Below are 72,089 nucleotides of genomic sequence, written 5' to 3'. Positions count from 1 at the left end.
GTCAATAATGTGAGATTTATAAGACTTTAGTATGTTTAATGCAATAAAAGGGTTTTGTTTTGGTGCCTGTCAAAATATTGTGGTTATTGTTATTTTTCTATTTGAGAAAGTTTTACACTCCATGTTGTATTTTTAGTAACTGATTCAACATGTTTCAATAAATTCTTTAATTATTCGTTCATAAAAACTGATTTAATGTACTCTTTACATTTAAAGATATTTCTTAAGTTTCTCAGTTTGTCTTTCTCTCATGTCTTGTAGTTTTTTTGTGTCTCTTTTCAGCTCCTTTTATGTAATTAGCCTTCCACCCTTCTCCATAGCTGCCATGTGATCCTTTAACCCTAATACATCTTTTGGTGGCAGAGCGATGGCAGGGATCTCTCCCTGTCACACCCTGCTGATGCTCTTGGTGTTATTTGGCCCCCAACCCTTGTCCTTCCGTCTTAACCACAGCCAAAAGGATATGCTGGAAGGCTGTATGGCTGGTACTGCAAAGGGGAGAAGTATCTTCTGCGCCAAACCACTGGTGGAGGTTTCTGGGAAAGTGCAGGGTGTCATACGTGGATCTGATTAGGAAGCTGAGCCTTGCTTGGGGGATCTTCCACAGATCAGGCCATGACAAGGACCTGTTTGTGATAGGTTCCCATGACATCCAGCCTCACTGCTGGCTCTGAGACACCGCTTTGATGCCCCTGCTTGGACCACCACCTTGCCACCACCGTGGCTTTCTGTTCTTCCTTGGAGGCTTTTCATGGTAATTGGTCTTGGAATTCTGACATTTGATACAAAGAAGGATGTATTTATACAAAGTCATATCATTGGTGTGTATGTGAAAATTCCAACCAATCTATTTTCATCCCCCCTAGTTTCAGTCTGTACCTCAGTCCAGCTCCAAACCCACAATCCATTACAGCAAACAAATGATGCAAGCATCAGACCACAGTTTATAGAATGAGGTTTCAAACAGAGGCCTCCTCTCTACAAATCATGTCAGATCTAGTATAGTTCTCATTTATCAGGGATGGTCTTTATGATTCTGCAAGGTTGAATATCCGAGTGATAGATCTTTACATTAATAAGTGATGTACAAGGTAAACCAAAGAAAAAATGTATGTGAAAAAATTTATGGCACCATGACTTTCTTTAAATAAACCCATCATTTCATCTGTTATTCATGTTTTCTATTTCAAATACCCAGGCTGGGTTATTTAGGTACCTGTGTTCAGTGTTACTTTCATTTATAGCTCCCAGCGTGTTTGTTGGAATAATTGAATATAGATTTATCTTATATTTTCTCCTATTCTTTAACTTGACTATTTGATCTTATAACCTTTCATGATGTATGTGTGAGTAAAGGATGTGTGAGTTTGTCTGCAGGCAAAGATCATAAATGGAGCTGAACTAGCAGAGAAGGAAGCAGTCCAGTTGAGGAGGTCATAAAGATGAAGGCTGATTACACTCAACAAAAGTCACAACTGACCCTACCAGTTGTAGGAGACTGTGGGAAATGTGTTGTTAATGTATAAAGCTGTTTATGACCTGTTTACGATGCAGCTGTTGTTTCCCCCCATCCTTTAGAGAACAATGTTTTTGTAAACTAGGGACCCCCGAAAGACAATAAAAAGAGGAAGCGGTCGGATAGGCTTCAGAGCGGTGCGAGATCTGTAACTGAGCAAATCTTGACTGTCTCTCCTCGCAAAGCGAATAAAAGGAACTAATACTTTGTCTCTCTTTTCTTTTTGTGTTGTTATAAATATTGTTAGGTTGGTTAAACCTGACAGTGTTGTCAAGGATCGGAGTTTTAAAACAGATAAGGTCACAGTGAAGCCTCAATCTCTGGAAACCTCCAAGAAATCTTTCTAACGGGGAACTATCCTGTGTATCATCCTTTATTTATTTGTTTGCCATTAAATCTATTTTAAATAGGCTTCATATTAGCTTATTCAAACTGTTTTGCCTCTGCTCCAAATTGATTTGCATAGTGGATGGTGGTGTAGAGCTGAGCTTTGTTGTTTGGAGTTGGAGACAGGAGTCTAAGACCAATAAACTGAGCCATGCTGAGCTGACATTGAAACTCAGATTTAACTAAACAACTACAAAACTTAGAAGAGATTATACATGAAGTAAGTACCTTCTGCTGCTGTCTCGATATTTTACCCACAGCTTTCTTTAGGAAAGTTTTGCCTGTCATAGCGTCTGATTTGATTCAAATATTAAACTATATTCTTTTGGTCAGATGTTTTCCCCCCGGCCATAAAAAAGCAATTCAAATCACTTGGACAAGTTGATATTGATAAATTACAGGCCCATCTCAAATCTCCCATTTTGTCCAGGATTGCAGTGGACCAAAGCAGCAGCAGGACATCGGCAGGCGCATGGTGGATAGATATATTCATTTAACAAAAATGAACTTAAAGGAAATAAATGAAACACAGGAACCAGGGATGACAACAGTGACTGTGACAAAAATACAACAGCTGGGCCATGCTGAGCTGAAATTGAAACGCAGATTTAGCTAATCATCTACAACATTTAGAAGAGATTATACATGAAGTAATCGGCTCATATTTTCCACCGCATGGCTGCACTTCTGCCGCGGAAAAACATCTTGCTGAGCTGATTACAGACCTGGAGAAAAAAATACACGGACTCTTTCATCATAATACTGGGAGATTTTAACAAAGCAAACCTCTCCGATGAACTCCCCAAATACAGACAGCATATTAAGTGTCCCACCAGAGTCAAAAACACACTGGACCATTGTTACACAGCTTTAAAGGACTCATATCACGCTGTTACCAGGGCTGTTCTGGGTTTTTCGGATCATAATCTAATCCACCTCATTCCAACCTACAGACAGAAACTAAGAGCTTCCAAACCCGTGGTTCACACTGTTAAGAAGTGGACTTTGGAATCAAAGCAGATGCTACAGGCCTGCTTTGAATGCACAGACTGGACTGTTTTTGAAACCTCAGCCACTGACTTAATCCAACTAACTGATGTGGTGACATCATACATCAGTTTCTGTGAGGACATGTGTGTGCAGACCAAGACCTTCTGCACCTTTGGGAATAACAAGCCATGGTTTACTACACACCTCAGGAATCTGCGCAGGGAAAAGGAAGAAGCTCACAGCAGTGGAGATTGGGCGCGGTACAAGCAGGCCAGGAACAGACTAACAAAAGAGATCAAAGCAGCTAAGAGAAGCTACAGTGAGAAGCTGAAGAACAGCCTTTCTACTGGTGACACTTCAGCTGTATGGACTGGTCTGAGAAACCTGACTGCCTGTAGGAGACCCCCACCCATCCTGAACAGAGTCGTCTCCTGGCCAACCGTCTGAATGGCTTCTACTGCAGACATGACAAGAAGCCATTCACACCTCAAGTCATCCCCTCTACATCCCATTCAGGAACAAATTTGACCCGTAAAACAACCAACCCCCTACCTTCAGATCCTCTGCCTGCACTAAAGATCTCTGAGGAAGATGTAAATAGGCTCTTTCAGCGCATGAAAACAAAGAAAGCTGGAGGATCTGATAACGTCTCCCCATCATGCCTGAAAGCCTGCGCACATCAACTCGGTCCGCTCTTCACAAGGATCTTCAACAAGTCACTGGAGAAATGTGAGGTCCCCTCCTGCCTCAAATGATCCACCATCATCCCGGTTCCCAAGAAACCCACCATCCTAGGATTAAATGACTACAGGCCTGTAGCCCTGACGTCTGTGGTCATGAAATCCTTTGAGCAGCTGGTGTTGAAGCACCTGAAGGACATCACAGGCCCCCTGCTGGACCCCCTGCAATTTGCTTACCGAGCAAACAGGTCGGCAGATGATGCTGTTAACTTAGGTCTACACTTTATCCTGCAACACCTCGACAACCCAGGGACGTACGCCAGGATCCTGTTTGTAGACTTCAGCTCGGCCTTCAACACCATCATACCAGACATCCTCCACCAGAAGCTCATCCAGCTCAACATCCCAGCCTCCACCTGTCAGTGGATCAACAGCTTCCTGACGGACCGACAGCAGCAGGTGAGACTGGGGAGCATCTTCTCCTGATCCAGATCAATAAGTACTGGTGCCCCCCAGGGGTGTGTTCTATCCCCACTCCTCTTCTCTCTGTATACAAATGACTGCACCTCATCGGACTTGTCCGTGAAACTCCTTAAGTTTGCAGACGACACCACTGTCATTGGACTGATCCAGGACGGTGATGAGTCTGCATACAGACAGCAGGTGGATCGGCTGGTACACTGGTGCGGTCAGAACTACCTTGAACTGAACCCACTCAAGACTGTGGAAATGGTGATGGACCTTCGGAGAACACCACCCCCATGCACCCCCCTCATCATCTTCAACAACACTGTATCAGCCGTGGACCATTTCAGGTTCTTAGGAACCACCATCTCTGAGGACCTGAGATGGTCTTCACACATAGACACTGTTCGACAGAAGGCCCAGCAGAGATTGTACTTCCTGAGGCAACTCAAGAAGTTCAACCTTCCACAGGAGCTGCTGGTCATCTTCTACACTGCCATCATTCAGTCTGTCCTGTCTTCATCCATCTCAGTGTGGTTTGGCTCATCCACAAAACAGGACAGGTCCAGACTGCAACGAATAATCAGGACTGTAGAGAGAATAATCAGGGCTGACCTTTCCCTCCATCCAGGACTTATACAGGTCTAGGGTCAAGAAAAGAGCTGCTAAAATCTCTGCAGATCCCACACACCCTGCACATAAACTGTTTAGAGTTTTACCTTCAGGCCGCCGCTACAGAGCACTGTTTACTAAAACCAGCCGCCACAAAGGCAGTTTCTACCCCCTGGCTGTTTCTCTGATGAACATTCAACAGAGTACAAAACAACTGCATACAGATGTTGCAAATGCACATTTTCTGTTAGATATGTGTATATTGTAAATTGTAAATTGTAAATTTGTATATTCTGTAATGCAAAAACAGAACAAAAGAGCAAAGTGTACCGGAGGCAAATTCCTTGTTTGTATGTACGAACTTGGCAATAAAGCTGATTCTGATTCTGATTCTGATGAAGATCCTTTAGTTGTTTCACCTAGAAAGAAAGAACAGATAAACTCTGAGCCAGTTTTCAAGGTTAGAGTCTGAAAGAGAGCACATATAATTAGTTACAGTAAAAGCTCAGTCAATTATCATGTCTAGGAGAGAGAAAGGGTTAAACACTGAAAGACAGGGCTATGTGGATCATCGGTAGAGGCCAGCAGAAGATTGGACGATTCCCCTCTTCAGAACGGTGTCACAGGTAGACACAGAGTTGGCCAGGTGTAGCTTCTAGGAAGAGAAAAAAGAGAGAACAGAAAGTTAAAAACTGAAATAACAGCAAATAATGCAAAATTGGAGAGTAGTGTGAGAATGTAGCGAAGAGGGTGAAAGTGGTCATTATGTCCTCCAGCAGCCTAAGCCTATAGCAGCATAACTACAGAGATAGGTCAGGATAACCTAAGCCACTCTAACTATAAGCTTTATCAAAAAGGAAGGTTTTAAGCCTAACCTTAAAAGTAGACATTTTGTCCATCTAGAGCCCACTGATGGCCATTGTTATACTAAAAACCACAACGATTGGGATACCTCTCTCTGTCACATTGACCATAACCATTGGAAAAGAGAAGGGGTCGCACAGGTAGCAGAAATAGAGGGTGTGTTTGCACCTCAACCATAACTGAGCCAGTTTAGGCTAAACCTAACTCCCCCTTACTCCATCCAACAGGGAGGGAGGAAGATGGAGGTAGAAAAATAAGGAAGATAGCTCAGCACTCTAACTATAAGCTTTATCAAAAAGGAAAGTTTTAAGCCTAGCCTTAAAAGTAGACAGGGTGTCTGCCTCATGGACTAAAGCTGGGAGCTGGTTCCACAGGAGAGGAGCCTGATAACTAAAGGATCTGCCTCCCATTCTACTTCTAGAGACTCTAGGAACCACCAGTAAACATGCAGTCTGAGAACGAAGTGCTCTGTTAGGAACATATGGAACAATCAGATCTCTGATGTATGATGGAGCTAGATCATTAAGGGCTTTATATGTGAGGAGGAGAATTTTAAATTATATTCTGGATTTAACAGGGAGCCAATGAAGGGAAGCTAAAATAGGAGAAATATGATCTCTCTTTTTAATTTTCATCAGAGCTCTTGCTGCAGCATTCTGAATCAGCTGAAGGCTTTTAACTGCATTTTGTGGACATCCTGATAGTAAAGAATTACAATAGTCCAGCCTTGAAGTAACAAATGCATGGACTAGTTTTTCAGCTTCACTCCTGGATAGGATATTTCTAATTTTGGCAATGTTCCGGAGATGAAAGAAGGAAATCCTAGAAACCTGTTTAATATGGGATTTAAATGACATGTCCTGGTCAAAAATAACACCAAGGTTTTTTACTTTGTTATCGGAGGTCAATTTAATGCCATCCAGGTTAAGTGATTGACTAAGCAGTTTCTTTTTTAAAGACTTCGGTCCAAAGACGACAACTTCTGTCTTGCCATCCTCTGTATCGCTTCTGAAACTTCAGCAAAGATAGAAAAAATATTCACAGATACTATCAAATTTAATTTGCCTTATTTGGTAAAGATGATCCAAAAAACCATCATTGGCTCTGGTTTGCAAAAATCGCAGAGGACTATGGGATTTGATAAGCTGACAACTGTGGAAATATATTATGTGTGTGCATCATTATTATTACTATGTTCATAACCAGTGTGGGAAATAAAATGTGTAACATGTGTTAGTATAAGACATTGTGTATTTCTCTCAGGAGAGGTGAAGTGGAAAATTACTGAAGAACTGCAGGAGTGTGTGAAAAGTAGAGATAGTACAACTGACTGACTTACTTCCTTCTCATATCAGTAGAAAACATGGTGCAGGTGCAGGACAATGACTGTCTAAATATGGTAAGCCGGAAAAGTGTGTACGTGACTACATGTGAGAAAATATTGTAATCAAGGGCGCTGCCCATTTTCATGTGTGTTTTAATAAAAGCAATGAACCCAGTGAGAAGCTCAGAAGACATCTTGGTGTGAGCTCTTCCCCTGGTCCAGGTACTTTGAATAACATACAACTGTCTCCGTGTGATTTATTCTAATATGTTGTGAATTCCTCCAGGTTACGGTGAATAAACGAACGCGCTGAAGGCCTCTTTAAAGGGGTACTTCAACACAACACAAAAGAAATGAAAAGAACAGGACCACAAAGATGAATTAACCAAATAGGCCAAATGAAATTTCTGACCAGATTATGAGGAATAGTCTGTTTTTCTGCTTGTAATGTGTTTTACATTATTTTGAGCAGGGCTACTATTCCACCAGCATTTGCCCATAAATCTTTCCTAACAGCACTCTTTCCATTTTTTACCTGCTCCATTGTTTTAAAAGCTTGTAACCTAAGGAAAGTAAAATGGTTTGACCATTCCGTTCATATTTCCAATGAATATAAAGCAAAGCTACTGAATCTACTTATAACCATTTTTTAAAATTCTGATCTCTAAAAGATTATTGCTGTACTGAGCTTAATTGATGGCTGATCGTGATTGGCAGGTACCTAATTACACTATGCATCTGATTGGTCTGATTGCAAGACTGTGGCCATGAGGCAGTCATGAGGTAATAACTCAATATCAGCACATTTGATCAAATAGGTTAAAAAAACTAACAAAAACTAATGCTTCCCTCTATTTTCAAAAGCACAAATATTTTTGAAATGAAGTCAAAATTAATTGCAATAAATGAATTACTCAAAAGGAAATGTCAATGGTGACTTTATTTAAAAACATCCCTGTAAAACAAATCACTTTAATCAGTAAAAACAGCTTCCAGAACAAGTGTCATAGTTTTAGCTTAAAGAGATCCTTACAGTTCAAACCGAGTACTGCTACTCTTTCTAATGAGAAAGAAATTATGTTGTTTTGTGAGGTAAAATACTTCCTCAGAATTTAGAGAGAGTCACAATTCACAAGCCAAGTGTCGCAGCATGAACAACGTGATATGGAGTAGATGTGATGATTTTTATGTCACCCTACAACTTCTAACAGTGTCTTTGTGAATAATAATACCTTTAAAAACATTAAAAAAATAACAATGTTACATGGAGAATATTTGTAATATTGTGGCATATTTCTCCAAAGTAATAGTTGTAGTATGATCAAGATGAGGTGCTCTATGTGTGCTATGAGTTTGATGGCACTACCACGTGCTATAATGAAGTTATTGCTTACTTTAATGATAAAACATCATTAAAATGAAAGCCCATTATCCAAAGCTATTTGATTGATAGAGCAAACTGTTATTCGTGATGGATTTTTTTCTATCCTACACCTAGCAAAAGGGATTTTACTGAATATTTGGCTATTTAGGCTATAGTCTTTGGGAAATTCTGATTTTTTTAAAGTATTATTTTCCAATCCAAGAAATGTAGTATGAAAATCATGATATCACATACACATAAAATGATTTTGATGACAATACACCTCTCCTTGGTGACGCTATTGAATATTTCTCCATCATATTTTTCTGGTGTTGCAATTTAGAGAAGGTCCCTGCCCATTTTAGGAGTAGCGATCTCTGCATAGAGGCCAATGCGAGTCTCCCAGCACGGTGGTAGGCTCATTTTAAGGAAAATACGATTGCAGCTCACTGTCTGCCTTGCTGTGGTTGCAGAGAGGTGTCGGTTTTGTAGAAGCAATGTTCCGCTGATGATTCGGAAAAGCCTGTGAATATCTTTATAACTTTAAAGAAGGGCTTCACTTCAACTCTGCCAACTCCGGAGGAAGATGAAACGTCGTCTCCTCTTCTGCGGGGCTGTCATCAGACTCAGCATCAGTTCCAGTTATTCCAGCCTTTCTGATGTTTTTTGTTGTCACTGAACCCCATGCTTTCTCTATCCATCCAAGGACTTGCTGAAAAGTTGTGTGGCGCATCCTCCCAGTTGCCGTGAAACTGTGATCTCTATCCACCATCCACTCCTCCCACAGGCAATGCAAAACTGCCTTCAAGCTCCGGTTCACTGAGATGTCGAGAGGCTGATGAACTGAGGGTTGAGATCAATTCACTCAATGCATGTCTTATTTTTTAAGATGCTGCTGCTGCTGCTGGTGGTCAGTGGTACACAGGCCAGTCATTATCGTGGCACTTTGATGACCTACTACCCTCAGGAAACTTATGCGAATGGATCAGTCTCTGTAAGTACAGATTATTTATAAACTCCTGTATGTTTAAGTCTTTTATAATTTCATCACACCTGATACTACTTTAAAACCTATTTGTAAATTCCATCCATCCATCTGTCTATTGTCTTCCATTTATTCGGGGACAGCTCGTGGGGACAGCAGTCTAAGCAGAGAGACCCAGACTTCCCTCTCCCCAGCCACTTCGGCCAGCTCGTCCGGGGGAATCCCAAGGCGTTTCCAGGCCAGCCGAGAAACATAGTCCCTCCAGCGTGTCCTGGGTCTTCCTCTGGGCCTCCTCCTGGTGGGACTTGCTCGGAACACCTCACCAGGGAGGCGTCCAGGAGGCATCCCAACCAGATGCCCGAGCCACCTCAACTGGCTCCTCTCGACGTGGAGAAGCAGCGGCTCATTGCTCCTGTTAGACAGAAATGACGGGAATGGGACAAAGCACAAAGCCCGAAAAAAACAAAAATGGAGGTCCTGTGTGCTGCATTTCTGTTGTGCACATTTGTACAATTATTACAACTGCAATGCCGTTTTGAATGTCAGCTCATTCAACGCAGGTTTCGCGATTTTACATTTCTAATTTTGGAACGGCGTCCGCAAATGTGGGCTGCAAATAGAAGAAAGCGAGATCCTCTGCGTGGACTGACTCACAACATGGTGGCAGTGGCGTTGCTAAGCAGAAGACGGCGGATTAGGTATGATTCAGCACAAAATTCACTATGGTTATGGGATATTGATTTGTGGGACTGTGAGTAGCGCAATAATATTAATTATTTGATTGACTATGCTACCATTGTACCATACCAACACAACTATGCAGTGTAATTTTACCCCTATCATCACACCTGGTCAAACGTTTTGTCTGTGATTAGGTCTATTGAAAACTATCAATAATTTTTTTCAGCGCATTGTACTCCTTTATGTGGAGGCCATGATGACAAGAATTACCCCAACATATTCATATTTTAACTATTTTTTAGATAAATAGCATAAATAAACACACATACTTCACTGTAGCCTATTCTGCATCCCATCTATCTTAATAGATTCATACATCACTGTTAACCACACTGTTTTTTATTTAGCTCATGTCATCTTTTATCTTATTTTACAGGAGGACCTGGGTCAATCCACGTTCACAGGATTGGTGGCAACTCATTCAAACAACATAGACTGACAGAGACTGGTTAAAAATATTAGAATGAGAAGAGGCACTTTTCAAAATCTCTGTGGCATTCTACAACCTTATTTAACGCGGAAACAGACAAGGTACAGAAGACCTCATTCTGTATTGTTTGTGGAGACTCGCCATCAACCTGGAATTCAGATCCATCTTCCACCTCTTTGGAGTTGGAATATCAGCGTGCTGTCTCATCATACATGAGGTAATTGCAGCTATAAATACAGTGTTAAAACCACATTACCTAAAGACACCATCTGCAGTTGACTGTAGAAAAATAGTTCAAGGCTTCAAAGAAAAATGGAGATTCCCACAAGTTGTAGGAGTCATTGATGGTACCCATGTTCCCATCAAAGCCTCCACAAATACACCAGCAGACTATTTTAATAGAAAGGGCCAATATTTTGTCATCCTACAGGAAGTTGTAGAACACAAAATGAGAATATAGGATGTAAATATTGGGCAGCCAGGATGAGTACATGATGCTCATGTTTTTGCACTATCTTCTCTATTTGATCGGGGCCAGAGAGGTGAACGTTTTCCACAATGGAACGAAACAATTGAAGGAATAAATGTTCCTCTCATGATTTTAGGTGACGCTGCCTATCTGTTACTCCCCTGGCTTATGAAGCCATTCCGAGAGAGCAGAGCTATGACTGCTGATCAAAGTAATTTTAACCACAGACTTAGCCAGGCACCCATGACAGTGGAACGAGCTTTCGGGCACCTCAAGGGGCGCTGCAGATGTCTCCTTAAACAAAATGAGTCACACATTACACTGATTAGTCAAGTCACATTAGCATGTTGTGTCTTGCATAATTTTTGTGAAGTTCATCATGTCATGAAGAATACATAGAGGGGGAGGAAAACGAAGAACAGGAAGATGACGCAGGTGAGGCAGGTGGAGAGCATCTGGCACAGGTTGCAGATTGGACGGCTCAGGACATCAGAAATACAGTTTATTTTTCTAAGGTTCATTTGTATGTATAAAGAATAATGTTAACAATACAAACTGTACCTCAAAAACAGTAATATTGCTCTACCAATTGTTTTTGAACAAAGACAATTTATTGTTTGGAATATTACAATGTCACTTAACTTCTCCAACATATTTATTTGCATTACTTGTACAACAAACACAAATTCTCTTAAAGAAAAATTGTACATAGCATGTATAAATCAGCTTAAGATGCAAATATTTCAGAAACTTAATAAAAAACGTTTTCAAAACAGAAAAGTTATTTTCTTATGTAAATAAGCTGCAGTTCAAATTTATTTTAACATTCTGACCAAACAGTCAACTGAAAGGTTTTTCAACTGTAAACCATAATGAACAGTACCAGTATCCTACCTGTGCAACTAAACAATCTACAGGTCATCAAACCGCTGACTGTAAACTTTATGTAGGATGTCTGACACTGGTTGATTACCATGTGTATCATTTTGTGCTTCCCCATGTGCATTGACCGTAGGTGGTTCCATGTGCTGTGTGTGCTCCTGTGTTTGGGACACTGAGGATTGAATAAAGGACCAAGTGCTGCTAGACATAGACCTGGTAGGAGTAGATGAAGCTGTTGGAAGTCAGTGAGTTGAACATGATGGTTGTGAGGGGTAATATTGGGTTTGCTGTGACTACTAAAGAACAGCAAATTAACAACAGTGCCCATTATCTCACTAACCATCTGTGTATGTGCCTGGTGTTGGGCTTGCATCATTTGGAATCTTTTATTCTCTGCCTCCTGGTGTGCCTTTAAAAGATTCTCAAAAGCCATACTCTCCTGTGTTTGACGGTGTTGCTCGGCTTCAAACATCTGTTGCAGCTGCTTTGTTTGCTGGACAATATAAGCTTGCAACCCAGAGTCAGACATTGAAGCTTCAGCTTTGCGCTTTCTGCCCAAGTGCCTCCTTGCCTGAACACCACAAACCGCCAGCCTTTCTTTTTTGGTTGCATTTAATCCTTCATAGCTGAGTGAAGCACTGTTGTCCTCTGTCATCTGTGTCATCAGATGGCTCTGCAGTCTCTTTGCTGTCTGTAAATGAAATGTAAACAAAACAATTACAATACTGCAAAATAAAGCTTATATTTTTGCTAATGTATAAAAATTGCCTCATGCAAATAGATTTGTTGTCTGTCGGCATTTGTGTGCTTGATTGTTTATTTACACAGGGTGATCTAAACAGTTTTAAAATGTAAATCCTGGTAAATAGATGCATGTCGTTGGAAACCAGATCACTAACATTTGTTATTTAATCACAAAATTGTTTGGTCCGGACCAGGGGGGGAAACGAACTCTGGTCAGTTTAAAGCGGACCAAAAGTGTGAATATACCCTCAGTCTGTCTTGTCTTCCTGCATCTCAGTGTGATTAGGCTCATCCACAAAACAGGAGAGGTCCAGACTGCAACAAATAATGAGGTCTGCAGAGAAGATCATCAGGGCTGACCTTCCCTCCATCCAGGACTTATACAGGTCTAGGGTCAAGAAAAAAGCTGCTAATCTCTGCAGACCCCACACACCCTGCACATAAACTGTCGGCGCTACAGAGCGCTGCCTGCAAAAACCAGCCGCCACAGAGACAGTTTCTTTCCCCAGGCTGTTGCTCTGATGAACACTTGAAAGACAGTCACAGAAAAAAAATTAGACTATCTTTCTTAACATGTATATATATGTGGGAAAAAAACCCCAAAAAACATTGATTACTTGATGAGAGCATAGCGTACCGAAGTCAAATTCCTTGTTCGTTGCTTGCACAAACTTGCCAATAAATCTGATTCTGATCACATGGATTAATAACTTACTAAAATGGCTGAGAGGACCATCTATGGACTTTCACAAGATGATGACGAGTCGTATGGAAATATTTGACTTGCCTGGACTTAGCATAGCAGTCTTAGCTAAAGAAAATAGCTTGTTTAGCAACCCTTTTAGTTTCATATGTGCTTGAAATACCATTAATACAAATATTAAGGTGTATATGAGCCCCAGCAGTGCATTATGTCTAATCTGTGTTTAAACCACTTATTAAAGTGTTTGTTGTAACTTTAAAACACAACTCAGAGCAAATTAATCTCAAGGCATAGAGACCTGTTTGCCCTCAAATGGTTTAGCTTTTAGTACCACAAACAAAGCAAAACACCAGAAAATAAACAATATTTAGTTTCATCCTGAAGTAATTTTTTCTGCCCTGACAATACTCTTTACGAGAATCGTTGAGGTGAACAGAAGTGCAGAAGGTCCAAAGGGTGTTGGGTTGTGTGGTGAAGGACAGCAGACAGCAGACAAAGACAACTGTTCTCTGTAGCTAGTGATGGCGAGATGAAGCCTCTTGAAGCACTGAGGCTTCCATTCAATTTCTCGACTCATGAGCCGAGGCATCAACACGCTTCATTTACTGTGCCATCAAGTAGACAATAAATGTAAAATAGGCAGAATGATTATAATGACGTGAATTTCTTGTGTAAAGCTTTAAATTGACTAAATAAATGAATGGTGTTTGAGATGCCAATAAATTTTGAAAATGGTGTCAATATAATCTTAATCTTTTTGATGCCATCGGTGGATTTAAAGGAAAACTGGTTGTGATGTGAATTTGCCGGGGAACCAGTTCCTGAATCAGTCACGTGGTGCGGCTCGCTTTCGAGGCCTCGAAAGTCACCACATACGTCATCAACACAAGCCTCGGTCCTCGAAACAGTCTGCCTGGATTACTCAACACATGCGCTGAAGCATCAACACATTGGACACATCACTATCTGTAGCAGCTCAGGTTAGCCTCTGCTCCCTGGACCGGTACGCAGGAGGCGTGTGATGCTGGCGGTTCTTACGCTATCCTCTCTCAGGACTGTTGAAGATGGAAATAGCTTCACTCGACATAATTAGAGACACTGTTTCATCTATTTATTTATTTTTGTATTTATTTATTTATTTAACAAGGAGAATGTACATTAATTAACATTGCTGTAAATGTACTTGAATTAGCCAAATGGCTATTTTTCATCCCGTGTCTCTGGACAAATGGAAAGATGTATTTCACTAAAAACAACAGAAAGGTTACACTATGACAATACAAAGTTTAAATGAACATAACTTTTCAAATACAATAAATACAATAGTTAAAGGAAACAACACCACAAACACTTATGTGATAGACCAGCAGAAACAATTTGGTTCCTCCAAATTAAATACAAAATGCAATTTTATTGACTACTGTAGTCTTAAAATTATTCTACCTAAGATGTTGATAGCTTCCTGTCCCTGCTACCAGGTGGCGTAGCGTCTGTTCTTTAACTCAGAATAATGAAGTGTGCTTTTATCTGTATCTCTAGGAACATTCAGGGCCTTTGTTGTCTTTTCATTTCATTTTCCTTGATCTTTGCAAGGCAGTGTTGAAGTATCCCTTTACCGAGGCCTTCTGCGCGTTCGTTTATTCACCGTAACCTGGACGAATTCACAACACATTAGAATAAATCACACGGAGACAGATGTATGTATTCAAAATACCTGGACCCAGGGAAGCTCTCATGTGATCAGGACACACACCGAGACGACTTCGGAGCTTCTCACTGGGCTCATTGCTTTTATTAAAACACACATGAAAATAGGCAGCGCCCTGTTTACAGTTTTTTTCTCACATGTAGTCACGTACACACTTTTCCGGCTTACCATATTTAGACAGTCATTGTCCTGCACCTGCACCATGTTTTCTACTGATATGAGAAGGGAGTAACTCAGTCAGTTGTACTATCTCTACTTTTCACACACTCCTGCAGTTTTCAATGATTTTCCACTTCACCTCTCTTGTGAGAAATACTTCTGCAGGCCGCACAATACACAATGTCTTATAACTAACACGTTACACATTTTATTTCCCACACTGGTTATGAACATAATAATAATAATGATGCACACACATAATATATCTCCACAATTTCCCCCTTTTGAAGTCTCCTAAGACTTCACCACTACTTGAAGATGCTTCATAAAAGATTTTAACAATCATTACAACCTGTGGAGCAGAAGGAAATGTTTGTCATCATGCTTTTTGACCCTGCCTCCAATGCCATGCCATGTGCCCAAGGACTATTGCCTGTCCGGCCTTTGTTGTTCCAAGGATGCTTACAACCTTCTAAGTCTTGACAGGGAGTCGTGACCCCTCTAACTGGATGGTGTCGATCCGTGCTTTATTCCATAGTCTGTCCAAATATGCCAATATAATATTCTACCATCCTTCTGCTCCCTAGACAGTAATACATATCAGACGCCGTGTAACTTACTCTTACGGGTTAATCTTCGTCCTCCTCCTCGTTAGCATCCACCGCAAGCAAAGGTATCATATGGGAAGGAGGAGGTGCGGTTTTCCCTTCAATGGTTGTAGTAATAAAGCGAACAATCAAAGATCTTATACATGGTACACAGCAACATCCACAGGTAACCATAATAGCTACAAAAACAGCAATGGATATAAACAATGACATAATCAACCCTTTCCAGTGTCCAAACATGCCGTCATCCAGTCTTCTAACGGATTGTCTATTCCTGAGTGCTCATGCATAGTGGCTGAAAGTGTTTTTAACCCTTCTAAAGCTTTTGAGACGGAACCATCAGGGGCGGTATTATTGGGTATGAAAGTACAACACATGTCCCCAAACATAGCACATACGCCCCCTTGATGATTCTGCAGTCGTGGGGTGGATCAGAGATGAACAAGAAGCTGAGTACAGGAAGGTGGTGGACCGCTTTGTGGCATGGTGTGAAAACAATCATCTCATTTTGAACGTGACTAAAACAAAGGAGATGATTGTAGATTTTAAGAGAAACAGGAATAAGTCAAAAACTATTTCTATCATGGGAGAAGAAGTGGAGGTGGTGGAGGAGTATAAATACCTCGGTGTTCACCTGGACAACAGACTACAGTGGAGATGCAACTGTGAAGCCATCTACAAGAAGGGACAGAGCAGACTGTACTTCTTGAGGAAGCTTAGGTCCTTTGGTGTTTGCAGCAAGATGCTGCATATCTTCTATAAGTCTGTTGTGGAAAGTGTGATCTCTTCTGCCATCAGCTCCTGGGGAAGCAGCATCAGAGCCAGGGACTTAAAAAAGCTCAACAAGCTGATAAAAAAGGCTGACTCTGTTCTGGGGACTCCTCTGGAACCTCTGGAGATCATTGTGGAAAGACGGATTCTTCATAAAATGAAGAACATTATGGAGAACCCTGAGCATCCTCTTCATGAGACTGTCCTACAACAACAGAGTGTCTTCAGTCAGAGGCTTCTTCAGATCTACTGTAAGACGGAGCGCTACAGGAGATCCTTCCTGCCCACAGCCATCAGCATCTACAACGGCTCTTTGAGGAAACCTTCATAATATGAGCTATAACAACATTTAATTTCCCTTTGGGATTAATAAAGTATTTTTGAATTGAATTGAATTGAATTTTTCAGCTAACACCATGTCCAGGGCCATCCTATTTTGTACTGCCATAAGGGATGTGGGGCCAGTTTGTTCAGCTAGGCCCTCCACAGCATCTCTAGTGAGGTTGGCCATTCGAAGAACATTGTATTGTATGTAATTAATGCAGTCCACATTTTTATTGGGAGTTACCGGAAAAAAGGCTGCAATAATGGGAATGTTTTTGAAGCCTGCTGAGACTTGGTCCGCCAATTTATACTCATTGGGTACGCCTCGGGGGACTCCAATTGCGTCAATGTAGGTGGGCGACCCTATGGTCAGGTCAAATGCGTTTGTGCTCCGCTTCATGACATGTCTACGCCGTCGCCTAGTGAGAGCTGTGCTTTGTGCATGTTTCGAGGGAAGATACTTAAAGTCTTTACCTAACAGAAGGAGAGGTGCCTGCAACCTAACCATGGCACACATTCCAATAGTATTAAGTTGAATCCTAGTTAATAGCCGCTGTCCTCCACAATAATAGTAGAGTCCTGATCTTGCCCAGGGACCTATCACTGAGCCTGGCACCGTGATGTTACACCAATCGCGAGGAATTTGTCCTACATTTACCTGTGGTGTTGTGGAAGTGAAGGTAAAGCAAATGTATGTGCCATTTCTTCGTTGAGGGGTGAAAGGGCCTGCTCTGGTGTTATTGGCAATGGGTGGGAACAGATTGGCCAAAGTGGTACAGTTTGTGGGAGTAGCCACTTTAGTCAGCTGTAGCATACAGCTATAACCCCACTGGTCCTCTGGATACAGAGCAGAGGAGCAGGATCAGTAGTTAAATGTGGTCTTGCAGCCGCGCATGCCACACAATCTGATTTCCTTTGTTCTTTGGCAGTCTGAGCTATCCATTGGAGCCAGAGGTTATCTTCAGTATATCCTGTGGCCATCTGGATAATTTCTATGGATTTTAAGGTGTTGTAGTCTATCTTTATCCTCCCCTTGTCTGACTCTGCCTGATTGGAGGGATTTCCGAAATGATGCCTTCCGGATTCTGTGTGTTCCATCCTCGTTGAAGACCAAACATGAAATGGGCGTTGTGTGTTCCTAGGGGGTTGTGTGTCAAGGCTTTAAGGGTTAAAAGAAATGACTGTTGCCCGTTTGAGGCGGTATTCGGTAAACTACCGCGTATCAGGGATATGTTTAGCGCATCAAGTTTAGGTGTCGGATCAGGGTTAAAAATATTGGTATTCCATGGTCTGCTGTAATATATAGTACTTCTCCACCCCCTACCGCACAAAGGGGTGGGTGTGTCTGCACTTGTGGACGCACAGTGTGTGGAGAGTTCAACATTAGCGCATAGGTAATAGTGGAGCCTCGTCAACCATGTGCTGCCTGAGATTTGGTAAGAGCTACAATTGATAACGTCGCAGAGATCAAATTGGAAAGTCGTGGTCGCACCGAGAGTGTAATTTAATTCTATTCCCCCAAATGCCTGGAGGCATTTATCTGGACCCTGGGGTTTGGATTGTCTTTTATTGATCCTGGGATGACTGGAGCATGTCTGGAAAGGAAGTTCACACAACAATCCTAGAATCAATGTAACAGTGAAGAATGCTAAAACACCTATACCTCCCATGACCCAACCCTTAAGGGGCCTGGGTCCTAACTTTTGATCTCCCATTCTTTTCAAAGGTACCTGTAAAGGAAGATAAGGATTAACAATATGGTGAAACACAAAATACCTCTTTTTGTTTTTTGTTTTTTTTTAAAAGTTCAGAGTTTTCAGTTCAGTTCTTCGGTGGGAGAGCAGCTACGACCACCAGTGAAAGAGAGGAAAGCTCAGTCACATCCGCCTCTTCTGTGTGATGTCCTGGTCTTCACTCACAGGTGTAGACTGACCTGGAGCTAAGTGGTCTCACCAGGGGATTATTCTGCCCCTATTGGTGGGACCACTGATCTGACGGTGCACCTAAGGTGTAGACTAACCTTTAGGAGTAACTTAACGCTTTCTCACCCTAGGGGATAATTCTGCCTTGAATTGGGTGAGAAAGGTCTTCTGGTGTGCTGGTGTTGTCCCTCAGGTTCTGCTGGACCTCTGACAGCGATCTCTGTGGTGCCTCTGCTGCTGCACACTGGCTCCAATGATACCACGTGTCTCCTTTGCCCTTGACCCTCACCGCATGTGAGGTTCTCTCTGTGACCTGGAATGGACCCGTCCACCTGGGCTCTGACCACTTCCATTTGATGACTTTCAGAAGGATCCACTCCGCGTCTGAGGTGGTGGCTCGAGCCTCGGATGGTTGGGCGGCCACCTGTTTTGAGAATGCTGCAACCAAGCTGTGGAAAGATCTATAGTAATCACGGTGAGACATAGATTGTTCACATTCAGTCAGAAAAGGTAACCTGGTTTTTGGGCCTGGAAAAGGTCTTCCAGTCTGCAGTTCATGGGGCGTCAATCCATGTCTTTGGCTGACTGAGTTCCTTACTGACATCAAAGCTAAAGGTAATGCTGTGACCCAATTCATTTTGGTCTGTGCACAGATCTTAGCCAATTTGGTTTTGATTGTCTGGTTCATCCTTTCCGCCTTCCCTTGGGATTGGGTATGGTACACTGTTCCAAAGGAATGTCTCAGTCCCAGGAACTTTTCAACCTCTCTAAGTTCTTCGTTTTTGAAGTGTGTGCCGTTATCTGACCTGATTTTCGCAGGAAAACCGTGCCTGGGGATGTAGTGATTAATCAGACACTTCACCACTGTTTTGCTGTCTTCCTTTTTTGCTGGCCAGGCCTCTGGCCAACTGGTAAACACATCCACACACACCAAAAGATATCTGAACCCATTCACTCTCTCAGTCATGTCGGTGTAGTCTATGATGATTTCCTTACCTGCTACCGGGTCCACAGGGAACTTACCTGCTGCAGGCTTCAGAGTGGGTCTCACATTGAATTGTTGGCAGGTGCTACATGAGCTTATCCAATGACCTACCTTCTGTTTCAGGTATGGATGCCACCAGTGCTCAAGACTCTTCATCATTTGTGCAGTTCCTGCATGTCCCGGTCCATGTGCTTCTTCCAACGATGCTGTGGTCAACCCTGGGGGTAGGATGGGATGTCCGTCTGGACTTCTCCATAGTTCATCCTGGTCTTTTCTTCCCCCTCTTGCCTTCCAGACTGATTTATCTTCCGGTGAGGCCCCCTTTTGCAGTCTACTCACCTCCTCCAGAGTCGGTTCTGGTGTCCATTCAACTTCAGAGTTCATCAAGATGTGTATGGGCAGATATCCAGCTTTGGTTTTGGCTGCTTGGTCTGCAGCTTGATTTCCTTGAGCCACCCTAGTGTAGCTGTTATCATGTCCTTTGCCTTTTATAACTGCTACTTCTTGGGGAAGTAGTAGGGCCTCAGCTAATCTTCTCATTTCTGGCTCATGTTTAATGGCTTTCTCTCCTGCTGTTCTAAACCCTGTTCTCATCCACTGCTTCAGTTCCACGTGCGCTGCTCCCGTGACATAAGCTGAGTCTGTGTAAATGTTCACTTTTTGTCCTTCCCTTAGTTCTAGGGCTGCTATTACTGCTAGCACCTCTGCTCTCTGTGCTGATTGGGTGTCTGTCAGCCCTTCTGCTTTAAGAGTCACAAAGTTCGTTCCTGTGTCTTCCACCACCGCATAGGCTGCTTTCAGACCCTCTGTGTCATGTCTAAAACAACAGCCATCTGTGTACAGGTATCTTGCTTCTGTCAGTGGTTCTCCTTGTAGGTCTGGTCTGATTTTCTCACTTACCTCAACTTTTTCGGCGCATACATGGGGCTCTCCTTCTGTCATTCTGTCTGCCATGTTGATCCCTTCATGGCTGTAGATGATATTTGGCACCTCCAGCACCTTACTCAATCTCTGTTGTCTCAATTGTGAGAGTGTGAAAGTTTTGGAATTGACAAATACCACTACTCCATGTGATGTTAAAATGTGTAGTGGATGTCCCATCACGACGTGGGCTGTTTTTTGAATTATTTTTGCCAACCCTGCTGCATGTCTGGTACATTCATGGTGTCTTTGTTCCATGTTGTCAAGCATCACGCTAATATACATTAGCACTGTTCTTACTCCCCCTTTTTTCTGGAACAGCACTCCGTTCGCGGTGTGTGCTGTTACAGAAACATCCAAATGAAAGGGCAATGTGTAGTAGGGATGTACCAAGTGAGCAGCTTGGGAAAGGCTGGTTTTAAGAGCAATAAATGCTTCCTCTGCTTCTGTTGTCCATTCTAGAGGCGCTGTCAAATGGCGCATGCCCTGTTTCTTCACTAAGTTGCGGAGTGGGCCAGTCAGGTCAGTGTATCCTGGAATAAATGACCTGCTGTATCCGGTGAGTCCCAAGAAGGAAAGCATGTCCTTCACCCGCACCGGTTTTGGATGAGAAAGGACAGCAGATTGATGTGAAGGGGACATTCCTGTCCTGGGCTGAGAGATTACCCTGCCCAAGAAATCCACCTGTTTCCGGCAAATTTGTAGTTTGGCTTTGCTGACCTTGTACCCAGCTTTTGCTAGGTGTGAGAGCACCACAGCCGTGCCCTCCAAGCATTCAGAAACGGTTGGTGTCGCCAAAAGAATGTCATCCACATATTGAATCAATGTGGTGTTCGGTGGAAGGGGACAGTCTTGGAGGGATTCCTTAAGGACCTGATTAAATATTCCTGGTGATAGAGCGAAACCCTGCGACAAACGTGTGTACCGGTATCTGTAGGATTTGTATGTGAATGCAAAAATATCTCTGCACTCCTCAGCTAGAGGCAGGCAGAAGAAAGCGTTGGCCAGATCAATGTAGGTGAACCATGCATGTTCGGGGTTTAGATTGGTAAGAGCAACATAAGGATTGGGCACTGGAACTGTAGGAGTGGAAAGTGCTGCATTTACAGCTTTCAAGTTGTGGGCCATTCTCCATTTCCCAGTGCCCTTCTTTTCTATTGGTAAGATGGGTGTGTTCCAAGAAGAGCCGTCAGCTGGTTCCAGCACCCCAGCGTTCCACAGCCCTTCTATGGTGTCAGAAATTCCACTTTCGGCTGCTGGTTTGTGAGGGTACTGGGATTTCCAAATGGGTCGGTCAGTGTTAAGCTGGAAAGTGATGGGAGAACACTGAATGAGTCCCACGTCCGTGGGGCCCTCTGCCCAAAGTGAAGATGGCATGCTCTGAACTACAGCTGCAGCCATTGGATGATCTGTTTTTTCTTTGCCATGATGTCTTTCAAGTTGCACATGTTCCAAGGTGCCAACGTCTGTGGACATGTTAGTAATGCGGTAGGTGTTACAAGAGGGGGAATAAGATAGATTGGGTGTGAATAAAGATTGCCAGTCAGTGAGAGCTAGGGAGCGTTTTAACACTCCTCCCAGTTCGTGGGCTTCGTGAGCAGGGTGGAGCGCCAGTGAAACATGGGGTACACCATCAGAACACATTTTGAACCAGTTGTCCTGTTCTGTAGACAGCTGCACGGAGGCTACGACACCTTCAGGGGCTACATAAATGTCTGCGGTGGCGATCTCCCAGGAAGTCCCACCCAAGCTCCTCAGCAAAGCTTTTCCTGACCACCCCGTCCTCGATACGGGCGCCGCCCTGGGCCTCCTCTGGGTCCATACCCACGCCCATATGCCTCAAGGTTGTATGGACAGTCTCGGCTCCAATGACCCTGCTCCTCACAGTAGTAGCAAACGTCAGCACCCCCCCATCGCCTCGGTGGTCCTCCACGGAATCCACGGCCCCTTGGCCCGCCCCTGCCCCTGAACCGGCCTGGTTGGGCATGATAAGGACCAGAGGCTGCAGACCTCGGTGCAATCGTGTCCTGATGGGCAGGAAAGGGAGGAGTCTGGGGGTCAGAGAAACCGCACCTTCATACATTATTTTGGGAGTTTTGTTGTCTTTCTTCTTTTCTCCTGCTTTCTGCTTTGCTTCAGCTAACTGAATTTTTAGCGATTGGGTCTGCAGGGTCTTAAGTTCCTCCTCATCTTTCTTATGGTCCTCTCTTATTTTGGACAGGTGATGGATCAGATGGCGATTCCAAGTTCCAGTGTCCGCTCCAGCCATGTCAGGATTGTCGTCCATACTGGCTTTTACCTGTTGGGGTAGTCCTTTAAGGACAGCATCTCTGAACCAGTCTCGTTGTGCCCCCTCATTGGCCGGATTAGTTCCTGTCTGAGTTTGCCACATGGATTTGCACTGGTCCAGGTATTCCCTGGGGTTGATTTTAGGGTCCCATTCAAACTTAGGAATGGTGCGTCCCCTGGTTACAGGGTATGCTGTTCTCAAGGCATCACCTAGCCAGTGGAAATGCTGGGTGAAGAGGTCAGAATCCGGGGCTCCTGAGGTGTAAGCAGCAGTCTCAATCTCTCTACATGTGTGGTGTGGCATGCACCGTCCTGCCACTGCTCTATAATCTCCCAATGCTAGCGTGGTGCATGCCGTCAGGGTGTCTAAAGTCTGTAGCCACACTGCTGCTCCTTCAGTTATGGGGGGCAACTTGTCACAGAGAGCTGTAATGTCGCCCAGAGAGAAAGGTTTATACCTAGCGGGGGCTCCAGAGCCTTGTTGTTGTAAAAGGGGATAATTGGCTTTTGGGGCATAACTAAAGCCTTCTGGTTTAGCTGCTGCCTTGCGGGTTAAATGTTCCCTTAATTGTCCAACTGTGTGACTGCGTATTGGGGATCCGTCCTCAGGATGGTTTTGCTGCGGATCTGCTCTGTCTTCTCCAGTTTCCTGTGGCATGCTGTGCCTGCTTACCTGCACCTCTACAGATGGGGTAGAGGTGTAACAAGGTGTGGTTGTGAGAAAAGGATTAGGACACAAAACCCTATCTGGCCTCCAGGATCCACTTAGCAGTAAAGCCACTGAACCCACCAGATCAGTCCCTGCTCCTTGTAAGCCAGAGCCTGGGCCGGGTGTCCCAGGTGGCCCCCGTGGCCCAGCCTCTGAAATTAGAGAAGCATTGGTTGTCATACCATTTTTTCGATCTTGTTTTTAATTTTTTCCATTTCCTTCTTTCCTCTCGTTTGGAGAACCAGTGCTTGCATGTTCTTCAATTGTGTCTCCAAATCTTCCCATTCTGAGTTTTTCACCCCCATACCGGAGTTACATGTTTCTCGGTGAAATTCCCCTTCCATGTTGTTCAAAATCCTGTGGGATAAATGTTCAATGAATTCTTCACAATATGCGCACAAAATCCGCTTATCACTGTATTGTCTTTGTTAACAACACAGTGCATTTATTCATCCGCAATGGTAAAGCTGCTCTCCGCTGGCTGTACCCACACACACACATACAATCAGTCAGTCAGCGCTTGTCACAGTCACTCCTGTTTAGTATCAGCAAAAACAGTTAACATTCACATTTCTTCTATAATCCGCACCACAGATACTTATATCTAGTACTTCGTCTTTTATTTTACCCCAAATAATCATCCAGCTTCAGTTGCATACACACACATATTCCAGCTGTACTGCCTCAATTCAACACAAGTGTCTGTAACAGACACTCGCACACAAGAAATATGCACAAATATGCAGAAACAATCCACTACAAGCCACTTCACCCTATATTCAATAAATGCATTTTATTTTCCGTCAAATAATCAAAAATCCAACCGCATTTTTAATTCAGAACGAATGTCCAATGAGTTAACCTCAACTGCACTACCAGTCGGTTGTGTAATTCCTCTGTGTGTCCACTAGATGGGCCTTTAACCCTTCAGAAGAGCCTCTAACTCTTTTCTGTGAGGACGTTTAACCTCTCAGTTTTTATAAACTTTATAGCTTGCCAAACTACGGGACTTCAACCCAGCTTTTCTTATTAATTCGTCAATCAATAAGTTGGAATGCCACACCCAGCAATTAGGACTTTAACCTTTTTTTAAGGACTTTAACCTTTTTCATCTACTCGTATCTGACTCAATTTTAACACGTCCAGTTAACGCACACTCTTTTACAGTTTTGCAGAGTAAAATGACATTCAGAACCAACTGAGACCTGGTTAATTTAGCCTACACATAAATTCAATCGGCAGAAATTAATACAATAGGCTCTGCCTACCTTTTTTAGAAGATTTAATGGCTGCCCTGGTCTCAGAGGTTTCCGTCCGTCACACTCTGTTGTTGTCCACGTCGGGGGTCACCAAATTGTTAAAGTACCCCTTTACCGAGGCCTTCTGCGCGTTCGTTTATTCACCGTAACCTGGAGGAATTCACAACACATTAGAATAAATCACACGGAGACAGCTGTATGTTATTCAAAGTACCTGGACCAGGGAAGCTCTCATGTGATCAGGACACACACCGAGACGACTTCGGAGCTTCTCACTGGGCTCATTGCTTTTATTAAAACACACATGAAAATGGGCAGCGCCCTGTTTACAGTTTTTTCTCGCATGTAGTCACGTACACACTTTTCCGGCTTACCATATTTAGACAGTCATTGTCTTGCACCTGCACCATGTTTTCTACTGATATGAGAAGGGAGTAACTCAGTCAGTTGTACTATCTCTACTTTTCACACACTCCTGCAGTTTTCAATGATTTTCCACTTCACCTCTCTTGTGAGAAATACTTCTGCAGGCCGCACAATACACAATGTCTTATAACTAACACGTTACACATTTTATTTCCCACACTGGTTATGAACATAATAATAATAATGATGCACACACATAATATATCTCCACAGCAATGATCTCCTATCTGACGTGCAATGAAACGTAACCATCAGCAGTCCAGGTATTAGAGGTATTCTGTCTCAAGCACACCTGATGCAACTGTGACTTGATTGGTTACATCATAGTTATATTTAAACCTTTCTTGTGTAATTTAGTTTTGTGAACACCTGAACAGTTATACAGTTTTAACCCAATTCACAGAGGGGATTGAATAATTTTAGATGCGAATGTATTAGCTATATTAGCGCTTTACAATTCTGGCCTTTGAAAAAAGCCACTGCTGGAAGAAAGTAATATGAGGTCCAGTTTGTCTTTTGGCACATAACCTGTAAGGGACATGTGGAAGAAGGCTCACTGATCAGAAAACTTTCCTTTGGCCAGCAGTGTGACAATTTGCTCTTCAGCAAAACACTGCAGACATTCTTCATAAATTATAAAATGTAACAGAACATTTATATGAGTATCAAATGAAAAATAAAACAAGTGGAATTAACAAAATAGTGATCACAAAACTTAAATCCACTAATAAGGTTGTTGCAGATTAAATTCAGATAAACTGATAATCTGTCCTAAGGTCAAATAGGCCTATATGTAAATTTATATTTCAACGTAGCTGTGCTTGGGACTTTTCACTGTTGTTCCAGCGGATCCTGCAACACCCTCCTGCAAACAGGTTTTGGTCAACAACTCTAGACCTTCGTCAGTCAGCCTACTGACATCATCACCATCAGAGCAGGCAAATCAGGGTCAGTTCAGGAAAGCAAAGCACATTCAAAATAGTTTTGATGCCATCAACACATGAAAGGTTGTTCACAGAAAACTTACCTGTTAGAAAATATTTTAAGGTTTCAGGAAAACTGAGAGTGGTGTTTGATCTTATCTGTTTTGTCATAGATCTCATCCACAACAACACACTTCACGGCTGAGAGTTAATTAAATTAACTGAAAGCAGCCAAACTTTTATTTTTGGGAGACTTCAGAAATTAATATATATGTGTTTGTAAAAACAATAAAAGATACAGAAAGATTCCTATGTAGTAATAATAATTATTATTATTGTAGTTGGAACGTGACACGAGGCTCTTGAGTGCAAACATTTCAGATGACTCAAGTTGCTGCAGATAATTAGTTAAATCTGAGTTTCAATGTCAACTCAGCATGGCTCAGCTTGTTGGTCTTAAACTCCTGCCTCCAACTCCCATCAACAAAGCTCAGCTCTACACCAACATCCACTATACAAATCAATTCAGAACAGAGGCAAATCGGTTTTAACAAGTTAATATGAAGCACATTTAAAATTGATTTAATGGCAAACAAATAAATAAAGGATGATACACAGGAGAGTTCCCCGTTAGAACATTTTTTTTACAATTTCCAGAAATTGAGGCTTCACTATGACCTTTTCTGCTTTAAAATTCCCATCCTTGACAACACTCTTTCACAGATGAGAGTTATGTAAATAAATGAAGGCAACCAAACCTTTATTAGCATGAAACTTTTAGCCGACTCTTCACACATGAAGACATGGGTGTAAAAACAATGATAATATTCAAATAATATTCAATTCGGAGTGAAAATGTTGAGCTAGCCCCAGGGTGTCCGAAAAAACCCCCAGGAATGAAAGATGAAATTATAGGTTTATTTAAAGAAAGTCATGGTGCCATCAACCTTTCCACATAAAGTTTTTTTTTGTTTACCTTGTACATCACTATTTTATGTAAAAATCTATCACTCGGTTATTCAACCTTGCAGAGTCATAAAGACCTATCTGATAAATGACAACTACAGGTCCTTCTCAAAATATTAGCATATTGTGATAAAGTTCATCATTTTCCATAAAGTAATGATGAAAATTTAACATTCATATATTTTAGATTCATTGCACACTAACTGAAATATTTCAGGTCTTTTATTGTATTAATACGGATGATTTTGGCATACAGCTCATGAAAACCCAAAATTCCTATCTCACAAAATTAGCACATCATTAAAAGGGTCTCTAAACGAGCTATGAACCTAATCATCTGAATCAACGAGTTAACTCTAAACACCTGCAAAAGATTCCTGAGGCCTTTAAAACTCCCAGCCTGGTTCATCACTCAAAACCCCAATCATGGGTAAGACTGCCGACCTGACTGCTGTCCAGAAGGCCACTATGGACACCCTCAAGCAAGAGGGTAAGACACAGAAAGACATTTCTGAACGAATAGGCTGTTCCCAGAGTGCTGTATCAAGACACCTCAGTGGGAAGTCTGTGGGAAGGAAAAAGTGTGGCAGAAAACGCTGCACAACGAGAAGAGGTGACCGGACCCTGAGGAAGATTGTGGAGAAGGGCCGATTCCAGACCTTGGGGGACCTGCGGAAGCAGTGGACTGAATCTGGAGTAGAAACATCCAGAGCCACCGTGCACAGGCGTGTGCAGGAAATGGGCTACAGGTGCTGCATTCCCCAGGTCAAGCCACTTTTGAACCAGAAACAGCGGCAGAAGCGTCTGACCTGGGCTACAGAGAAGCAGCACTGGACTGTTGCTCAGTGGTCCAAAGTACTTTTTTCAGATGAAAGCAAATTCTGCATGTCATTCGGAAATCAAGGTGCCAGAGTCTGGAGGAAGACTGGGGAGAAGGAAATGCCAAAATGCCAGAAGTCCAGTGTCAAGTACCCACAGTCAGTGATGGTCTGGGGTGCCGTGTCAGCTGCTGGTGTTGGTCCACTGTGTTTTATCAAGGGCAGGGTCAATGCAGCTAGCTATCAGGAGATTTTGGAGCACTTCATGCTTCCATCTGCTGAAAAGCTTTATGGAGATGAAGATTTCATTTTTCAGCACGACCTGGCACCTGCTCACAGTGCCAAAACCACTGGTAAATGGTTTACTGACCATGGTATCACTGTGCTCAATTGGCCTGCCAACTCTCCTGACCTGAACCCCATAGAGAATCTGTGGGATATTGTGAAGAGAACGTTGAGAGACTCAAGACCCAACACTCTGGATGAGCTAAAGGCCGCTATTGAAGCATCCTGGGCCTCCATAAGACCTCAGCAGTGCCACAGGCTGATTGCCTCCATGCCACGCCGCATTGAAGCAGTCATTTCTGCCAAAGGATTCCCGACCAAGTATTGAGTGCATAACTGTACATGGTTATTTGAAGGTTGACGTTTTTTGTATTAAAAACACTTTTCTTTTATTGGTTGGATGAAATATGCTAATTTTGTGAGATAGGAATTTTGGGTTTTCATGAGCTGTATGCCAAAATCATCCGTATTAAGACAATAAAAGACCTGAAATATTTCAGTTAGTGTGCAATGAATTTAAAATATATCAATGTTAAATTTTCATCATTACATTATGGAAAATAATTAACTTTATCACAATTATGCTAATATTTTGAGAAGGACCTGTATACTGGACCTGACGTAATTTGTAAAGAGGAGGCCTGTTTGAGACCTCACTCTTTGAACATTGGGCCAATGTTTGCATCATTTGTTTGCTGTAATGGATTGTGGTTTTGGAGCTGGACCGAGGTGCAGTCTGAAATTAGGGAGCGGCATGATTAAATTCAAGGCTTTTAATGAAAACAAAAAGGATGAAAATCTTGGCATGGCATGAGGAGAACAGGACATGACGTTTGCAAACAAAAAGGCAAAAACTTACAGGCTTGACATGAGGAATAAGGACATGGAGAATAGGCAACAAACAGGCATGGAAACTGACATGGCAAGTGAACAGAATCTACTTGGATGCATAATAGCTATGGAGGAAGGTGGAAGACTACTTAACATGAAAGGCCACTAAGGAAGGTATGGAGCGTGCCAGTGAGTACTTTGCCTTCATCAGCATTGCCATCTACACTCCTGGCTCAATCTTTGTGTCCATCATCGTCATCACCATCTTCATCATCGCCATCTACACTCTTTGCTCTGCCTCAGCATCACCATCTACACTATCGGCTCAGTCTTCTTAACCAACGTTTTCATCATCGCCATCTACACTCTCGGCTTCACTATCCTCAGCACTGCCATTTACATTCCTGGTTCCGCCATCCTCAACATTTTCATCTACACTCTTGGCTCTGCCATGATCTTCTGCACTGGCATCTACACTCCTGACTCTGTCGTCATCCTAATTATCCACTTTTTCCACTCCTTTCCGAACTCATGTTCCTAATCTAGAGGGGTTGAAGGACAAACTACCTTCTGTTCCAGATCCAAAAGAGTCCAAGGTTAAACCTCCTCCAGCTACTGATCCAGATCCCCTAAACGAGCAAGGACATTGAGGTGGACCCGCCTCATGTCCCTGTGCTCCACAAAGAGAATGTCCAGATGGACCCGCCTCATGTTCCTGTGCTCCACGACAAGGGTGTCCAGGTCGACCTACCTGTGTCTACGCCTCCAGAGTCTCATTGTGGGTTCCAGTGGCACGCTTCCACGGCGTTCTCCAATGCTCCACTCGGGGTTTAACGGCCGTTCTGCAGAGCTCCTCTGTGGGTTCCACTGCCATTGTCCAGAGTTCCTCAGTGGGTTCTATGGCCGTTCTCCAGAGCCTTTCCATGGGTTCCATGGCTGTTCTCCAGAGCCTTTCTGAGGGTTCCACGGGCATTCTCTATAGCCTTTCCGTGGTTTCCATGGGAGTTCTCCAGAGCCTTTCTGAGGGTTCCACGGGCATTCTCTATAGCCTTTCCGTGGTTTCCATGGGAGTTCTCCAGAGCTCTTCCACCTTTCACGGCATTCTCCAGAGCCTCACGGAGGGTTGTTCCAACTTCCACACTGTTCTCCCTGTCTTTGCTGGGGGTTCCACAGCCTTTCTCCAGAGCTCCTCTGGGGGGTTCCACGGCCATTCTCCAGAGCTCCTCTGTGGGTTCCACTGCCATTCTCCAGACTTCCATCATGGGTTTTAGCCTCCAGAGCTCTTCCTTGGGTTCAAGCCCTCCAGAGGACCTCCATGGGTCCAACCCTCCACAGCTTTTCCGTCCTCTACGCTCTGAGGCTGACTTGCTTGTCCAATGGTCCTCTATGCTCCTTGGCTGACCTCCTGAAAGGGTTCTTTGCGATCAACCTCCAGATAAGGTTATCCAGTTCCCTGCCCAATCTCCAGACTCTCCATGCACCGCCGCTGACCTCCTGTGTTCACCTCTCCTGCAGACGGCCTACAGGCCTCCATCTCTGATGCCATTGACCAGTATAGAGTGTGTATGGGGAGTGCGATTGAGTGTAGTGTGTCCATTGTTGTATGTCTTTAAGTGTGGGTGTGTGGGTGTCAGTGCTTTTGTGTGACGTGTCAAAATAAGGTGAAATCTTTCCATGTAATCCATGCAACATTCAGTAACTGCTCACAGTTAACTCCATAAAAGTTACAATAAATATCCTTATGTCCTTATGTGTAATCCATGCAATAATTATTAAAATACACAGTTGAAGCAGTGGAGAGTGAAACAAGCTTGTTCTCATATTCTGCAGCTGAGAGACTGGAGAGGCCTGTGTGGAGCCACATATTATCTGCCACATATTATCTGTCTTATCTTTTGCAGAAGTATAAACAACAAGTATCCAATGATGTATGATGATTTTCCATGTATTAAATGCAATCAGTAATCTTTGATCATTAAGTAAAAAGATATATGATTGAAATGTGGGTGAGAACTGAGAATTAAAGTAAAAAACATTAAGGTTTGACATTCTCAATCAGCTATATATGAAAGAGATATAACGTTCATCATTTGTGAAGCATGAATACAAAGAATGAAGTGATGGTTTTGTAACTGTGTTTTAAAGTAAATGCTGAAAGCTGAAGAATGGAATGTGTAATACTGTGTAAAGTTTAAAACTGAGCAGATTAGGGAAAGAACTGGAGGATGACAAGGAGTGACGAGAGCCAGCTGCATGCTGACAGCGAACCTTTTGAAGGCTAACGATAGGAAGGGAGGATGCGACTACAGCCAGCTGCGTGGCTATTACCGGCATCTCCAAGGCCGAAAAACAGCATCAGAAAATCACGATGACCATGACTAAAGTATTGAGCAATAACGAAGAAGCTGAGCTGAATAGGTTGCGCAATAACTGAGAAGCCTAATAAGGGGCTGACTGGTGAAAGCATCAAGCACCATAAAAGCAATGCTGAAGGAGGAAACGAGGTTGTGTCCTCGCAGAAGACCAGCGAACAAGATCGGACGGAGAAAAGAAGCTTAAATAGAAAAGGAACAGAGACACAGCCCCACTGATCAACTGCATTAAAAAGAGGATCAACCCGTGAGCCCAGAAAGGACTGTGCCTCAAAATTAAGAATCTGATTTCATCTAAAGCTTTTTTATCCAGACAACAGAAGTGAACTTGATCGGTGAACAGCTGATTGCTCTAAGTTTCAGGCTTCTGGAAGTCCTGAACCAACCTCATTTATGTCTCCGGGTTTCCTTCAACTCTTCAACCTTTAGAAACTACTGTCTTCGGAGACATATGACAACAAAGATCCTGTTTAACCATCAAAGCCTGGAGCATCAGAGCCTGCCACTTAAAGGAAGAAAACTGAAGATTAAGTCGTATTCCCTTCAAGAAATCACTCGTTGTTACCAGAAGAATTTTCTCCATCAGGTGCATGGATGAGCCTCCGTCTTCAAAGCCTCTTCAAATCCACTAGTTTCAGCATCAGGGAAAGACAGGTTGAGTTGATTGATTTATTTCTATTATTGAAATTATTTTGTGTTGCCGAATTTAAGCTGTTACTGACCCCTGCAAAACCGTTACCAATTAAAGAAAGCATATAAAATTCTAGTTAAATCACAGACATTCAATCATTTGAGTCACCATATTTTTGGTTTTCATTGGTGGTAAAACGTCTTGTTGCCTGGTTCTAAGATATTTTAGGAGGTTTTTATAGGTTGCCTTAGTGAAGTTTGTTAAAACAGCGCCCTTGGGGCTCGTGCCGAGCTACTAAAATCAACCTAGCCCACATACCAAGAGCCAGTTGTAAAATTAGGGAATGAGCAGCCGTGAACAAAAGTGACTGTTGAAAGTGTGGATGACTGTGATAGGCTACTCAGTCGTCCAGACCTCCAGTTGAAGAAGGGCGAGACTTTTGTATGAAGGCTGTCAGAGGTCATTTCCCGACACCAGCTTAAACAGAACTTTCAGTAAACCTGCTTAGTAAGATCTTTCAGGTTTAGGGAAGTCCGGACCCGTTAGATGGAGAGCTGGATTGAGCAATCCCTTTAGACATGGGGAAGTAGGAGGGAGGGGTTAGCTCATCGGACAACGAAACATGTTTTTATGTGATGCATGAGGGTGGGAACATGTGACTGTGACTAAGTTCCTGTTTTTGTGTCAAGTTGGGTTTTGGGCTGCTCCTTTTTCTGGATTTATTTTAGTCCCCCATCAAATGTGGTGCCTATTTCCTCCCCTCCACACTCCCTGCATGTGGCTAGTAGTTCTTGGTGTCTGGGGCTGGGTGCTCTGGTGTGTGCTGGCTCTTCCTGGGGTTCCTGTGCTCTGGGGGGCCCTTGGATGTCTGTGACTCAGTTTTGCGATGAGCACTGCCATCTACACTTCTTACTCATCATCCTCACCATCTACTTTTTCCACTCCTTTTCAAATTCATGTTCCTGATGCAGAGGGGTTTGAGGATGACCTATCTCCTCTTCAAGATCCAGAGGGGTTCGAGGACGAACTGCTTCCTATTCCAGATCAAGTAGGGTCCGATCCAGTTCCACTAAACAAGGGCATCCAGGTGGACCCGCCTCGTGTTCATGTGCTCCATGACGAGGGTGTCCAGGTGGACCTACCACCGTCAATGACTCCAGATTCTCATCGTGTGTTCCAGCAGCACTCCCCAAGGTTTGGCGTTGCTGGCCGTTCTCCAGAGCTGCTGCTGTTTCCACACCGTCTTCCAGAGCCTCATTGAGAGCCACACACCTGGCTTCCACGCCAGTCTCCAGGGCTTCACGAGAGTTCCACGGCCATTCCCCAGAGCTCCTTCATAGGTTCAAGTCCTCCATGCCTTCAGGCCAGCTTCTCCATGGTCGACCTCCAGCTAAAATTCTTTGAAGGTCCTCTGTGCTTCTTGGCTAAGCTCCAAACAAGGTTCCCCCGTGGGTTCTCCATGCACCGCTGCCAGCCTCCAAGGCTCCTGCATCACTGTACCTCCTCTAGATGACCTCCTAGTCACACACTTGAACTCTGTTTTGTATTTTGTTTCTTGCCCTTCTTCCAAGGCACCCTTTCACCCTGCCCTGTTCAGGTTGTTTGTTGTTTTGTTTCTTGCCCACCTGGTATTTGCCCTTAAGGGAGGGGTAATGTCATGATCCGCAACTATTTCTGTAAATTTGCACTCACCTGTTTTCCATATAGTTCTGTTAATCTGCTGTATTTAAGTCTGTATTTTCTGTTCCTTCACTGTCACGTTGTCTGTTGTATCTTCATCGCAGTCCCTGTTGTCATTGCTAGTTCCTGTTTTTCCTTTATGTCCTGTAATTTCATCTTTGTTAAATAAATATATCTATCCACCATGCACCTGCCGATGTCCTGCTGCCACTTTGGTCCTTCACCACCGCAAACCTGGACAAAATGGAAGATTTAAGATGGGCCTGTAATTTATCAGTAGCAACTTGTCCAGATTATTCTTTTTTAAAAGTGATTTGATAATTGTATTTTAAAGGCCTGGGGGGAAAACATCTGACAAAAGGATGAGTTAATTATTTAAATCATAACAGGTAAAACTTTCTTAAAGAAAGATGTGGGTATAATATCGAGACAGCAGCAGGAGGAACTTTGTTCATGTATAATTTCTTTTAAGTTTTTGTAGTTGGTTTCAATGTCAGCTCAGCATAGCTCAGTTTATTGGTCTTAGAGTCCTGCCTTCAACTCCAAACAACAAAGCTCAGCTCTACACCACCATCCACTATGCAAATCAATTTGGAGCAGAGGCAAATCAGTTTGAATAAGCTAATATGAAGCACATTTAAAATAGCTTTAATGGCAAACACATAAATAAAGGATGATACACAGTACAGTTTTCCGTTAGAACGTTTTTTCTTCAGGTTTCCAGAGATTGAGGCTTCACTGTGACCTTATCTCTTTTAAAACTCCCATCACTGACAACACCATTTTACAGACGGGAGTTATGTAAATAAATGAAGGTAACCAAAATTTGTGAGAAGCGTTTCACACATGTAGACATGGGTGTAAAAACAATGTTCAAATAATATTCAAATAATATTCAATTCAATGTAAAAATTCTGAGCTCTCCTGGTGTCAAAGAGTCAACATTCAGTTGTTGAGGGAACAAAATGCTACATTTGCTGGTGATGAAATTTAAGACATTTTAACTAGCAAATCTTTATTTTTCCTATGAAAGGAATACATGGTTCCTGTTTAGTGATCTGAATTTTTTATGTGAAAGGTGTGCAGGGACACTGATCACAGGTACCTAAGTAACCCAGTCTGGGTTTTTGAAAAAGAAAACACGAATGACAGATGAAATGATGGGTTTATTTAAAGAAAGACATGGTACCATCAACTTTTCCACATAAAGTTTTTTAGTTTACCTTGTACATCACTATTTCATGTAAAAAATCTATCACTCTGTTATTCAAACTTGCAGAATAATAAAGACCTACCCGATAAATGATAACTGTACTGGACCTGGCATAATTTGTAGAGAGAAGGCCTCTGTTTGAGACCTCACTCTTTTAACAATGGTTCAATGTTTGTATCATTTGTTTGCTGTAAAGGATTGTGGTTGTGGAGATTGATCGAGGTGCAGACTGAAACTAGGAAGCGACATGATTAAAGGTGACATGATTAAAGGCAGAAAGATTATTGCATGGCACAAGGAAAACAGGACATGAAGTGCGGAAACAAAAAGGCAAAAACATACAGCTTGACATGAGGAAATCAGGACATGGAGCATGGCAAAAAATAGGCATGGAAACTGACATGTCAACAGAACAGAAACAAAATAATCTGTTGTAGAAGAAAGGGTTAATTCCCAAATGATACACAAGCCCAGTTCAAGAACAGTTTAGATAAGGAGATCTTGGAAAGTGGAAGAATAAATGGAGTAGTTATTTCAAACGAGCATATAGGCCTATTCAGAAACAGTTGAGCTCTGGGACTAATTATTATCACCATACAGCTTGCTTTCCAGGTCTGTTTGACATACAGTCCAAAGTGCCAGAAACGTTTATCTCACTGGGGGTTCTCACCGGGTACTCCGGCTTCCTCCCACAGTCCAAAGCCATGCCTGTTAGGTTAATTGGTCACTCTAAATTGCCCTTAGGTGTGTGAATGAGTGTGTGCATGGTTGTTTGTGTGTTGCCCTGCAATGTACTGGCGACCTGTCCAGGGTGTACCCTGCCTCTCACCCACAGACTGCTGGAGATAGGCACCAGCTTCCCCGCCACCCACTATGGAAGAAGCAATATAGACAATGACTGACTGATGCTGGAATTATAAAATGTTATATGTTTGTTTCTATTTTGAACACTTTATTGTGAGAATTACTTAACATTCTGCAAATTGTGCGTTTTAAATTTTTCTTCAAGCTTTCACATCAAAATAATTAAAAAAACTCAGATGCAAGAATCAATGATCAGTTAGCTGTCTAGGAAGTGAGTTGCATCTTAGTGGTGAGCAGGAAGATTACCTCCAGCCATTACAAAAAAGCATTGAGGTTGCAAATGAGCGTGACTTCTAAAAAGAGGATGTTGAGCATTGAAGCAGAAAGTTGATGAACTAAGTGCTGACCTCGCATTTCGTATTTTTAATATTATCTTTTTCTTTTTTATTATCCGATTCTTATCTTACAGGTGATAATCTGGTCCACATTCAGCTTAAATCTCCACCATCTGGGACTGTAAGTAGTAAAAGGGAGGGAGTGGAGGAGAGGCAGTCTGAGAGTATAAATGCTCCTGGTCTCTATTAACTCAGTTTTTGTGTGGAAACATTGACTGGTTCACCATGCTGCCCTCTGTGCTGCTGCTGCTGGTCAGTGTTACACAAGCTAGTCATTATTATGGCACTTTGATGACCTACTACCCTCAGGAAACTTATGCCAATGGATCAGTCTCTGTAAGTACAGATTATTTATAAATTCCTGTATGTTTAAGTCATTTATAATATGATCACACCTAATACTTCTTCTTACAGGTGATCCTTCGCTTCAAGTTTAACTTCCAATCCTGCCTAGATGATTCATTTTCTTGCTCTGGCAACTGTGGCAATGAAAGCTTGGTTCTTCCAAATACCAAATGTGAGGAAGTCATTGGTGTTTGGTGTCAGAGTGAAAAAATCACATCTCGGCTGCTTCCCAACAACTCTCCGTTTCAGCTTGTGTGAGTCCACATTTAAAATGTTTAAAACAATATTTAGCCGTTTAAAGCTTCTCTATGAAGAAACATTAGAAGCTTCATTTGCTCAACTACATACCAACTCTTTATTATATAATAATTTATTGAGACAAAACTGCAATTACATGAGTAATGAAAACCTATCCTGAACCTTCATTTCAGATATGCCAGTAATTCCTGGTTCCCTAATCTAAATGGCGCTGTATACTGGAGAGCTGTTACTGATGTTGAACTGAGGCACCGGTCCGACACCAACAAACCCAACTCATCACCACAGACCACCATGTTTCCAGCCCTGAGGTCATTCTGCTATCACGTGTTAGATCGCATGTTAGCAATTATATTATGAGATAAAGATGTGTGGAGCGGTGCTGGTGGCATAGCTGGTTAAGCGTGCGACCCATGTATGGAGGCCTCAGTCCTCATCGCAGCCTGTTGCAGGATCGAATCCTGGCCTGTTGATGCTTTCTGCACTCCCTTACCCCACTCTTTTCACACTGTTTCCTGTTTAATTACTGTCAAAAAATACTTTGAAAAAATAATAAAGGCCACTATAGCTGAAAAATAACTTCAACAAAAATAAAAAAAGATAATGATTTATTAATATGTAATTAGCACAGTTCAGATACACCAGTCTTTTTAATGAAAGAAAAATAGTCAAATTTTAATCATAAGATTTTTGTTAGTCTTACTGCCACTGTTTTCTGTCAAAAGCAGGTTTGATGTTTGACAAAGATACATGAGTTACAAGGAACAAAATCAGATATTTTAGTTGCGTTTCCTACAAAGTACGACTGTTTTTAAAATTGTTTTTGAAAATCTTAACAGTTACCTCTATTTCATCATTTGTCATTAATGTTTGTTCATTTTTTAGCAGGAGATATGGAATTAGACTGGTAAAGCATTAGACAAGCCTGAATCCATTGAAATCTGTTCAGTTTACTACTGGGAAATAACCGTTACAACAAGTGTAGGTTAAGGGTCTAATTGAAAGTTCTTCTTGAACCCTGGACCTTCTTTCTGCAAGGCAGCAGAGCTACAATCCTATCTTCCCTCAGAAAAATCTTTATATAATTTATATTTTTCTACTGTGATCCTTAACAATTATATTAGCAAAGGGGAATAAACGCCTCAATGGTGGCTCAGTTTGATGAGGGAACTTAAAAAGAATGATTTAACTGAAGATTAATTAGGACCTAAATAAAGAACAAAACATCTTTATTAGGATAACAAAAAATAAATACAGGTCCTTCTCAAAATATTAGCATATTGTGATAAAGTTCATTATTTTCCATAATGTCATGATGAAAATTTAACATTCATATATTTTAGATTCATTGCACACTAACTGAAATATTTCAGGTCTTTTATTGTCTTAATACAGATGATTTTGGCATACAGCTCATGAAAACCCAAAATTCCTATCTCACAAAATTAGCATATCATTAAAAGGGTCTCTAAACAAGCTATGAACCTAATCATCTGAATCAACGAGTTAACTCTAAACACCTGCAAAAGATTCCTGAGGCCTTTAAAACTCCCAGCCTGGTTCATCACTCAAAACCCCAATCATGGGTAAAACTGCCGACCTGACTGCTGTCCAGAAGGCCACTATTGACACCCTCAAGCAAGAGGGTAAGACACAGAAAGACATTTCTGAACGAATAGGCTGTTCCCAGAGTGCTGTATCAAGGCACCTCAGTGGGAAGTCTGTGGGAAGGAAAAAGTGTGGCAGAAAACGCTGCACAACGAGAAGAGGTGACCGGACCCTGAGGAAGATTGTGGAGAAGGGCCGATTCCAGACCTTGGGGGACCTGCGGAAGCAGTGGACTGAGTCTGGAGTAGAAACATCCAGAGCCACCGTGCACAGGCGTGTGCAGGAAATGGGCTACAGGTGCCGCATTCCCCAGGTCAAGCCACTTTTGAACCAGAAACAGCGGCAGAAGCGCCTGACCTGGGCTACAGAGAAGCAGCACTGGACTGTTGCTCAGTGGTCCAAAGTACTTTTTTTCGGATGAAAGCAAATTCTGCATGTCATTCGGAAATCAAGGTGCCAGAGTCTGGAGGAAGACTGGGGAGAAGGAAATGCCAAAATACCAGAAGTCCAGTGTCAAGTACCCACAGTCAGTGATGGTCTGGGGTGCCGTGTCAGCTGCTGGTGTTGGTCCACTGTGTTTTATCAAGGGCAGGGTCAATGCAGCTAGCTATCAGGAGATTTTGGAGCACTTCATGCTTCCATCTGCTGAAAAGCTTTATGGAGATGAAGATTTCATTTTTCAGCACGACCTGGCACCTGCTCACAGTGCCAAAACCACTGGTAAATGGTTTACTGACCATGGTATCACTGTGCTCAATTGGCCTGCCAACTCTCCTGACCTGAACCCCATAGAGAATCTGTGGGATATTGTGAAGAGAACGTTGAGAGACTCAAGACCCAACACTCTGGATGAGCTAAAGGCCGCTATCGAAGCATCCTGGGCCTCCATAAGACCTCAGCAGTGCCACAGGCTGATTGCCTCCATGCCACGCCGCATTGAAGCAGTCATTTCTGCAAAAGGATTCCCGACCAAGTATTGAGTGCATAACTGTACATGATTATTTGAAGGTTGACGTTTTTTGTATTAAAAACACTTTTCTTTATTGGTCGGATGAAATATGCTAATTTTGTGAGATAGGAATTTTGGGTTTTCATGAGCTGTATGCCAAAATCATCCGTATTCAGACAATAAAAGACCTGAAATATTTCAGTTAGTGTGCAATGAATCTAAAATATATGAATGTTAAATTTTCATCATGACATCATGGAAAATAATGAACTTTATCACAATATGCTAATATTTTGAGAAGGACCTGTACAGCCATGTTCTGCAGTAATGGTTTCTATATATTTTCGCTCCCTCAGAGTTCCTTCAAACTGTCAGAGAAACGTTAACTTGTTGGCCTTTGACCCCGATGGAGATGAGGTTAAATGCAGATATACTGACATTTCCTTGACAGAATGTGTCTCACCCTGCACACCTCCATCTGTTCTCAACCTCTCCTCTGTAAGTAACAAATACTAATCTCATGTTTAGAGATCCAACGTTTATATAAATTGGAAAAAAGCTGAAAAGCTACATATAGTGACTTTGTAGAGGCACTAGCAAATAATCTGCATTCTCTAAATAATTTATATACTTTAGCCTATTTGGATTCTGTTGTGAACTGTTTCTCTTTTCTCTCTTTAACATAAACCTTTAAATATATAAAAATGTATTTAACAACTGATATTGTATGGTATGGGTTTTATTGGAATTAAGAAGTAAAATAATTGAACAATTATTCAGTTGTTTTACCTAACTAAGTTAGGTAAAACAGTGACTCTCAAATATCAAGTCTCAGGTCAAGAAATATAATTAAACTTTGTGGATTTTTTTGTGAAGGCTTAATTTGGATTTTTTAAAGTGAGGTTCTGTGACTGTATTGTATATTTCCTTACCTTTTGTAGAAAAGGTTTTATCACTGTGAACTTGTCAGAAATTAATTAAATGTTAGGAGTCTTAGAAGCCTACAGCTAGTCAGATGTACACAGTCTGTTTTAGCAGGCCTTAAAACTTAAAGTGCCTGTGACACGTTTTACACACAAATGCCGAAATGGAAAGAAAACCTTTTAATATTGAAGGAATTTGGCAGTAATTGGCATTATTTTAGGATTAAAGAGAATAAAGACAACTGTGACACAAAAAAGGCATATTCTTATGTTAAATTGTACAAGTCCAAAGTCGCCCGGAAATGACGTCCAAGGGGAAGTCTCCAGTCAATGATAAACTGTTCAGGTAGAACTACGTTGCGTTATAAACAGTTCCTGTGTTTTCTGGGGCTGTCCCAATGGACACACAAACCTCTGATTAGTTTATGTCCCACCCCAAGTGAGGATGTACTTAATTTTCCAAAAAGCTTGCAGTAATATGACATCTTTCCTCTACAGCTGAGGGAAACATGACTAATAATAAGCTCTCAGAATTTCTCTTCGAAAATTCAAACTAAGCATTTACTTATATCTGTGTCTTTTCGGTCTTGGAAACTATTTTGTTCATAGAGTCATTTTTGGAGATAAAACTGAACTAATATTTAGAATAATGGGATTTATTGGAACACATAATGCAATTAATTAATATGGCACAAAATATTCAGCTTGTATTGAGATTGTGGTTTTATTTTCTGTGTTCTTGCAGACTTGTAACCTGTCATTCAGTACAACTTCAAGCAGTAATGAAGGTTGGTATGTAGTCGAGATGGTGATGGAGGACTTTCCCAGAAAGGCAATCACCTTGACTCAGACTGACGGGTCAAAGGTTGGGAAAACTACCAGCGATGCCATCAGCAAGATACCCATCCAGTTTGCTTTTTATGGTACAGTCTGATGACATGTTTATATTTACAGTCACTGAAAGCTACTCTAACATTAAAGTGATTTATTTCTCAGGTGGTTAGTTATATTAACTTTTAATGCTTGAAAACACGTACGTCTGTCTGTCTGTCTGTCTAATTTACAATTTAATTTAGATCACAAAAAGATGAAAAAGATTTGTCTTTTGAACAAGTCATTGCAGGATAATTTGTGCCACTGAAAGACATGTACATAATTTCTAGACAAACAGGTCTGCATTTATATTTTTAGTTGAGGATGGCTGAGGATGTTTCTTTCCTGATGTGTTCCAGTGGATCCTGCAGCACCATCCTGCTCAGAAGGTGTTTATCTGCCGACATTTCTGTTACCAACTCCAGAACACGGAGCTCAGTTCTACAGTCCAGTCAACCAGGCTCTGAAGATCGACATCAGAGCAAGGGCAACTCAGTCTGTGTAAGGAAATGCAAAATGCATGAAAATAGATTCAGTAGAAACAAAACAAAAGATGGTACACAGCGCATTTCCTTGTCAAAACAGGTTGCTATTGTTGACACTTGACTTGTCGAGCTGGAATTAGACCCTATCTGTTGTGCTGGAAACAACATGCATAAAAATCCTGTCAAATAAATGTGGAAAACCCAATTTCTGTTCTGTTTTAAAACTTTCACAGCTTTTCTTGAATGCTTATATGTGTTTATACAATTGTCTAACCAGTTTAAACTGCAATGAATATAAAAACATGTTGTCAAAATATCAACATTAATACCTTAAAGAAACCAGCCAATCTGTTTGTAGGTGGTAAAAAGGTGGAATCACCACATAACAATTCTGTATATTTCCTGTTTGATAAAGGATCACTGAGCTCCTGTACAGCGGGCCTTACAATGTTGTCAAGAGTTCTTCAGAACCAGGAAGCTACTCTTTGACATGGACACCATCTGCAAGTGAAGATGGACAGAGCCACCCCATCTGTTTTGTCGTCAAGGCAAGGTCAGTATTTAGGACAAAGTGTCATTCAAAAAATACTGAAATATACTAAATGAAAAAACTGGTGTCAAAATATTTTTTTTGTCTTTCCTGGTAAAGGTACATAAAATCCTCAAATTAAATGTATGTTTTATTGCAGTAAAAGAATCCCACGTTAAAAACTGTAGAAAAATGCAATCTTAATTTTGTTCATTTTAACCTTATCAGGTAATTTGCTCCTATATTTCACAAGGTTTGAGCAAACAGAGACACAGGGACTGATATGACCATGGAAGAAGATTCATTATATGTTGGATGAAACATTTATGTGTTGATGTGGCTATATATGTGGCTTAAAGACCCAAAGACCCATTTTGAGGCCACCTTACTTTTAATTATAGTATCCTGGTATTTGGAAGAACTCATGATGCAAATAAAACATTTTAATTATACAATTGAATCAAATCCTATTTAACGAGAGTGTACAGACATTGCACAAAAAAGAACAAGGTCAAGACACAATGGTGTAGATCAGGGGAGGTCTATAACACGCAGACATCAGAATATTATTTAGTTGAGTGCAGTATTTTAAATTTGGATAGAATTAAGACATGCACTCTTAAACGTTTTGTGGTGACTAGTCTACAGACTTCTCTATCTTCTGCCAGACAGTAGCATTTTAAAAAACACATCTAGACTGTGAGGGAGCAATGATGATTTTTCCTGCATGTTTTTTTATCCTTAAGGTGTACTACTCTTGCAGGGGTGGGGTTGTGCAGAGAAGGGCCCTTGATCTTTTCTGCTGTCTAATTTTCCATCAAAATCATGTTTTGTGGCTACTCCAAAACACAATATGATAAAGGAGAACAAAACAGTAGAAATGCATCAGATGCTCCTTTTTGAGGATGAAGATTTTATTCTATTTTGTATAGAGTTCGCCCTTTAAGGCTATCACTAGTGGGTCTATTCCTCCGTGTGTGCAAGCGTGAGCACTAAAAACTTTAGTCCATGGCCACTTGCTGTATAAATTGCGCTTAGACTGGGTAATCGGCTACCCCTTTCTCTTCAGCGTCAGCAAGAACACTTATTCCTACTTCTTAAGAGCAGCACCATCCTCCTTTCCCTGGCATGCCAGATGGGTTACATCATGGGCTACGACCTGCATACCCTCTGCAAGGGATGGCTTGGACCTGAACACCTGGATCTAGCCCTATGCCTGCAGCCCACCTGCCTTTCCTGCAGGCGCCTCCCTCTGGAGGAAAAACAACGGCGGCTCTCTCCGCTAGATGGGGAATTCCCCACCACCATCCGCTAGACGTAGCGTCTTCGTAATATTTAGCTTATTACGTCTTCGATGCTAGGCAGAAATCAGACCATTCTGCCTCTGAGATGGGAATAGCAGCACCAAGGCTCCCCTTTTCCAGATTGAGGAATCGGAGAAAGGTGCACCATCAGCCCATGTTCTGGGCCTTCCCTTGTTGGCAACTACCCTGCTACCGACAATGGGTGTGGTTGATAGTGTGCTGCCATACATTATTGCTAAATAATGCCACCATCATCTCCAGTTTGAGTGAATTAAGTGCCAGGTGATTCTGACCACATCATCACCAGCCGATCCACCTCCTGTCTGTATGTAGACTCATCACTGTCCTGGATCAGTCCAATAACAGTGGTGTCATCTGCAAACTTCAGGAAGTTTGTGTAGAGGGAGAAGAGGAGTGGGGAGAGAACACACCCCTGGGGGGTGCCGGTGCTGATGGTTCTTGTGCGAGAGAAGATGCTCCCCAGCCTCACCTGCTGCTGCCAGTCCTTCAGGATGCTGGTGATCCACTGACAGGTGGAGGCCTGGACTTTGAGCTGGTTGAGCTTTTGATGGAGGATGTCTGGCTTTATGGTGTTGAAAGCTGAGCTGAAGTCTGCAAACAGGATCAAGCTGTTGCAGGATGAAGTGTAGTCCCAAGTTCGCTGGTAGGCAATCTGCAGGAGGTCCAGCAGGGGGCCTGTGATGTCCTTCTGGTGCTTCAACACCAGCCACTCAAAGGATTTCATTTTTTGCATGCGGAATTAACAGGTTTGAAATGCAGGTGCTATCTAACATGCAAAAATGTCTGCTGTCACTTTGGCCAGAAGGAGGCATAGATACAATGAAAGATGACAGGGAGAGATAATCTTCTATACAAGTGGCAACAGATTTTGGTTGTCAAAAATAAATATATTAAAAATAGATGAAAATGGAAGATTCTATGTAGGATTATCTAAGCTCTGATTTGGAGCCAATCACAAACAAAAGCCATGATATTTCTCCTATGGTAAAGCTCCTTGCAATGCTTCATTCAACATCATTCCAGCATTACTTCGCTTTCAGCAATCATCTGCTGAACTCACACAAACCTGATCATGGCAAAATGCGCACATAACTGATCAAGTGCGCACAGCCTATAATCGCATCATGCAAAAGACCCACTGTGCTTTGATGTTGATAGTATAATGAATAGGAAAGTCCTAAAGACTTTATAATGCAGATTAAAACCTTCATTTGCAAACTGGATGCTAAAATCACTTCTTAGCAGGTGAAAAATCATCATTTAAAGGTGGCGTTTCCATGTGGCGAGAAAGACAAGTGTCTGTTTTAACCTTGTCACTAAACAAAACAAATTGCATTATTGACAGTAATGTTATGTCATTGCAGGGCAATCGGAGCCGGATCAGTTTGATTATGGTGTTCAAATGTGAACACATGCCAGGGAGGGTTTTGTTTATAAAGTAAAAAATGGTTTTGTGTCACCAAACAACAATTTAAACAATCAAACACGTTGTATATCGTTAAAATATAGGCAACACAAACAAATGAATTCAGTAAAATCATTGGAAAATAATTTATTTTTACGTACATAAATGTTCGAATTAACTTTTTTGGAGGACAGTTATGCGACGCAATGTTTTAAAATCAGCAAAGCTATAACATACAGATTGCCAACAATCTATTTTTATGTTGCTACGTTCATGCTTAAATATTGTGGCTGTTTATTGATAATCACCGAACTCTTCAAACATATACCCTCAATAAAACAACAGAACCTGGTGAGTCTTGAAAATAATTAAAAGATCAAGGGAGACAGATTAATTAACAGACATATTTGTCTTTTATCTTTTTAATATTGATTGGCCAATTTGTTGCGGGTTATGTCGAGCAAGATAAGAGAAGTAATCTTGTCGGGGCAGATAACAAACCTGCTCTGAGTAGCACAACAAAAATTAACTAACTGTAACAGTCCAGAAAAGCAAGGGCCGAACGGAACGGAAGGAAAAAAATCAGCAACTGGATCATTTATAATGATGCAGCACAACAATATTTGCTTTTCCTCTTTTAGCCAGTAGCACACACAATTTCCTCATTTAAATTGTGCGGTCTGCACCTGTTATGCATCCGTTTCCATTTAATGCAATCTTTGAAAATCGCACGCAACACGCCCACTTATTGCACATGCAATTTATTTATAGTACACGCAAATTAGCACCTTCTATTTAGGATCTTTGAAGAGAAGGCCCTTAATGTGCTGTCTGTATTTGGGATATTCATTGGAGAGGTACTCGTACTCGTAACAACCGCTGTGTTACAGTGTGAAACTACATTTAAAAGTAATTTCCTCATAACTCAAAGTTTATTCCAAACAATTGAACTTAATGAATGTGGTAAATGTGTTCATAAAAGCAAATATATAATTAGTATCTTAATAATAAAGCTGCTTTCCAAATCTACATCCACAGTTTCAACAGCTCTGTGTATCAGTCTGAGCTCCGATGTGTCATTGTGACAGTTAGAAACAGTAAGTCTGAATTTTTCCTTGTTTGTTGTTGTTTAAATTTCCTTATTTTCCTAAACTGATCGTGTTTCTGCTATTCTTCAGCTGTATTTAAAGAACCAACAGTCACTTATGTTAATGTCCTGAAAATGAAGATCTCAACTCAGCTGTCACTAAAGGACAACCACAACATAATTGAAAATGTGGTCAGTAAATACAGTGAGATTAATGCAAACAACTACAGTTTAACACAAGCTGTTTATACTGATTTGATGTTGTTTTTTTTTTTTTGTTTACCTCCTGCTAAAGTCATTTTTCCTCCTCCAGATAAAAAAAAAACTGATGAGCCAAGGGTTTCCACCAGGCATAACTGTACGCCTGCTGAGCAATGGGTCAGCGGAAGCTGCACCCTAGTGGCTACTCATGATCATTACATGAAGAAGCACAGGGGCCCATTCCATCTGGAGATGTCATAACCTATTTTTTGACAATATACTCTAACTTCAACAGGCTTCATACATTCATTCATTCATCTTCTATACTCTATATTCCATAGTGGGTCACAGGGATCTGGTCTCTAATAGTCTACGGGTGAGAGGCAGGGTTCACCCTGGACAGGTTGCCAGTCCATCGCAGGTCAACACAGAGACATATAGGACAAACAACCATGCACACCCCCATTCACACCTAAGAGCAATTTAGAGAGACCAGTTTAACTTACAGTAATGTTTTTGGACTGTGGGAGGAAACTGGAGTACCCGGAAAGAACCCACTCTCAAATGTTGTTTCCATTTTAAGTAATTCCTTAATTTTCTCAAGTCCTGGAGTTCACCTTAAAGAAATATTTAATGTTTATTTTTCACTTCTGGATCTGCTGCTCCTGTTTCCACTGGCACCTGAAAAGTGGAGCTAGGTGAAAAACCGGCCCCCACTTTTAAATGTAGGGGAGCAAACAAATGTTTTTATTCTCTATTTTTTTTATTCAAAGATATTCTATCAATACTCACAGTCTGACAACTTACTGGTACAAAACAATTAAATTTGTATATTGATTGCTGCCATCACTGTGTTTCAGTGTCTTACTGCACACAACCTTGCCCCTTTAACAATCCCGAGGGTAATCTGAAAAGTCCTGTCCAAGCTACCGCACCCTGTTGGCGGTCAGACGCCTTGGAGCTCCTCCAGTACTTGAACCCCAGAAGCGATCACACACTTTATCTAACACAGACTTTTCAAGGAACGACTCTCAAACAGTTTCTAACTTTTAGATCCTTTAATCTAAGTTAAGGCAGAGGAATGATTACAGAGATCAGCGCTGAGGCTCCCGTCTCGGACCGTCGCCGTCTGTTAGAGGATGACAAAGAGCCTCGATAGAAAGTCACATATAGTTTTATATCTGGCACTCCAATGCAATGGATGTTCCGTCCCTCAGTGATTATCAGTAGACTATGTGTCACCATTGTGGTGTCTATCTGTTAGATTGTGTAGTAGCGGGTGTCCATCCTTAATCTAAGTGTGCTGTAGGTTTCTAATCAAACCAGTTATACCAGCTGCTCCACTATCTACCCCAGTGCCCCAGCCTCAGGTCATTTATGACAAATCTTGGGCCATTTGTCCTTGTACTGTATGTCTATGAGCATTCTTATCCTATTGTAACAAAAGGGAAACATTAAAACTTATACTTTACTTCACTATTGTATAAAAGGGAAAAACAGCTATGAGCATATTAATAAAGGTTTTTCCTAACAGTCCTATATCAGATCAGACCTTTTACCTGCTAAAGAAACGCCCAGGGCTTTCTACAAGCAATGGAAATGTGCCTTTGTATAATCAGTATGCTAATATTTCATCTATGTGCGTTAAAACTTTGAACAGTAAGGTGTGGTAATGGTAATGTATGGAGGAGTTTGATTATTAAGTTTATGTTTCTATCCAATCCTTTAAATTTATGCAACAAATCTATAATGCATACAATTTTATGTTATACTGTTAACCTGAACATATTAAAATAAAACAAAAAATTTTAATCCCATTCTCCTTTAGTTAGTTTAGTTAGGTTGCAAACGGCTTAGACCTGTCTCCACACGGTGTCATGCAGTCGTCTGTTGCTTCTCTCCACTCATAGAAACTGCATCCTTGAGGCTTTCAAACAAAATCCCCCATTTTATATAAGAATCATGCACCCATGTTTGAGGCACAGGGTCATACTTAGATTATGGGGTGGGTGGACCTGTGACTAGATTTGGATGGGTCAGTGGAAGCTGCACCATAGTGGCTACTCATGATCATTACATGAAGAAGCTTAAACATGAGTGGACCCTGGCAGATGGATGTAAGAATACAGCTGGTGACACAGGCTGCAGTCTATTTCTGGTTTCAGTCTCTAATTTGCTTCTTTACTGAACTTTTTTGGGAATGTTTACATTTATTTGCATTTTAAAAGCCTTAACACACAGGTCAATTATATTCATTTTAACAGTTGTTAGGAAATATCAGTGTTCTTAGTCACTCTAAGGCAGGCACATAAACAGATGGACCCTTAATGGTGCTCAAGCACCTGCCCTTTTGTCCTGGATGATAATCTTTTACCTCCATCCTCCTCCTCCTCCTGCACTAATTCCTCATGCAGTGCTGAGGGCCAGGCCAAACCGCAGCATCACCCACTCTCCTCCTCTGACCAGTAGCATCAGACAGACAGGTGATGTCACTGTTTGTGTAATCTCATACGTTGTTTGGTGCAAAATTAATAACAATACTCAACCTACATAGCGCCGCTGAAAACATGTGGCTTCTGGCACAACGTTTCATTAAAAAAAGAAATGAGAGGGAGGTGGCATTTAGGCATTACACCTAATGAACACGCTTACCTTTTCAGACCAACAACATCCATGCATAACGTATAGTCTACACATTTTGCACTCATGAAATCTGTGATTTCAAAGGCTTGTCCAGCTGTTTACTGACATTCGTCAGGTTAAATAAAGAGATAAAGAAAGAGTTAACTGTTTTACAAATTAGACCAGTTGACTAGTTTTGTTTCATTAAAAATCTTATTATTTTCATGTGAAACCACAAACAAAAAAAAGGAAAAGGACAAACAATTTGCAAGAAAATGTAAAGTAGCTCTCATAATGAGGGGTTGAAAATAGAAAACATACAATATTTTATAATTAAAGCATCCTGGCTGAAACGGTTCTGTGTAGGAAAACTCACATTTGTTCGGAAAATGTGTTTTTTTCATGAAAGCACTTATTCTTCAACAGTCGAGGAATCATTTTGCTAGGTAATAAACATGACAAACTAATATATGTAGAAGGCTAAATATAATGCTCTATGATATAAAGCAGCAAACAAAACTTGAATAAATAGATAAATATCCACCTCCTGCCTGTCTGTAAACTCAGGACTTTCCTGGATCCAACTAATAACAGTGGTGTCATCTGCAAACATTAGTAGTTTCACAGACTGTTGAGGTGCAGTCAGAAGAGGAGCGGGGAGAGAACAAATGCCTGAGGGGTGCTGGTACTGATGGTTCTTGAGTGGGAGAAGATGCTCCTGTTGGGATTATGATTATTGATTAATTAATATTTATCAATAATTATAATTGAAAATCATAATTTGAGAAAATTAATTTCTTAACCAAAAATTCTTATTTATGAATCGAAATCAGAAATGTCCTCTGGGGTTGTAATTGTGGCTCAAAGCCCTTGATAATTACAATTATTAAATTCTCAGTAATAGTTGATAACTATTATTAGATGTCACTGTTTAATCAACTGTTTCAACGTGGGGAACTTCAACCTTATTTTGACTGACAACTCGCTCTTGCACAAAATAAACACAAACGCCTTCTTTTTATCTACGTGAATATTTATCAACAGCCCTGATACAGCTCACTCTTCCGATTCAATAATCTTCACCTAATCAAACATGCAGAGTCCTACACAAAAAGGGTAAAATATCTAACTAAACAAAAGAAAGCAGCATTGAGTGTGTATGAAATCAAACCAGCAGTTATGGCAGTTATGGCAAAATACAAAAGGAATATGGTTGAACAAAGCTCTGGGAGGCCACTCCCAAAGTGTAGCTTAGTTAAATCAGGTAGTCATAAAACATCCCCCAACGCTGGGAAGTCCGCGCACACAAAGGATAACAAAACTTTTGGCGGCAAGCCAGTAAAGCATGAAGTTGAAGACAAAGAAAATGGTTGATTTTCACCTTCAGGTTATTATAGCAGTTCAGTTTTACGATGCACCTGCGCTCAGGTGTTCACTCAGTAAAAACACAACTTGCAAGACTCAGCGGCCTCAGACATCAACAACAATCAAGTTTCAATAACGTATTTAATCTAAGTGTGCTGTGGCTTTCTAATCAACCCAGTTATATCGGCTGCTCCACTATCAAACCCAGTGCCCCAGCCTCCGGTCATTTATGACAATCCTTGGGCCATTTATCCTTGTAATGTGTGTCGACAAGCATTCTTATCCTATTCTAACAAAAGGGAAAACATTAGAACTTATACGTTATATTACTATGGTATAAATGGGAAAAACAGCTATGAGCATAATAATAAAGGTTATTCCTAACATCCCCCCTGATAAGGTGTCATTTAAAGGCACCTCACTAATTTAGATCAGTTAACCTCCTAGGCACTGGGTAGTGGACCACCTGCAATTGGGTACCCACCCCTCGAGACAATCATTCAACCCTGTATGTGTGCGTTAAACCTATATATGACCAGGGAATCTCCTTCCAGCTGTCACGTGGTTCTTCCCCATCTCTCCGATTGACCCGGTTGTGTCTAAGCAACAGTTGATACACCTAGTGGAGACAAGTCTAACCCCATCAAACCTGTATGTGTTGATTTAGAGAAAAGAGAGAGAAAGGACAACAGCCTGAAGCACTGCAGAAAATCCTGTCTAACATCATGTGAATCAGTTAATGTTGATTGTCTTCATCCGTCTTCTCTGCCCCCTGAGCGACATCCCTAAGCTTCCTTTGGCAGGTTCAGCTACCTGAAAAGGTGAGTCTTAAAATGGAATGTAGAATCATATGTTCATACTGGGCCGATTACGCCCAATCGTAGGTAATCATCAACTACTATTACTATCATTAAAACAGGCCACATAGTGGCTTAATCAAATAGATCTTAGTCAAAAATATTTCATCATTATCAAAAACAATGTACCGGTTTAACACTATTAGAAAACTTTTTACTTTAACGCAGCCTCCATTTATTACTTAACATGTCCTAAAAATCAACCTATGGAGAGGTGAACACATGACTAAAAATAACCTGCGAGGTCCTATTAATACTTTCATTCACGACATGTGCTTAACTAATTTCACTAAATCAATCTGTCATTAACTTTATCTGATTATCTCTACATCATTCATACCATTAAATCAAATATTCTGATTCCTTTAATGTCAACATTATTCATGAAGCCACAGAAACTAGTCTTCATCCCCTCAAACTTTGAAATACTCTGTATTTAGAAATACTTAATCCAATTTAATTCACAATATGGCCTGAGAAATAATGATAAGTTATCTTTTTGTGTTTTACAACAAGAATAAGAAAAAATTTGACATTTTGCATTTCAGTTTAAAGCTTCATCAGCTTGAATACTTTGACTCACTTACTTGCTGTATTACTGTTACTCATAGATCTAAGCTGTCTTTACTTACTTTATTTTATAACATCTTTTTCTTGCTTTCAGTAAGAATAAAGGTTCATTTATTCTGGACTTAATCCTCACAGAGATGTGAACATGAACTCTGCATCTGTATGTGTTGTCTTATTTTGTGTCTTGATGTTAAGTCTATGTGCCATGCATATATAATGTGTGTCACCCAAGGTTTTAATAAGACCTGTCACTACTGGTATTGTGTCATGATAGTTAGGCTTAAATAAAGTCAAAATCAGGTCGAAGGACATTGGATCTTCCCTACAAATGTTTCTGTTTGGCCATGATAAAGCTGCTCTGTTGTAATCATCTGGTTCCATAATAATTTTTGTGGTATTCATCAGTAAGATTATAACGGCTCTGAATGTTCTATTCTAATCTAGCCTTATTTAGATCTATCTATATTTTCTAATGCAGTAAGTCCTTATTATATTTAAGAATGGAATCACTAGTTTTTATTAGTTGCTATAATTCTAATAATGCGAAGTGCTAATTTCATTAGTTCTAGTGCTTGTTTTACTCTATCTCCATACCTCGATTGGTCTCTTTTTATGTGTAGTGTAGGCATCAAAAAGGGTCAGAGTATTGTGTTCATTTAATTGTGAATTTAAGTAATACATCTGAACCATAGATACCATTTTTAAAATCTGGTTCAATTACATTTAACTGTAACTGAGTCCTGTGGAAAAAAACTCTTCTCATCTGTTTAGAAGGCTTAATTTAATTGATGAACACAAAAATGAAGGGCATATTATGTCTTATAATCTTGGTTTATCTTGCCCAGTTTTATAAACACACTGTACAGTTTCAGTCAGCTATAAATTACACGTTGAATTTATTTCAGTTTGTTTCAGTTAACTCAAGTTTTCTCCATCTCAGTCCAGTCCAGTAATTCTGAATATAAGAATATAATAAATAAAAATAAGGAAGACCAACTATGTACAATATGAACAAGTGAATCAAAGATGGCTAAAAACCATGACCAGTAAAATGATGCAACATTACCTTTCTGTTATTTATGTCTGAGAACCAAGGATTATTAAGAATCTGGAAATGAAGTTAACTTAGTCTTGGAACTAACTTTGACAATAATTGTTATACCTTCAAACAACCATTCACAATGCAAGATCAGATGAAACATTATTTTAATAAAATAATATTTTAAAGAATGATCTGCTGAATAAAACCAACCTTCCGGATGATAAATTCTCAATGATTTTTAATTAGCTGCCTTTCTTTAGTACAATAATATTTAAGGAAATATTATGTTGAATAAGAACCAAACCTTTCTGGATAAAAGTGTCTTAATGGTGTTTAATCTGCTATCACATTTAGTAAAATAATATTTAGGGATCTATTATTATCCTAGATTGGAAACTAACAACCTTCCTGGATAAATGAGTCTTAATAAACATAAGATGGCGATGAGTCACATGTTTAGCCTTAGTCGTTAGCGGTTTTAGCTAACAAATAGGGAAGCCTTTAGCTCCTTAAAGTTGAACATTTATCAATAAAATACCATCAATAAAAGGATCAAAATGCATAAGCATTAATGGCGCATTATGGCCAATCTGGGTTTAAAACCGCACTTTAAATAAGGTTGTTTCAATTTTAAGAACACAACACAGAACACATCATTAGCTGAGCAGCTAATCTGCTAGCACTTAGCACTTTGCCAAAAGTAGTAAAATGAAGCAAATCCTGAGATGTGATTGTTTAAGATCCACTAAATACACATAGATTCAATAAATATCTCTTAATTTTTAATTCAATTAAATTCAATTCAGTTTATATAGCGCCAATTCACAACACATGTCGTCTCAAGGCACTTCACAAAAGTCAGGTACATACATTACAATTAATCCTAATCATTGAACAGTGCAGTCAGATTCAGTTATTTATTCAAATTGGATAAAAAGTTTTTTTGTCAAAGGAAACCCAGCAGATTGCATCCAGTCAGTGACTTGCAGCATTCACTCCTCCTAGATGAGCATGTAGAGACAGTGGACAGTCACTGGCGTTGACTTTGCAGCAATCCCTCATACTGAGCATGCATGTAGCGACAGTGGAGAGGAAAAACTCCCTTTTAACAGGAAGAAACCTCCAGCAGAACCAGGCTGTGTGAGCAGCCATCTGACATGACCGACTGGGGGGTTTGAGAGAACAGAGCAGAGACACACAAAGAATACAGAAGCACTGATCCAGGAGTCCTTTCTATGGGAAGGAAAAGTAAATGTTAATGGATGTAGCTCCTTTAGTCGTTTCACCTAGAAAGAAAGAACAGATAAAACTCTGAGCCAGTTTTCAAGGTTAGAGTCTGAAAGAGAGCACATAGAGTTAGTCACAGTAAAAGCTCAGTCAGTTGCTATATCTAGGAGAGAGAAAGGGTAAAACACTGAAAGACAGGGCCATGTGGATCATCGGTAGAGGGTGAGCATTAAGTTGTTGCCAGCAGAAGCTTGGACGATGCCCCTCTCCAGAAAGGTGTCACAGGTAGACACAGAATCAGGCCAGGTGTAGCTTCTAGGAAGAGAAAAGAGAGAGAACAAAGTGAAAAGCTGAAATAACAGCAAATAATGCATAATTGGAGAGTAGTGTGAGAATGTAGTGAAGAGGGTGAAAGTGGTCATTATGTCCTCCAGCAGCCTAAGCCTATAACTACAGAGATAGCTCAGGATAACCTAAGCTACTCTAACTATAAGCTTAATCAAAAAGGAAAGTTTTAAGCCTAGCCTTAAAAGTCGACAGTTTGTCCATCTAGAGCCCACTGATGGCCATTGTTATACTAAAAACCACAACGATTGGGATTCCTCTCTCTGTCAGATTGACCATAACCATTAGAAAAGAGCTTTTTACAAATGTTATGTTAAAATTAAACTGTCTCTGAATAAAACTTTCGATTCAAGGTTAAAAGTCAGATATATTGACACATGATTGCTCTGATGGGTTACTTAGATGTATTTCAGTCAGAGTAAAACCCCACTAACTGTTAGCAACTGTTACTGTTGAATCAAAGTTGATCAGAGAAGAAGAAAACTGTCAGGATGTAGCGTCCTGGAGTCAATAATTACACTTCTGTTTAATAATCTGAAGGTAAATGATCAGAAGAGTCTCTGGATCCAAACATCAGTACAGATATCATGAAAATAAATGGTCCTGAACATCTGGAGCAGATCTGGATGGAAGACGATCAGCTGAGAGGTTAATTATGGGGTTCATCTCCTCATTCTTGTTTATACATCAGTCAGTCATTTTCTACCGCTTATTCCATAGTGGGTCACGGGGGAGCTGGTGCCTATCTCCAGCAGTCTATGGGCGAGAGGCAGGGTACACCCTGGACAGGTTGCCAGTCCATCTCAGGGCAACACACAAACAACCATGCACACACTCATTCATACACCTAAGGGCAATTTAGAGAGACCAATTAACCTAACAGGCATGTCTTTGGACTGTGGGAGGAAGCCAGAGTACCCGGTGAGAACCCACACATGCACAGGGAGAACTCGCAAACTCCATGCAGAAAGACCCCTGGTCGGGAATCGAACCCAGGACCTTCTTGCTGCAAGGCAACAGTGCTACCAACTGCGCCACCGTGCAGCCCTTATTTATACGTATGTCCACTAATTCATCTGAATCCTTGGTCAGATCTGTAGGATTCACAAGACACTGAAGCGAACACTGAACAACAACAAAAAATAGATCCATTACAGACAATAAATGACACAAACCTTTGCATTTTCCTTCAAGTGATCCAAGGAAAACCAGGACTGCACAAACTACCTAGAGAAATGTTGTAACCAGTATGGCGTCTGTTGTTGACATGGTAACAGCTGGGCCACCTAAAGTCTGTATGTGTTCCGGCTTTGGTGTGGTCAGAGACACAGAACTGTCTCCATGAGACGTTTTGGTCACGTTGAGGACAAAGTTTACTGTAGAAGAAATCAGTTTTATGATAAACAACAGATATCAGATTTAATGATCTGGATAGAAAGAGAGAAATCTGCTGGATTACCTGAAGCCTTCAGCTCCCATCTCCTCAACATCTGGTTATACCCAGCAACCAGATCGCAGCGGTAACTTCCAGAGTCTTCAGTCCTGAGTCTCGACAGATGGAGTCTGACAGCTAATCCTTAGAAGATGATTTTAAATTAGACCTAACTATGAACAGAGTTCATGAGCTGAAATTTAACTTTCACAGTTTTCAGACATTTTCTGGTCACTAAATGAGTAATCAACAAAAACTCCTTCTCCACTGTAGCAAATCCTGACTTGGTCTAAAATATAGAAACGTACCCTTAAAAGTGGAGGTCAGGTGAAGGAGGAGGAATAGGTTAATTTTATGTTCGTTCGTTCGTCGTCTTCCGCTTATCCGGGACCGGGTCGCGGGGGCAGCCGACTCAACAGGGGTCGGTATTCACAGGACAACCCTTAACAGACCGAAATATTATTTGATAAAATAATATTCTCAAATTCATATTTACAATATAGTGGCATCCCTGGGTGGGCATTATCATGAACAGCTTGCACTGTGCATAAATGTGAATGAATAAAACCACAAGTGCACATTATTGATGTACCAAGTGATTAGCTTAAACCCAGCTGTCAATGATCACAATAGGACTCAAAACATAAGAGTTTTAACATCAGATGTCACTAATTATATTTAAGAGAACATTATAACTCGTGACACTCCAGGAGTTCACAAATTTAGACTTTGGTCAAAATTAATAACTCCAATATCTCCGTGCTAGTAACAATCAACTCTGCTACATAGGCAAATTTGAGATGTTCTGACTAAGTCTGGTTTCTTCTGTGTAAGCAATAACTTGAGACTTGGTTTGACCTCAGTTAACCTCACTGTCCAGACAGTTGCTGCACATCTGTATCCAGAGGCTGTGTTTTGTGTAAGACCACAATTTGAAACTAAATTAACTATACAGTTGGTTTAGTATCTGACCTAATTTGATGCATGTATCCATTCAGGAACTTTATAGTTTGTTTTATGGTTTGAAAGAACAGGATTTTTGGCCAGATTAAATCCCAAATTTAATCTAATCACCCTGCCTGCCATAAAGGGGTGTGAATCAAAAGTCAAATTGCAATTATTACACTTAGGAGGTGTAGCAATTTTCTTTTTCCTTTGCATTGTAAACAAAATTCCCTTAAAGGTTAAGAGTAGTGTCTAATCACTAGTTCTCCCAAAGAAAGGTGAAAAATTAACTCTTAAAATCACACATATCCTTAGAGAAAGGAGTAGCATTATAACACTTGGAGCATAGTGTTATCATAAGTCACAGGTTGAATGATCAACTGGTGCACTCATTTTACAGTCAAATGTTTCCAATATATGTATAGTCAGATATACATATATAGATGGACATACATTTGTTAGATGTTGTTGCTTTTAGCAACATTCTCATAACTTTGTTGTTGTTTTGTATTGTCTGCCAGAATGATGGAATCACACTCCATTATGAATTCAGCAGACGTGGAGATGCAGAAGGTGGTGGTTGCTGATCTCATCCGTTTGTCTCCAGATGAGTGGGATGCTTTAAAGTTTGACCTTGCTGCATGTGATAAAAAGATTCAAGAATTACTTGACCTAATTGAAAATCCAACTAGAGAGATTCTGATTTCAGATGTTGTTGGTAGGCTTACCTTGTTTTATCAGCAGAAATCACAACTGGAAGCTAAAAGATATTCTCAGTTACAGGCTGACCATCAGATGACTCTTCAAAGAGAGAATGCTGCAAAGCTTGAGCTCTCAAAAGCTGAGGAGAGGACCCAGAAAGCTGAAGCAAAGCTAGTGGACCTGAAGGCAGATGAGCTCAAGAGAGCTTCATCCCAAAAGCAGGAACAAACCCACACTGTTCAGGTACCCAATTTGCATTTTCACTCACAGCAGCTGCAGCAGCCACAGCAGGGGGCAGACTCAGACAGCAGGCATCCAGCACCTAGGTCAGAGTTTCCCCCTCCTAAATTTAGCCAAAGTGTCCAACTTACTTCCACAGACCTTCACAGAAATGTTGGAAGTCAGGTGGTCTCCAGTGGTTTCCTGCCAAATTCCATTGCAGTGAACAACCACCAAGATGACCAAGTGCTGGACTCAGCGTGCACAAGTGGCCTGATTCAGTGGGAGGAGCACCCTTCCAGCCTGATCGGCACCCCTCTCCTTTCTGACCCTGTGTCGACCCCTAGGGACCAGGAGAGAAGCACATGGTTCTCAGGTGACTCAATCCAACCTGACCCAGCACCACTTGCACGAGTCCATTCATTACAAAGCTCTCATTTAAATCATGAGAAAACTTGTTTCCTCCCCCAGAGGTTTTATCATGATCTTCCACCATTTCATGAACCTAACCAACGGGACTTCTCAGATGGAGGTTAATTTGTAAATATAAAGCCTTTATTTAGACCCTGAGAAAGTGTCACGTCCTCAGTTTCAATAATCTGAGAAACAAATGAGATGATTCAGATGAGGTCTGCACAGTTGAGCAGTGGGTAGCACTGTTGCCTTACAGCGAGAAGGTCCTGGGTTCGGCTCCTGAACTGGGGTCTTTCTGCATGGAGTTTGTTCTCCCCATGCATGTGTGGGTTTCTCCAGGTGCTCCATCTTCCTCCCACAGTCTAAAAACATGGCTGTCAGCTTCATTGGTCTCTAATTAGCCCATAGGTGTGCATTATTGTGTGTTTCTGTGTTTCTAGTGGCAATCTGTAAAGGATGTACCCTGCCTCTTGTCTGTAGACCGCTGAGACAATTTATACTGTACACTATATTGCCAAAAGTATTGGGTCATACTGCTAAATCAATGTATTCTGGTGTGAAAATCACTTCCTTGGTTGCAGGTGTATAAAGTTTGATGTGGAGAAACCTGACTGAGTCCTGACCTCAGTCTTCTTGAAAAACCTTTGGGATGAATTAGAGCAGAGGCTGCAATTCTGGTTTTCTCATCTAACTGTGAAAACACTCCTAAACCTTGTGGAAGATGTTTACTGAATAGTTTAAGTTCTATCAAGTCAAGTAAACTTTATTATCCCCAAGGAGCAATTAGTAGTGCAGACAGCAGTAAAAACATAAAAAGAAAAACAGCCACACACACAAAAAGGAAAAATAAATTGTCCTTACAATGTGGACCTGGAATTGACCAGGCTAATAACAGCAATGATAAAGGACTTTTTCAGTCTGTTCATTTTACAACATGGCATCTCCGTCCTGATGGTAAAAGTGAGAACTCTGCTCCCAGAGGACGGCTAGGATCAGCCAAAATGACCCTAGCTTTCTTTAAGGACCTAGAATTATAATTTCTATTGCTATTACCGGAAAGGGGGATCCATCGACAAACTGGACCACATAGATTAAGAATAGGATATCATCAAAGTTCATGCACATGTAAAAGTAGACAAATACTTTGGGAATATCTACAGTCTAACTTTTAGTTTCATTAGATAGAAACTCTTGAACTTAATAACTTCAATATCTGTAACATTGAAGAAAAATCTACTTTGTAATTGTAATATGTGTAAAAAACAAAAATGGATCTATTAAAATTGCCACTAAATGCTTCAAGAACCTAAAAAAAGATCACCACTGCCACCTTGTGGGCATAAATAAATACAGCAGAAGGTTTCAGGTCTAAAACTGCAAACATTTAAATCTGACTCCAAGTTAAATTTAATCTGATGTCAGAGCAGAAAGTTTTTAACTTTTTTATGGAGGTTAAATCTTTCTGTCACGATTCATGAGATGAGAACATTATCATTATTAAAAATATTAATTACTGCAGGGATTTGTGATTTTTATTCTTTCAATTGTAGCTAACTAAACCCCAAACAAAACATCAATTTAATTCATTTAAATGTATCTTAAAGTTTGATTGTTTTAGCATAGCAAAGAGTTTGTTGATTGAAATATGTTTGACATTGAATTGCCACCGCCTTATCAGGCTGGTATTCACAGGACAACCCTTAACAGACCGAAATATTATTTAATAAAATATTAAAATGAAATATTAAATAATATATTCATATTCAAAATCACAACACTACTGAGAACAACAGAGAGTTTAATTACAGAAATTACACACTGTAGGTAATACAGGTGTAATGCTCAGTTTGAAGTACTTAGTTGGAGCAGTTAAGGAATTAAACATTGTAGCAACTGGAACTAAATTTCACACTTTGAGTATCATGCAAATAATTTTATTAAACATTTTTAGTTTATGTTAGAGTAGAAGATGACTATGAGAACCACACAGAAACAGAGAATTATTCTACAATGTTTCTTCTCTTGTGTGAATGGGCAGATGATGTTGCAAAGATTTTAATTGCCTGAAGCTCTTTCCACATTTCCCACAGCTGTAGGCTTTTAATCCTGTGTGAGAACCCAGATGGTATTTCAAAGAACTTAGACGACTAAAACTCTTCCCACACTGATCGCAGAGGAAAGGCTTTTCTCCAGTATGGATGCGTAGATGACGTTTCAAATGTCCTAAATACCTGAAACTCGTCCCACATTGATCGCAGAGGAAAGGCTTTTCTCCAGTGTGGATGCGTAGATGACGTTTTAAACTTCCTAACTTCTTAAAATGTTTCCCACACTGGTCACAGCAATGCATTGTCTTGCTAGAGTTGGTCAGCCGATCCAGCTCTCTGTCCCTCACTTTCTGATCATCTTCACCAAATTGTTGATCCACAGTTTTGCAGGTATCCATCTGTAAGGGAATCCACAATAGACAGGAAAATGTATTGATTATATAGCACCACTGAATATGAAGTAAACTCCTTCAGGTGTCTCAGATTGACCAAAATCTTGATTCTTCATAAAAACATTAAAACTCAGAATGACTTACTTGTGCCTGAGTCATCATATTGCTGTCTGCATCACTTTTTCCTCTCTTTGTTTGGATTGTTTGAATTATGCTGCTCAGAGAAGCAAAATGTACTTATTAATCACCTTAGATGTGATCAAATTAACACATTAAGTCTTAAAAAGTATAAATATCCCAACAAACAAAGCATAGTTATCACAAAAATACATAGAAAGACAAAGGAGTTACACAATAAAGCAAACAGAAAACATTTAGACAAACTTCACCGTATTTGTTTATTTTTGTATTTCACCTTTATAGATATTTATGGTAAACGTCTAAATTAAATCAGTTTTATGTAATTTTATTTGTGATGTCCTTAATGAGCATATATAACATCAAATGCTAAAGAAAACCGAGTTTTTCCTACCGTTAAAGTGGTGATGTTGACTCCTTGTCTGCTGAACTGTCGTTTTATGGATCATAGATTTACAGTTTTAAATAATGCAATGTTATTGTCATGACAACCAAGGGTAAAACTACATCAAAAGTTCCAGAATTAATTTGAAATATAAAGCAGCATCAACAGTAGCTTTTTGTTATGCTTTTATTGTCAGTTTTTTATGCTTTAAGCTATACCCAGATTTTCAAGAACATCTTGGTTTTAAAAGTCTGAAAGAAGCAACGAAAGAATCTTAAGGCCTATTTAAGAGATAAGGGAAACTCATCCTGGGAATTAATTTATTAACCACCTTATGTATTCTAAAATGTAAATATGCTGTAAATATACCAACACAGATGAGATGAGGTCCAGTTTGGTTCTGTTATGATCAAATGAGCTGCTATTCAGAGGCTGCATCTCACGCCTTTAACAATCGAACACACTACAACCGTCACTCCTTAGAATGCATGAAAATGAGAGCAAGCTGGACCCACAATCCCTCTTATGAGAGGATCCCGTCCCCTGCTGCTCTACCAATCTGCCACTCACATGGCAGCCACCATCACATGTGAGTAGCAGTCAGCAGAGCCCAGGGAGCGGCAGGCTAACCTGCTCCAACAACGCATAATGACCCGAACAACAGCAAGAACTTTTAGAACACAGAATCCTTACAATACATTAAATGAGAAAATGTTATGTTATCATCATGACTTTAGTCTGAATATTTGTTGTATTGGACAGTTAATAAACTTGAATTGTACCACTCAAGTTGGCAGGATGTTACTTTCATCCTGATTTGTTCTTTTTAAAACTTTAATTTCTTCTTTTCTGTCTGAAACAGGTTTTTTTAGGACAATTATTCTCTCTGGTTTTGAATGCTCTGAATCTGGAGGGATTTTTACTGATAGTTTTGGACATTTGTTGTTATGCACATGTAGCCCAGGTGGAAAAAAAAAACAAAAACACTACTGACTAATGAAAGGAAAAATAGAATTAATAGGAATGTATGTCCTTTAAGTTTATTCAAAATGGTGAGGTTTTAAATGTCCTACTACAAGTTACATCAGCTGGTTTGCCTTCCACGTTGGGAGCTGTGGGGAAGCCGAAGCTAACAAACTCCATTTGAAATCCAGAGCAACGGTGAGAACCGCGTTCGTTTAGCCACAACTAGTGTAATTTGGCTGCTGGAATTAAAAGCTAATGAGAAAACTATGGTGAAATAAGTGCAAACTGAATGTGTAGCTGGAAGTAGGCAGTATTGTAACGTATGCTAAGAAGAGTTGTAGCTGTGTTGTTGCTAAATGTGTTTTGTAAGCTCAATTTATGGGGAAACTTTGTAAATTAAAGCAAGTTAGAGGAAAATTTTGGTGCAGCTTCTTTCTTGTATTATTAGGCCTGTAGTGCAAGGGAAGAAATTAAGCACACTTCTCTGATATCTCTAAACCAGCTTTGTATTTGTGTTCATTTTGGTTGAAATTATTTGATTATCCAGGTTATAATAGCGTTTCATAAGATTTATTTGAAATTGTAATCTAGTAGAACATCGTTCACAGGAACAGTAGGTAATGTGAGTACTTGAATATTTAGTTCTCATGTTGATTTGTTTGAATGTTGTACAACTAAAACAGAGCTTTGATAGACTGAAGACGTATAAACAAAGTTAAATTCAATAGATATGTTGATTTTGAGTCTTTAATGATGCATCTAAGAATAGAAATTCATTGATATGTACATGCATAACCTTATCTTTAGGTCAGGTTTTTTGAGTGGACAAGAAAAATAATCTTGAGGACCAGGCAAGATTCCGATCCAATTTGATGGCGAGCTAAAAGGACCTTGAAGAAGGGATCCAGAACCAGAAGAGGAGAAGAGTCAAGTACACACATATACATACACAGACCATTCAGACAGACTCAACATAACCGGTACACCTGCAACACGGGCTGTCCTTCCTATTAGAGGCCCAGACGGACAATTTTCTTTTGTTTTCATCTCTTGTGGGACATTTGCACTAATTTCTTCTTTGTTTTGGGCGTTTTCAGTTAACTGATTTTAAACCATGGCAAATTTTATTTTTATTATGTAATAATATAAGAGTTGCTACTCCATTTCATTTCTGTGTTCGACTTATTATTGTTGCTCTATTCCTTGGCTCCACAAACCAGGTTCTTCTGCTCTTAGGCCCGCAAATTGTTTCATCAGTTTATTTCAGTATTAAAAGTAACCCACTCTCGTATCTCGGAAAATCGGTTACACACAACCATGGCAACAAGGTGAGTTGTTTTACAACAGGGAACAGCTGATTAATGTCTCAAAAGCCTAAAACCTGAACTACAGCCTCAAATCGTAGATGAAACCGTTTGTTCAAAGACAACTTGTGATAAAAGGAGTATCACCATCTGAGTAAGAAAACAAGAACACATCAGCCCCCCCTGCAGGTTGCCGATCATTTTGGAGTTAAAGAGGCCATCTTGAACCTGCTTCAGTAAAGCAGGCAGCACTCTGAGGATCATGCTCTTTATATTCTCCAGCGCATTTAATGAAATACAGCCTGATTTATTATGTCAGAATCGTCAGAAGACTCAAGTGGAGACCTGAGCAATCACCTGGACCAATGACTACCTGAGAAACAGACCACAGTTTATGACTGAAGGGTTGTGTGCAGGGATTGAGGGCTCGAGACAGTGTTATTAATTTTTGTCATAATGTATAAAATGTTAGACCTTATTTTACATCTGCAAAAGTATATTTTTTTTAATCTTTTAAAAACTTTGTGTTTTTATTATTTTTTACATAAGACAAATCTTTATTACTCTCCTAAAGATTTATTTTAATTTATCATAAACTTAATGTGCATCTTGAGCTTATGAATTCAGTTAAGACATTATACATCGATATGTGGCTGCATTTAATACCTTACATATTAGTTTATTTTGACTATTATTAGTTTAAAACCAAGAAGTTGTTTTGAGTGAGTAATATAACCGTTTTTTTTTATTAATTTCTGCATTCTGTGGGGTGGAACCTTTGTTTTAGATAAAAACTCGATATCTCAAAATATTAGTGTAATTCTAAAGATTTAGCCTTGGTCTTGTAAGGTCCGGTCTTAGTCTTGGCCTTGGAGGGTTCAATCTAGGTCTGTGTCTTGGCCTTGGAGGGGCCAACCTTGATCTTGGTCTTGGAAAGCCTGGTCTTGGTCTTGGTTTGGAAGGTCCAGCCATGGTCTTGGCCTTGGAGGGTCCAGTCTTGATCTTAGTCTTGGCCTTGGAGGGTGCAGTCTTGATCTTAGTCTTGGCCTTGGAGGGTGCAGTCTTGGTCCTGGATGGCTCAGTCTAGGTCTGTGTCTTGGCCTTGGAAGGCCTGGTATTGGCCTTGGAGGGGGCAATCTTGGTCTTGTAAAGCCTGGTCTTGGTTTGAAAGGTCCAGTCATGGTCTTGATTTTGGTCTTGGCCTTAGAAAGTCCACCCTTGGTCTTGGTCCCTGCTTTGGAAGGCCCAGACTTGGTCTTGGCCTTGGAGGGTCTGGTCTTGCTCTTGGTTTTGGCCTTGGAAAGTCCCGTTTTGTTCTTGGTCTTGGAAGGTCCAATCCTGGTCATGGCTTTGGGGGGTCCAGTCTTGGTCTTAGTTTTGTCCTTGGAAAGTTGGGTCTTGGTTTTGGAATATGAAAGTCCAGTCCTGTTCTTATCCTTGAAAGGTCCGGTCTTGGTCTTGGAGGGTGCGGTCTTGGTCTTAGTCTCGGAAGAACCAGCCCTGACTCCACCACTGGTTTGTGTCTAACTAGGTGGTGAGCAGCACAGGGGCTCTCCCTATTCCTCTTCACTCTGTAGACCTCAGACTTCCAGCTCAAGACCCATATGCAGAAGTAACGTGCAGCCGGGTCTATCAGAGATGGACGAGAGTCCGAGTTCAGAGAGCTGGTGGATCCCATTGTGGCATGGTGTAGAAACAATCATCTTATCTTCAAGGAATGTTTATGTGCCTCCATTTGGGATCTGATTTCTCTTAAATTCTAACTCAGCCGGTGGATCACTGCCGTTGCTTTTGGTGTTTTTTTTACTCAGTTCCGGATGTGATTTCAAATGTAAGAAAATAAAATACTTAAATCAAAACATTCTAAGGTAAAATTCAGCTTCTGTAAACTACTTAAAGTAGTACAAAGTACACACAAATTGTACTTAATTACAGTAATGCAAGTAAATGTAACTAGTTACTTTCCACCCCTGCTGATAGGACAGCCAAGGCGAATAATTATCAGTACAAAACTGTCGAGAAGCCAAAGGCAACTCTGGAGGAGCTTCAAAGATCAACAGCTCAGGTGGGAAAATCTGTCCACATGATGATTATTAGCCATGCTTGCCACAAATCTGGTCATTGTGAACAAGTACCAGGAACAAAAATATTGTAAAAAAAAAAAAAAACACTTCTTATTTGTAGTTTGCCACACAGCATATAGTTTGAAGAAGGTGCTCTGGCCAGGTAAAACTAAACCTTAACCTCTAGGGCCTACAAACAAAATGTGTGGTGAAAAGCTAAACCACCATCACCACTGTGAAATCTGGTGGTGGCAGCATCATAGTGTGGGGATACTGTAATGATGGCAGCCAGGAGTAGCATGGTGAGTGGAGACGTTTTAATAAGAATAAAAAACTAACAGCTTGTCACGAGCTGATCAGGACATGGAGCATGAACAGCTGAAGACAATGCATGAACAGAAACAGTATAATCTGACAAAGAACAATGAGGAATCAAGACCTTAAATAAGTAGCAAAACAGGTGCAGACAATGGACTAAATCAGGTGCTGCAGGTGAACTGAATCTACTTGATATAGTACTATGGCTGAGGAAGGGAGACTAACAAAAGTAGCAGAACAGCTATATTCATTATGAGTAGAATACAAGAAAAAGAAAGAAACAAAAACTAAAGGAATGAACTAATAAAGCACCACCTGGAGAACATGATAATGATCACAGGGGACAACAGCTGGATGAGGAGAGATGTAAAGCTAATAAACAAAGAAATGCTGTAAACAAAACCCAAACACCTACAGATTGTGACTTTTCACCAGCAGTGAGAGGAAAGGTGGATAGAGCTAAAAACATGTCAATCCTGGATGAAAACCTGTTAGAGTTCAATGACTTTACATTGGGTGGAGGTTCACCTTCCAGCAGGACAACAAGGAGGTGAAAGGTAAAATAAATGGATGCCACACTTTTCAGCTCTTTAAATTGTAAAGATGCAGGAAGCTATGTATCATTTCTACTCAACTATAACAAATATGTACTGCTTGGTTCTATCACATGAAATCCAGATAAAACATGATAGTTTATGTTTCTAATGTGACTAAAGTTCAATTCATATGAACACTTTTGCACATGAGGACATTAGAACTGCTTCAGATTCTAAACTGTGTTCGTCTACAGAAACGACTGAACCAGAGTCAATCCATGACTGACCGAGTGGTTCAGAGGTTTGTTTTTATTCCTAACAGTGAAGAAGTGAGACAGATGCTTGTAAAGCCCCTCAGCCTGTAGAACGTCTTATCTGAGGTCTTAAACTCTCCTTAGGCTTAAAAGACAGACTCCACGTTTCACTGTGTGCTAACAATGTGAAGAAGAAGAAGGAAAAGGAGGAGATCATTTCTCCTGCAGCAGAGCCGGGATGTTGATGTTCCAGCTGATGGCCTGCCTGTCGAAGCTGCAGGTGAACAGGTTGCAGGTGGTGTTGTCCTCACACCAGGCGGAGCAGCAAACCATCTGATGGTGACCTTGAACAACAACAGCAGCTAGCAATCAACTTTGATCTAACAACTATCTTCAGATTAAAAACAAAGTCTTTCATTCCAACGTTCAGCACAGGTCAAAGGGTCTAAAATCTATCAGACAATCTATTAGTTTCATTTTAAACTCAGATGATTAAGTTTGTTCATGTCCATATTTGATATTTCCAGGGATATAATTTTCAGAGCTCCCAGTCCATTTTTGCTAATTTTTTATGAAACAAGAATATTCACAATTAATCTACAGCAAATTTACTGCCCTGACTGGAAAATTTAAGACAGGAAATAAAGCGTGGAATTACAAACATTTTTCACACTTCTCCAGTGTTTATAAATACTTCAAATATTAGACTTTTCCTACTTTTTTACTCCTTTTAAAAACAGTGTAAATATGTATATGTACATTGATCAGTCTAAGGTTGTAGTATAGCTGATGTTGGGACCCACAGCCATGGATTTCAAGATTAAACTTCGGTACGAACTCTTCTGGAAATTTTCAAAATAAAGTGCATTAACCCTCTTCCGGCACAGCCAGGAAACGGGATAACTGCGGACTTCCTGTGACGCCACTACGCAGATAAAATCACAGTTGTTGCTACATCCGCCCTCTTTCCATACGGCCTTCGAGAGGGACCCCTAACTATGACTGCAACTACAAGAACAGTTATACCTACTAGAACAACTCAACACCCAACCACAACTACAAGTACGACACCTACAGGTCCTTCTCAAAATATTAGCATATTGTGATAAAGTTCATTATTTTCCATAATGTCATGATAAAAATTTTATATTCATATATTTTAGATTCATTGCACACTAACTGAAATATTTCAGGTCTTTTATTGTCTTAATACGGATGATTTTGGCATACAGCTCATGAAAACCCAAAATTCCTATCTCACAAAATTAGCATATCATTAAAAGGGTCTCTAAACGAGCTATGAACCTAATCATCTGAATCAACGAGTTAACTCTAAACACCTGCAAAAGATTCCTGAGGCCTTTAAAACTCCCAGCCTGGTTCATCACTCAAAATCCCAATCATGGGTAAGACTGCCGACCTGACTGCTGTCCAGAAGGCCACTATTGACACCCTCAAGCAAGAGGGTAAGACACAGAAAGAAATTTCTGAACAAATAGGCTGTTCCCAGAGTGCTGTATCAAGGCACCTCAGTGGGAAGTCTGTGGGAAGGAAAAAGTGTGGCAGAAAACGCTGCACAACGAGAAGAAGTGACCGGACCCTGAGGAAGATTGTGGAGAAGGGCCAATTCCAGACCTTGGGGGACCTGTGGAAGCAGTGGACTGAGTCTGGAGTAGAAACATCCAGAGCCACCGTGCACAGGCGTGTGCAGGTAATGGGCTACAAGTGCCGCATTTCCCAGGTCAAGCCACTTTTGAACCAGAAAGCGCCTGACCTGGGCTACAGAGAAGCAGCACTGGACTCAGTGGTCCAAAGTACTTTTTTCGGATGAAAGCAAATTCTGCATGTCATTCGGAAATCAAGGTGCCAGAGTCTGGAGGAAGACTGGGGAGAAGGAAGTGCCAAAATGCCAGAAGTCCAGTGTCAAGTACCCACAGTCAGTGATAGTCTGGGGTGCCGTATCAGCTGCTGGTGTTGGTCCACTGTGTTTTATCAAGGGCAGGGTCAATGCAGCTAGCTATCAGGAGATTTTGGAGCACTTCATGCTTCCATCTGCTGAAAAGCTTTATGGAGATGAAGATTTCATTTTTCAGCACAACATGGCACCTGCTCACAGTGCCAAAACCACTGGTAAATGGTTTGCTGACCATGGTATCACTGTGCTCAATTGGCCTGCCAACTCTCCTGACCTGAACCCCATAGAGAATCTGTGGGATATTGTGAAGAGAACGTTGAGAGACTCAAGACCCAACACTCTGGATGAGCTAAAGGCCGCTCTCGAAGCATCCTGGGCCTCCATAAGACCTCAGCAGTGCCACAGGCTGATTGCCTCTATGCCACGCCGCATTGAAGCAGTCATTTCTGCCAAAGGATTCCTGACCAAGTATTGAGTGCATAACTGTACATGATTATTTGAAGGTTGACTTTTTTTTGTATTAAAAACAGTTTTCTTTTATTGGTCAGATGAAATATGCTAATTTTGTGAGATAGGAATTTTGGGTTTTCATGAGCTGTATGCCAAAATCATCCGTATTAATACAATAAAAGACCTGAAATATTTCAGTTAGTGTGCAATGAATCTAAAATACATGAATGTTAAATTTTCATCATGACAATATGGGAAATAATGAACTTTATCACAATATGCTAATATTTTGAGAAGGACCTGTATACCTACTACAGCAACTCAAACCCCAACCACGACTTCAACGATACCCATACCTACTACAACAACCCAACCTCCAACCACGACTACAACACCCATACAGACTACAACAACCCAACCCCCACCAACAACTACCCCTGCAACAATTACAACCACAACTATGCCAACTACCACAGCCCAGTCTCCAACCACGACTACGACACCCATACCTACTACAACCCAACCACCTACCATGACTACAACTACAATGAAATCCATTCCAACTACACCAATCCAATGTCCAACCACAATTACAACTACAATGGCACCCATTCCTACTACAAAAACCCAACCACAACTACAACTACAATGGCACCCATACTTACTACAGTAACCCAACCTCCAACCACGTCTACAACACCCATACAGAATACAACAACCCACCACCCTACTACAACAACACCTATCACAACAACCCAACCACCAACAACAACTACCCCTACAGCAATTACAACCATAACTGCCAACTACCACAGCCCAGTCTCCAACCACGACTACGACACCCATACCTACTACAACCCAACCACCTACCATGACTACAACTACAATGACATCCATTCCTACTACACCAATCCAATACAATTACAACTACAATGGCACCCATTCCTACTACAAAAACCCAACCACAACTACAACTACAATGGCACCCATACTTACTACAGTAACCCAACCTCCAACCACGTCTACAACACCCATACAGAATACAACAACCCACCACCCTACTACAACAACACCTATCACAACAACCCAACCACCAACAACAACTACCCCTACAGCAATTACAACCATAACTGCCAACTACCACAGCCCAGTCTCCAACCACGACTACGACACCCATACCTACTACAACCCAACCACCTACCATGACTACAACTACAATGACATCCATTCCAACTACACCAATCCAATGTCCAACCACAATTACAACTACAATGGCACCCATTCCTACTACAAAAACCCAACTACAACTACAATGGCACCCATACTTACTACAGTAACTCAACCCCCAACCATGACTTCAACTACAACACCTAAACATACTACAACAGCCCAACCTCTAACCACAACTATCACCGCAACAACTACAACCACAGCTATAACAACTATAACAACCCAATCCCCAACCATGACCACAACTACAACATCCACAAAAAATACTACAAAAACCGAACCCCTAACTATGACTGCAACTACAAGAACAGTTATACCTACTAGAACAACTCAACACCCAACCACAACTACAAGTACGACACCTATACCTACTACAGCAACTCAAACCCCAACCACGACTTCAACGATACCCATACCTACTATAACAACCCAACCTCCAACCACGACTACAACACCCATACAGACTACAACAACCCAACCCCCACCAACAACTACCCCTGCAACAATTACAACCACAACTATGCCAACTACCACAGCCCAGTCTCCAACCACGACTACGACACCCATACCTACTACAACCCAACCACCTACCATGACTACAACTACAATGACATCCATTCCAACTACACCAATCCAATGTCCAACCACAATTACAACTACAATGGCACCCATTCCTACTACAAAAACCCAATCCCCAACCACAACTACAACTACAATGGCACCCATACTTACTACAGTAACTCAACCCCCAACCATGACTTCAACTACAACACCTAAACATACTACAACAGCCCAACCTCTAACCACAACTATCACCGCAACAACTACAACCACAGCTATAACAGCTATAACAACCCAATCCCCAACCATGACCACAACTACAACATCCACAAAAAATACTACAAAAACCGAACCCCTAACTATGACTGCAACTACAAGAACAGTTATACCTACTAGAACAACTCAAAACCCAACCACAACTACAAGTACGACACCCATACCTACTACAACAACCCAACCTCCAACCACGTCTACAACACCCATACAGACTACAACAACCCACCACCCTACTACAACTACACCTATCACAACAACCCAACCCCCACCAACAACTATCCCTGCAACAATTACAACCACAACTATGCCAACTACCACAGCCCAGTCTCCAACCACGACTATGTGATGGAAATTCTTGCAGTAAGCATTTCACAGTGTATATATAACCTTTTTTACTCCTCAGAACATCTGTGTTAGAGGAAGAAGCTGTAAAAGCCATTATCAGAAGTTTGATGGTTCAGACCCATCTTTAGGACAATGTCAGGAAGGGCAGTTAGGTCTGTTCCTAGATAACCTTGTCACTTTTGAACTTAAGAAGGGTTTGGGTCATAAAACACAGACTCTTTGCAGTTGAGATAACACTGTCATGTTCTGGTATAAATACTGTGTGTAAATGTTGATCGGGGCTCTGATCAACTGACTTGCTTGGTGACAGAGTCATTCAAACGCTGAATGCCTTTGAATAAAACTTATAAGACAAAGTCCGGATTTTCTCTTGTTATGAGTCAACTTCTACCCACTTTGATAAGAAAATTCCACAACAATTTTTGGCGTCACGAACAGGATCTAACGTGCCAGAGGAGACCTCAGGACGGGGACACGGACGCCTGGCCAGCCTGAGAGTTGTTCTCCTTCCACTTCCATATTACGGGAGGGGAGTTCTGGTGCCCGCCTGCGGGTTCTGGCCGAATGGATCCGAACAATTTGTCGTCAAATATATCTGGGTGAGAATTTGCTCTGTATGATATAATGTATATTATTATTTTTTATTACACATTAACCATCATCTCCTAATTAATTAATTAGGTTCCAGAGTTGCGAGAGGGAGGACATCAGCTGAGGGCCCAGTTACCCTGCAAAAGGAATGGCAGGGAGGTTCTTATTGGTAACAATGGGAAAAGCAAAACACAGGGTTTTGCGGGTGGCTTTTAGCAATTTTCTACACCTCATAAAGGAGAAAAGTCAGTGGGCAGACGTGCCGCTGAACAGGTAAAAAAAAAAAAAATGGTTCCGGAACCTTGAGGCATCAGGGGTGTCTCCTTCTTCATACTCTAATTTATAAAATAATGAAAGGAAAAAGTGGGGATGATTGTGTTAAATGTGCTTTAATTTGGAAGATAAGTTGTTAATTCTTTTAGAGAAACAAGTTCT

At 41.0% G+C, this 72,089-nt stretch overlaps 1 protein-coding gene and 2 long non-coding RNA genes across 3 annotated transcripts; 2 read left to right on the top strand and 1 right to left on the bottom strand.

Annotated features, from left to right (window-relative positions):
* The first annotated feature begins 36,375 nt into the window (after window positions 1–36,375).
* LOC124881063 lies at window positions 36,376–43,439 on the top strand. Its single transcript, XM_047386553.1, has 8 exons — window positions 36,376–36,490; window positions 36,569–36,753; window positions 36,931–37,068; window positions 39,671–39,812; window positions 40,983–41,160; window positions 41,470–41,611; window positions 42,011–42,143; window positions 43,194–43,439. The coding sequence occupies exons 1-8, from the start codon at window positions 36,380–36,382 to the stop codon at window positions 43,437–43,439; spliced, it is 1,275 nt and encodes a 424-aa protein (XP_047242509.1). The 5' UTR covers window positions 36,376–36,379.
* Window positions 43,440–45,904: 2,465 nt separating this feature from the next.
* Window positions 45,905–46,565, top strand: LOC124881367. Its single transcript, XR_007041634.1, has 3 exons — window positions 45,905–45,951; window positions 46,033–46,133; window positions 46,255–46,565. It is a non-coding gene; the product is annotated as an uncharacterized LOC124881367 (long non-coding RNA).
* Window positions 46,566–55,101: 8,536 nt separating this feature from the next.
* On the bottom strand, window positions 55,102–56,052 carry LOC124880120. Its single transcript, XR_007041238.1, has 3 exons — window positions 55,911–56,052; window positions 55,630–55,746; window positions 55,102–55,546 (listed from the first exon to the last, which is right to left on the bottom strand). It is a non-coding gene; the product is annotated as an uncharacterized LOC124880120 (long non-coding RNA).
* Between the last annotated feature and the right edge of the window lie 16,037 nt (window positions 56,053–72,089).

Source organism: Girardinichthys multiradiatus, chromosome 14 (genome assembly GCF_021462225.1).
Source record: "Girardinichthys multiradiatus isolate DD_20200921_A chromosome 14, DD_fGirMul_XY1, whole genome shotgun sequence".
NCBI lineage: Eukaryota > Metazoa > Chordata > Actinopteri > Cyprinodontiformes > Goodeidae > Girardinichthys > Girardinichthys multiradiatus.
The sequence above is the reverse complement of the archived record's forward strand: the minus strand, read 5'-3'. Positions and strand labels throughout refer to the sequence as shown.

What these genes read in the sequence shown, in the direction of transcription:
- LOC124881063 (XM_047386553.1), top strand. Translation starts at nt 36,380, where the DNA reads ATGCTGCCCTCTGTGCTGCTGCTGCTGGTCAGTGTTACACAAGCTAGT. An exon ending in ATGCCAATGGATCAGTCTCT is followed by an intron (nt 36,491 to 36,568) that starts GTAAGTACAGAT and finishes TTCTTCTTACAG; the next exon opens with GTGATCCTTCGCTTCAAGTT. An exon ending in CCATCTGTTTTGTCGTCAAG is followed by an intron (nt 42,144 to 43,193) that starts GCAAGGTCAGTA and finishes CTTTCTCTTCAG; the next exon opens with CGTCAGCAAGAACACTTATT.